The sequence below is a fragment of the Papaver somniferum genome, unplaced genomic scaffold (assembly GCF_003573695.1).
Source record: "Papaver somniferum cultivar HN1 unplaced genomic scaffold, ASM357369v1 unplaced-scaffold_107, whole genome shotgun sequence".
Classification (NCBI taxonomy): domain Eukaryota; kingdom Viridiplantae; phylum Streptophyta; class Magnoliopsida; order Ranunculales; family Papaveraceae; genus Papaver; species Papaver somniferum.
This window is the reverse complement of record NW_020619603.1, coordinates 11,560,332-11,632,420: the sequence shown is the minus strand read 5'-3', so window position 1 is coordinate 11,632,420 and position 72,089 is coordinate 11,560,332. Positions and strand designations below refer to the sequence as shown.

General features: G+C 38.4%; 1 protein-coding gene and 2 long non-coding RNA genes across 5 annotated transcripts; 1 reads left to right on the top strand and 2 right to left on the bottom strand.

Annotated features, from left to right (window-relative positions):
- The first annotated feature begins 31,121 nt into the window (after positions 1–31,121).
- LOC113328315 (F-box protein At3g07870-like) lies at positions 31,122–36,536 on the top strand. Of its 3 annotated transcripts, none has more exons than XM_026575426.1 (4): positions 31,122–31,236; positions 32,137–32,228; positions 34,304–34,497; positions 35,035–36,536. In XM_026575426.1, exons 3-4 carry the CDS (start codon positions 34,329–34,331, stop codon positions 36,399–36,401), a joined length of 1,536 nt encoding a protein of 511 aa, XP_026431211.1. In that variant the 5' UTR covers positions 31,122–31,236; positions 32,137–32,228; positions 34,304–34,328; the 3' UTR covers positions 36,402–36,536. The 3 variants fall into 3 exon arrangements, 2 of the variants coding, with proteins under 2 accessions (XP_026431211.1, XP_026431212.1); XM_026575427.1 differs by lacking the exon at positions 31,122–31,236 and adding an exon at positions 31,317–31,492; XR_003349351.1 differs by lacking the exons at positions 34,304–34,497; positions 35,035–36,536 and adding an exon at positions 32,593–33,036.
- A 22,624-nt stretch (positions 36,537–59,160) lies between these two features.
- Positions 59,161–60,974, bottom strand: LOC113327708. The gene is made up of 2 exons (XR_003349153.1): positions 59,774–60,974; positions 59,161–59,701 (listed from the first exon to the last, which is right to left on the bottom strand). It is a non-coding gene; the product is annotated as an uncharacterized LOC113327708 (long non-coding RNA).
- A 764-nt stretch (positions 60,975–61,738) lies between these two features.
- LOC113328282 lies at positions 61,739–63,464 on the bottom strand. The gene is made up of 3 exons (XR_003349335.1): positions 63,005–63,464; positions 62,711–62,778; positions 61,739–62,512 (listed from the first exon to the last, which is right to left on the bottom strand). It is a non-coding gene; the product is annotated as an uncharacterized LOC113328282 (long non-coding RNA).
- Between the last annotated feature and the right edge of the window lie 8,625 nt (positions 63,465–72,089).

The following is a 72,089-nucleotide window of genomic DNA, read 5'->3' as shown; positions in this document are numbered from 1 at the left end:
CACAATTATAATTACGGAAAATAAAAGTAAATGACACAACAAGATTTTGTTAACGAGGAAACTGCAAATGCAGAAAAACCCCAGGACCTAGTCCAGATTGAATACTCTCAGAATTAAACCACTGTACAAAATCTAAACCAACTTCGTATAGTTGATACCAAGAAACTAAACCTATAGTTCACCTAGTTCCCTCAGTATTCCTGCGCTTCCAACTTGTATTAACTCTCGCACTTGGAACAATTCCTTTAGTTTGTATTCCAAACAGTAAAGGAACAACAAATCTATTCGGTAATGACTATTTTCAAGCAACGTGATATGAGTTTGACAAAATCTCTTCCATTTAACCAATAAAATCCTTTGTCGGGTCCTTAGATCTTATATAAATTAGTAACTTAGATTTATATTTACAACTAATCATGTTCGGACACTGAAGAATGCCACCAAATGATTAACTGCCAATCTCTCAACTAATCAATCAAATTTATCACAAAGATAAACCGATTATAGTTGGATCCCTTTCCAGCCGCAACAAGTATTGTGCACACCAAAGATTATGAACCCACAAAGTCTTATTGTCTTCAAATCTTCCTTGATCTTCAATAAATACATGCACACAATAAACTTGAATCTCTTGTGTTCAATCGCACACAGAACAATGTCTGTTAACGTTGGATTATCACAAGACGTCTTTAGATCTACAAATAGTCTAAATATCCCTGTCGAAAATTCGATCTAGTTTGAGTTAATTTTATATCATAAGAGAAGATTCTCAAGCATAAACAAACTAGGTGCAATCAAAATTCAACCACCGTTAGTCAATCAAGTCAATCTAACTAAAATAAACTGGAATTTTGGACACCAAGGAATTTCCAAAACCGAATATTCTCAAAGATATGCATTAAACACATAATCAGTTTTCATAATTCCTGGAAATGTTTTGTCCAAAACTTGTCCGAAATCCCAGTAGAAAATCTACAACTAGTAAATGCACATTACTAATTATAATTTTCTAAAGATATGCTTTTAATTGCTGGATATTAAATAGCATATATAAAACTAAGACATCTTCATTAAAAGATTTTTAATTAATTTCGATCCGGGATTCTCCTTTAGCTATTATGGAATATCTTTGAACAATTAAAAATAAGAGTTACGACACATGTTCAAAGTATGTCGACATCTTTACTTTGCAAGTCCTTTTTGATACTTGCAATCCTGGAATCGATATGCATCTGATTTCCAAGAACTACATGATTGATTATCCTATCAAATCAAAAATAATGGGTTTATCGGTTCTACCAAACCAAGTTTCGGTTCTACCTCCATGTGAAAATTGTGCATAGTCACACTAGTTACCAAAAAATGGTTGACTAGGTACTAGGATCGGTTCCCCACAACTTATGGTAACTACCTGTATTCGGTTGCACATGTCCATAGGATCGGCACCTCCAAACTACAAACTTGTTGCAGATGTTCATGGGATCGGTTCCCCCCAATACCAAAACGTGTTGCACCTCTTACGGGGATCGATTCTCCTTTTGTAATGTGTTGCACCTCTTACTGGAATCGGTTTCCCAATTGCTAGATAAAAGTCGTGCCAATTACAAGGTATCGATCATACCATCTTGAGTGATTACTTAAGATCGGTTTCACTAATAAAAGTCATACCATTATAAAAGTCAGGCCTTGTGAATAGTTTTACCAAGAACATAAACATGTTTATGAGCGGTTATACTAAACAGACATATTGGTAATTTAAAATAGATTTGCAATGAATAACAATACCAATGAGCCTAGCGATTTCCCTTTCGATTCAGAAAACAAGTTTATGAACTTTTGCAATATTAATGAGTTTTTTCTTATCCAAACGTAAATTCTTTAGAATTTTGCAATATTAATGAGCTTTTTCTTATCCAAGCGTAAAAGTAAACATGGAAAGGTGAGAGTTTAATCTTGGTTTCATATAATCAAAACTGTTATTTGGATAAATTTTGAGATACCTTAATTTTTCATAATTCTTGAATTGAATTTTTATTTGAGTGTAATGTTTACTTGATAATCGCTAGATTCAATTCTAGAAATTAATAAATGACTGAAAATTTTAAATAAACAAAAGGTAACATGTAAAGATAAAAAGTTGAGCTGGGTTCTATATGAGCATTTTAAGGATGCCTTAATTTTTCACTATTCGTGAGTTGAATTTTTATTTGAATCTGAAGAGTGTACTTTATTTCACTAGATTCAATTTTATCTTTTTGATTCAAGGGAGAGAGAACCAGATGTTGTTTTTTATAATGTTTCTCATGATGTCGTTGATCGATGGGACTGGATGAAAGTGGTGACACAGATATGTTTTTGGTGATTCTGTGAATTTGTGTAGTTACCGATTTAGTAGGAATATGACAACTGAAATTGGAAATGAACATCTAATATTTCTGTGTTAGTTAATGAACGATTTTTTGGATTCTTATCATCATGCAATCCAAACATGTACATTGTTATCGCTATTAGTACACGAATGAATTCTAGAAATTTCATTAAACATTAGAAAGTTGATATAGTTGTTCAAGAGAATTCATTAACGTGCAACTGCTGGGAAAATTTGTAAGAAATCAAATTGGTTACGTATACTTATTATTGATTAGAAAAACAAGAAAATTTGTAAGAACATATACTTAATTAAATGATTAGAAAAACAGGTAACAACTTATTAGAATCTTATATGCTAAAAATTATTGTTTGCCAAATTAAAAAGGCTTTTACCATTTTCTTAAACCAAATTGATGCTTTAGTATCACGTTGTTGTAGCTCTTACGCTCTATTACATGTCTTTTGTTAAGTAAAAGATTAACAAACTCTATTACATGTCTTTTGTTAAGTAAAAGACTAACATACTCTATTAAAGAATAGCATATGGTACTTTCAAAGTAAATTACTAGCAATTTAGTCTTTCATGGAATTGACTCAATCTGAGCCACTTCTGTTTTGTATCATTTTCTAAATATAGTTGTAATATGTTTGGTAGATAAAAAAGACGTCTCATTTGTTGTTCTCTTCTCATTATCATCATTACATTCTAAATAAACTAAGTCGCTTTCTGAATAATCTTTCTATTTTCAATGGGATCATCCGCCTGTGACGTGCCGGTCATTGTGACTCTGTGATGTGCCCCTACTAATTAGGTTTTAGCAGTCAAAAGAAGATATGATACTACTTATTTTTGGTAGTTGCCAATGCAAGTGAACCTGTTGCAAGGTATAATGGTTTATTAGGTAAAAAAAAATACAATTATCGGCACATGTCTTGGTCATTAACCTCGAAAATCGCTATAAACGTTTCAATAATGATAACAAATATTGGAATATTGATGAAATTAAATCAAGTGATTGACTTTTTCTTTTTACTGGAAATGAGTGCCTAAATGCAGACTGATTCGATTATTACTGGTTGGAGAGAGCCTTAACTTCTTCAATCAAGCGCCTAATTCTTCACTGCAGTCGAGTTTTTGTTGAGATTATTAGTCCCACATTGTTTGGGCATCAAAGATCATGCGGTTTAAAATCCATTAAGGTCCCACATTGTTTGGCCTCTCCACTTATTGCCAATTGGTTTTGAGTTGGATGCCCGCAGACTTTAATTTGGTAACAGAGCAGGCTATTTGTGTCGAGTCAGTTGACCGCACCTTTACTCCGCGTCACCCGATTTAATTATCCACGTGTTAGACCCAATGAGACTACACATGAGGGGGCGTGTTGAGATCATTAGTCCCACATTGTCTGGGCATCTAAGATTCTAAAGTTTATAATCTCTTAGGACCTCTGCACTCATTGCCAATTGGTTTTGAATTGGATGCCCTTATTCTAACAGTTTTCACCATTAAGGATCAATTGTTGGCTGTCTCCCTCAATAGTAATGCAAACGTCAATACAAGTAGAACACCATGAGCCTCGGCCAGAAGAGGATCATTTCTATTTAAAATTTCGAAGCAGCACCTTGGAATCTAGTTTTCTTGAATTGTTGTTACACAAACTAAACGATACATTATGCCTCTGAGCAATCAAAGAGTTGTATGGGAGTTTAGGAACACCATAAGCGTACGTCCACGAAATTAGATAAGACGGAAAAATATAAAATTGAAGTGTCCAAAAGAAAAACCTTTTAATGTAATAGTGAGGGGGGGGACACAACCAGAGCTAAAGTAAAAAAAAAAACCATCAAACAAAACAATCCTTGCATCACAATTGAAATGAGAGGACAAATCGTTATGCTCGCCTGAACCTGAAACGCGTCGTATCAATTTCTTGCATCACAATTGAAATGAGAGGACAAATCTTTATGCTCGCCTGAACCTGAAACGCGTCGTATCAATTTCCTCACTCAGAGCAACTCGGTCTACCTCACCCAGAGCAACTCGGTCTAACTCATCGATAACATGATCCCATGGAGTACCGACCCCACATGGATGAACCGTGTATCTCTTTGAATTTTCCCCCATGGCTTCCAATGATACCAAGGTATCTACGTGAGCAACTGCTTCGACACACTCCAAATAATCGGCTGACGCTTCGTTGGAAACCATCTTCAAAACTGTTGTTGTCTTGTCATAACAATAAAGCACTGATTCATCATATAAAAATATGATTTGCCCATTCTTCGCAAGTAAAATTGGCAAAAAGTGACTTTCACGAGAACCTACTACGGGTTCGTAATCAAAATCACACTCCATACGCCAGGTTTCCTTCGAGTCACTACTTTCCATCAAGGACCAGATTTCTATGCGTAACTTGACCATATAGAAACACAACTGCCTTCCAAGCGCTACAAGGCCACATTTATCTTCGTGCTGACGGTTTTGCATACAAGGAGGGGCAGGCAGCAACCGAAACTCTTCCTTAGCCAAGTCGAATTTCACAACTTTGTTGTACGTAAGCCAATAAATAGCATCCTTTACACAAATACCCTTACCATCCCACGACATATCCAGTCGATAGGGAATCTCACCTATCGCTCTCCACCCAAAACCACTGCCAAGTGTGTATACTTCAACAATTCCTTCTTCATAATCGACGTAATGGATTCTAACAACCTTGTACTCATTGGTTGAACTAACGTACCCAAACCCGCATGCAGTTTGGTTAACCATGTTAACCACTCCTCCTTCTATACGAAAAAATTCGGGATCAACAAGGTCTTCTTCGTTTACAACTAGTTGAGGAAGATACACATATTCTCTGGTAAGAGGATTGCAGATATAGATGGGATCTATAACCAAATGGTGGTGTTGAAATGCACAAACTAAACCATTGCAGGAGCCAACCAAGTGAATATGTAAAGGTTTATGGTGCATACGAGGATGATAGATCCTTTTCAGATTTTGATTGTAGATATATTTCTCATCGTTGCTAATCCTATCAATTAGTTGTCCTCCATGGAAAAGTAAAGTTCTGTAGACGTCAGGATCGTCGGTGAGACCAGCAAAAAAGAGACCTGGCTCCACCTTAGCAGCTAGATTATCTTCGTCCCCATCGTGGAGATGGTTAAGCAGGCGCCTGAGGTGCATACTAGCAAAGTGATTTCCCCGGATGAGTTTCACCCATTTCTTACAAACTAATTTGCACCCTAAAACAGATTCAGCTGGAACCCGAGAGAGGATATCTTGTACGATATCCGCGGGAAGAGACTCCATGAATGATTGTTGATCTAATAACAAAAAACAAAAACCAAAAAGTAAGAAAAAATCTAGCTAGTTTCAGAAAAAGAAAACCATGGTGGATGTGCTTTTCTACGATGCTAGACCCTTTTTATTATTTATAGGCTTCAATGATTCCGAAAACAACACCGAGACTGAAAAAAAGAAATCACCCACTGGAAACAGAACTGAACTACAAAATGGAAATCGCCTTAGTTTGACAATCAAACTAAACCCTAGGACAACTGAATCCTATAATGAGAGACAAATTGGCCGACTTGGGATTCTGTCACCTCCAAGTGTCATATAACGTGAAGACATGTCAAACATTAACACGTGTCATCATAAAATAATGCATCAGGGGTCATATGTTGTTAACTCGTGTCATTATAAAGTGCTTGAGGTGTCACATAGTAAACGGGTAACGGATCAAAACGTGGCAAAATAAAGTCGACTTTGGTCTACGTGTCGTTCTGCATGCTAGTTTTGTGCTAATGTTTTTGCGGATTCCTCAAAACAACGTTTCATGGAAACTAGCAAGGGAGATAAAACATGGACTAACAAACTGCAAAGACAAAACAACAACAACACTACCTTTGCCTTGCGAGTCTCCCAATATTAATACTAGGGAGCCTCCGGAGTCTGCACAAGCTACACCTATTGTGGTGGTGGAACCATCCATACGACCACCATCTAAAACTGCTGCTGAGGCAGTTGAACCATCATCATGACAAGCATTGCTTTCAGAATCCAGAGAACGCACATCAGTTCTTTGACATGTATCACCTGCAGCTTTGATGGCAACAAAATGTTTAGATATTGCAAACAAATATTTTTGATGACAAGAAAGCCTGGTGCAGAACACCACACAGTAAATGAGCAAAATGGAGCAGTTTTGTAACGATGCTATGGTACTGTAACGAAGATAAAACAACCACGCTACCTTTGCCAGCAGCCTTTGATTTTACTACACTAATTAATGCTCCTATGCTAGTTGAACCATCATCACGATAAGGGTCTCTTGGTTGTGACTGCCCATGTATACCTATCCAAAAAAATATGTTATATTTTCAATAGACAAACTAGTATTCACTGAGAAAGCATTGGACAAACTGCAAGGACAAAACAACAAGGCTACCTTTGCCAGTATCAAGTAGCAGTACTTCTTTGGAGCCAACTTTTGCTAACCAATGAGTACCAGTTAAATCATCATCTTCAGAATCCAGAAAATTCATATCAGTTCTTAGAAATATTTAGAAACAATGTAAACAAATAATGTTAATGACAAGAAAGCCTGGTGCAGGATCCACACTGATGATGGAACACCAACGCTACCTTTGCCGGCCTTTGATATTACTTCATGGGAGTAACCGGCGTTTGCTACAACCAAATGACCACCAACTAAAAATCCTTGGGTGGTAGTTGAACCATCACCATGATAAGTATTGCTTTTAGAATCCTTAAGGCCCATATCAGTTTTTTTTATATGTTTCACCTGCAGTTTGCACAAATATTTAGAAATAATGAAACAAATAAGTTTGAAGCAGGACCCACGCTGTATATGCCCAAAACAAAGCAATTTTTGTCACAACCATTCGGCCCCACTATGCCAAGCCCTCCGCACCATTCGGTCTTGGCCCCACTATGCCAAGCCGTCCGCTCTATTCGTCCTTGGCCCCAATATCCCAAGCCGTCCGCACCATTCTGCCTTGGCCCACTATTCCAAGCCGTTCACACCATTCTTCTTTGGCCCCACCATGCCAAGTCGTCCAAGCCCTTGGCCCCATTATGCCAAGCCGTCCGCGCCATTTTCCTTGGACCTACCATGTCGGCCTTCCCTATGTAGCTACCAAAATGAAGGCATGTGATGATCAACGTCCACTCTTCAATCCTAAATGCAAATCCTAGCCGTCCAAGGTCGTCAGAGAACGCATGGTAACCTTTAACCCAAAACCCTAGTTTTGGCCACGCCAAACCGCGCCAAGGCATGTCATGCCATATGTGCCAATGGCATGCCAACCACCTTGTCTCGCCATACTATGTCGGCCTTCCCTATGCGGCTACCAAAACGAAGGCGTTCTACGATCAATGGCCACCCTTCAATTCTAGATGCAAATCCTAGCCGTCCAAGGTCGCTAGACAACGCATGGTAACCTTTGGCCCCAAACACCTAGTTTTGGCCACGCCATACCGGCCTTCCCTATGTGGATGCCAAAACGAAGGCCTGCAACGATCAACGACCACCTTTTCATCTAAGATGCATACTTTAGCTGTCCAAGGTTACCAGCTAACACATGGAAACTTTTGTCCCTAGTTGGTCGCGCCTAAACAAAGCCAGCTCGACTTGCCAGACGACAACAACATGCTACATGTTTTCCATGAAAACACTCGAGACATCAACGCATGTCACAAACTGGGGGATGCTCATTGGGTATTGGTTTAGCGGTTTACAGTGTGCGGCGTACACTACGCCCGTTATAAGAAAGTATCATAAGGATGAGGCGGTTAGTAAATACATGGAGTAATGGTGAAACGCTTTCTGATAATGATTTTTTGATGGGTTGTAGTAAATAGGATTCGTTTCAGACTTGTGAAGGAAATGGAATTTTTAGATTTAATAAAATTATATATACAAAAATATTAACAATGGGTGAGAGGTACTAGGACTAAGGATTTGGCTGAAGTCACTACACAAGGTTCATTCATATATTCTTTGACAATTAAAACTCAATAAAATTAACATGGACTCTGATTTTTCCAAGATAGATTCTTAAAACATTGATTGTAAATCCTAAGCATGATGTATCAAAACACCTAAGCTAAGCATACATCATCAAATTAAATAACAACCAATTAATTCAAATCATATTTCAATTTTAAATTAATGCAAAAGTCATAAAAAAGAATAAAATAAATTTACCTGTGTATGAAATTCACCCTCCTCCGTCGTCCCAGTGTTGGGTTTAGCTCATCATGATAAAAACACGCTCAAAATATTTATTTATTGCTCAAATGGTGTTTACAATGAAAAGAAGAAGAGAAAATGGTGTAAATCGGGTGTTTGCAACGTTTATAATTGTTGCATAATCCTTTACAAAGAGCGATACATATGAAATGTTGTAGTCTTTGGGAAACTACGACCCACACTCCACTGTCGCTGTCCCTGTTGAAGAACGACAGTCTCTTACAGTCTATTGTTCTTCGTGTTCATCTTCGTGCAGCAGCAGAAACAGAGTTTTGTTAAACTCTGATTTCGTCTTCTCTAGCTCTCCCTAGCTCCCAAAACTCTAGACCCCCCTTCCTTGTACCTGGAGAAACTTATTTATACTCAACAGGGCCCTCGAATCTCTCCTTAACTTCAAAATATTTCCCATGACTCGGCAGTAAAGAGAAAATATTCTCGGATTGTTTTCTTTCCTTTCTTTCCTACTCACGCTGTCAACTAGTGTTTACATGCTCCAAACATGCTCCCAGATCATCAAGGAATGTCTCAAGACGTTGCAAACGCATGCCATCTTCCATACAGCATCGACACTATCCCGAGTATCTTTTCTCAATCACGTATTCCAGGATTTCTTTAAACCGAGAATCAAGCCCAACTGGATTGATTCCAACAACCAAAATAGCTTCCAATATCCATATCACGTCTACCCAACAAGAATCAGAGGTTTAGTCTACCTCTAACCCCTCCAAATATCCGATTCAAATCTGCCACGGAAAAACAAAATTCCCGCCAAAACTGAAATTTGAATTTGTGAAGAAGGACACCCCTTATCCAGTGGCCGCCCCTTATCCGCTGCTGGAGTCCGAATAACACATGTCCCTTGGGGTGTCTTTAGTAATTTTTCTGGGGTGTTTCCAACATTTTTTCTGGGTTCCTCCGGTGCATTTCTGGGGTGCTTCCGGTGCATTTCTGCGGTGCCTTTAGTACTTTGTCCTGGGTTGTAAAACACTACTTTTCGATCCCATTTCGCCGCAAGGACTTATTTCTCTAAAATTTCCTACAAAGACATAAAATAACACAATAAATACAAAATCGAGCACTAACAATACATACAAATGAGACATATTAGACACATAAATGCATCTATCAACACCCCCAAACTTATTATTTGCTAGTCCTCGAGCAAAACTAATATGGAAAATAAAATCTTAACTCACTAGGTGTCCCTAGTGACCGAGTTAATCTCGGGAGGATTTACCAGAGGTGTGCCCACAAAACCATTACTCCAGACCCTAGCTATCTATGCAGAACCTTGGAAGGCACTAAAGAATCTCCTTGGTTGGCATACTTATTGACTACAGGAGGAAGTACCCTGATGCGAAATTCCAATTGTTGTACATGAGTTTGCACTCAAGCATACTAAAATTCATATAAAGTGACAGAGCTCTACTCAGATAGTTTCTGGACATCATAAACCGGAGTCAACCAATCACATGGAAAGATTAAGAAGATGGATGTAGAGAAAAATGTGGATGATGTTGACTAAGGTGAACCTATCCTAATGGACTGAGATACTGGTCTGGACTAATATCAACACACTGGCAAATACAAGGGAACCAGTGGTCGATAATCCTAACTTTAGGTCAACTCAGCTGGCATATACAAGGGTACCAGTGGTCGACTTTATTGTATTTATTCCGGTTGGTCTGGCGGTCTGGTCTCAATTTTCTTTTTTTCTTTTTTTTCATCTCAATCACTCTATTTCACCCTAGTAATGGTAAAAAGAAGAAAAAAAAAAGAAGTGATCAGGATTCTTTCGATGTTTCCATCACGAGGATATGGCGAAACTACCATTTTTTTTTAATTCTAACACCTGAGCTCTGTGCTTTTATGAATAGACTCTTCTAGATGTTTCCATCTAATCAGATTGGTTCCTCAACTCCTACAACCAAGATGTTCCCATCCACTTAGATTGGTTAGTGCAAACCTTAATAGGCATAAATTTCTAGGCTCTTGAGTTTAATAATTGCAACTAAAAAGTTTCTCCCATACCCCCAAACTTAAATCTAACATTGTCCTCAATGTTCTAAAGATGAAACTAAAAGCATGAACAAGGAGAAACTGTTACCATTTGAAGCGAAAGAGTTAAGGAAAGATATTACCGTGTTGCATGAGCATGGGATACCTCCCAAGAAGTGCTAAGTTTAAAGTCTTCAGCCAGACTTAGGAAAGGATTAGTCAACTCGAACCATAAAGTAACAGTCGAAATAACTGTGGGTCTTCAAAACTAAATAGAGCTGACCAAAGGAAACTGCAATGAACCAAGAAAGTGAACAAGACTAGCATGCCCTTACTTAGTTTCCTGATTAAGAAATTTATATCTAATTGTGGTTCAGGTTCAGGTTCTATGAAAGGGTCTAAATAGAAAATTTTCATTGGTTTCGTTTCTTCATAGGTGGGATCCGAATCATTAGGTCCTAGAGTCTGGAAAAAACTCAAATATGATCTTAGAAGCGCACAATAATAACCTAAATAACTGAGGATCCTCGAAGTCAATAAGATTTGACTTACATAATTGACCACAATGAGAGTAGTGGTCATTCTTAAGCAAATGTGTCGATTCTAATTTCCTAAAGCATTTAGGTTTAGTCTCACAACTTAATATTCGAAACATTTGGAATATAAACGTTCCCACAGTTGGAAGAAAACTATTTGGTGGGAAAACAAAGTCAATCTGGGGATCATAGTCTGGGCAAACCACCTCAACCAGAGGATGGGTTTCTAACAACTGAACTTCTTCCTGGACAGCATTAGGTTCGGGAAAACGAGTATGAAGGTAATCTTGTAAAATTATCGAGGCAGAGATATCAAGTCCTAAGTGAAGGGACTTTCTGAGAGTTAAAGGTAAGGCACTAGGAAGGTGATAATCACCCCCAAACTTAGAGTTTTCAGTGTCTCTAGATAGACTAGTTACAATCTCCCTAATTTCTGGATCATTAGATTCTTGAAAATGGTCAATTGATTCTTCTAATTTATTATCAGGTAGTGCATCTTTACTCATCTCTACGGGTATATCTTCTTCATCTAATACTATTGTTTCTAAGTCGCTAGACTCTAAAACAGCATTTTCGGAATAAACCTGTTCCTCTAAACCACTATCGGCTTCGTAATCAAAAGGAAAATACCACATGTTATAGTTATTTCCTTTGATGGTGAAATTAGCCGTTGGAGCATTTACATACTTCAATTCTTCGAACAACGGTTATTTGTGCAAGATATATATGGATGTTGTTGTTGCAACCAGGGAGGCCAAAAACACCATGTCATATCCAACAATCATAAGAAGTTGTCGCCTCCAAAACCACAATTGGTTTTGTGTATCCCTTATATTGACCTTTCCAAAAATACTGACATTTATGCCACACCCAATGCATGCAATCAAGGCTGTCGGGCATTCCTGGGAAGTCTCTCTTCTTATTTTCAGCTAGTAGTCGGTCAACATCATCTTATGTTGGTTGACGAAAAAACGTGGACCATAATGGTTGACTGCAGTTTCGTAAAACATTTTGAGATTATGGTATGTTGTTCTTTTGGCCATACGAATGTACTCATCATAGGATTCCGTAGGCAAACCATAACCTAGAATCCTTATGACAGCAACCTCATTTTGCTAAGAATTATACCCTCGTATGTTTCGTGCATCAAATTGATAGTTGAATTAAAGGCTTACCTGACGAAGCTCTTCAATAATACGCATGAACAAGTGTTGTGGCATGCGGTAGCGACGTTGAAAAATCTTGATCAGAGTACAAAATTATAATACGAAGATAATCACGAATCTTTTATTGTGACCTTCCTCTCGAAATCTTCACGTATATGTTTTTTCAATACAACTCTTATAATGGATCTCGCGGAACTCGTCACGTGTAAGTTGTATCATGATGTTGATAATCGTTCTGTCGTCATCTGAATCTACATTCATTTAATCTAGATGTTGCATGAATACTTCCACTAATAATTGTGCTTCCTCATATTCCAAATTAGGATCCATAAATGAATGAAACGAATTAAAGCAATATATTTCTGAAATTTGAAAAATCTTCATGAAAATAGAAATAGATAACAGTTGAGTGTGTTTAAAATCGTCAGATTTCATATACTTATATAGGTATAACGACATATACCCGTCAGTGCTTGAGTTACGAAATAGTCGTTGACATAGTACCAACTGGATTGTGGTCATAGCATGAGACGACTCTCGGCTCAAGTTGAGCCCAGTCTCGTTTCATCGTGGGAAGACGGTCCCTAGGTGCCATGACCGGTTCTGTTCGGATAGAGAAACAATTCGCCCATTGTACAAAAGTGAATTTGTCCATCCACCTCGCATGAAAAACCATCGGATTTGGGTCCCATTGAAGTTGGCTTTATGATTTCGAAAATGCCCTGACAGCTCTCTAATCTATGTAATCGTTTCCAATCTTGAATCGGAAATATTATTATCAACAGATTTAAGGGGCAATCACCAAGTGGTCTGATGGTTGGTATGCTCCCTCCTACTGCTGAGGTAGGGGTTCGAACCCTGTAATCGCTGAAATCTACTCCAATTTAAGGAGTTTGGATGTAGTCTAGGGAACACTAGTCTAGGGCATAAATAAAAAAAATAAGAACGAGGCCCTAGCTCAGCTGGTCATCTCAGTTCCCCAAAATTTAATGCGCTCAAGGAGGTCCCAGGTTCGAGTCCCCAATGGCGTAATATTGCAGGAATTAACATGGAAGGTAGCGTTAGTTTGCCCCCCTTGTGACACAATCTCAGCCCCTCCCCCCCTCCGGCTAGGTTACCCATGAAACTCGCTGGTAAGTTAGCACAACAAACCTGTTCAATTAATGTAATAGTACGTCGTTGGAGCTTAGCTTGTTACCAACTAGTTTCATGTAATAATATCAATCTAAGATATCGATTTGAAAAAAAAAAAGATTTAAGGGCCTCTTTTTTTCGGAAAATAGGAAATGGGTTTTAAGGGAGAGAGCACTAGTCTAGGGAAAATGGTCTAACAACGAGTACACCAAAGAAAAACATAAAAATCCCCAAAATAAAGTCAATGCTGTTTTGCCCTCTTCTCAACTGACTTTCTCCTTCGGTAGCAATTTTTGATAACGTTCTCCGAAATCACATGTAACATTCAATTTTAGCATCGATTTAATTTAACGTTTTGTTTTGTTTTGTCTGTCTCTTATTAGGGATTTGGTTTTCCTAGTTATCAGATGATTGCAAAACTAGATGATTCTTTTCTTAGTATCAGTACTTAAAGAATTATTGAAGCAACATTAAGGTCTAGCACTGTAGAAAAGAAGAATCATTTGAAACTAGATTTCCTTGATCACTCAAATCACTCGAGATTGTCTCAACTCAATTTAGCAATTCCGCTGAAATTACTATTCATCAAATTTTTTGGTTTTTGATTTGTGTTGTTAGGAGGATCTATGGAGTCTCTTCCTTCAGATATCATACTAGAAATCGTTTCTCGGTTACCAACTGAATCTGTTTTAGAGTGCAAATTAGTTTGTAAAAGATGGGTAACTCTCATTAGGGACAGTAACTTTACTAATATGCACCTCAGCTGCCTGCTTAACCATCTCTATTGTGGCGACGATGGCAATGATAATCTAGCTGCTCATGTCTCTTTTTAGCTTGTCGCACTGACGATCCTGATGAGTTGATAACTCTATTTTGCATGGAGGACAAGTAAGTGATAGGATTAGCATTGATGAGAAATACATTTATAATCAAAATCTGAAAAGGATCTGTCATCCTCCTATGCACAATAATTTTTTACATAATCACTTAGTTGGCTCACGCAATGGCTTGGTTTGTGCATTTCAACCCCACCATTTAGTTATAGACCCCATTTACATTTGTAATCCCCTTACCAGAGAATACGTGTATCTTGCTGAACTAATTGTAGAGAAGGAAGACATGGATCCTGATCTTCTTCATATAGAGGAGGGAGAGGTTAACATGCATTCTAATACAGCAAGTGGATTCGGGTATGTTAGGTCAACCAATGAGTACAAGGTTGTTAGAATCCATTATCTCGAGTATAAGGAAGGAAATGTCGAAGTATACACACTTGGCAGTGGTTGTGGGTGGAGAGGGATAGGTAAAATTTCCTATCGACTGGATACGATGAGGAAAGGTACGGGTATGTATGCAAATGATGCCATTTATTGGACTGCGTACAACAAAGTTGTGGCCTTTGACTTAGCTAAGGAGGAGTTTCGGTTGCTATCTGTCACACCTTGTATGCAAACCGTCAGAGGGGAGATAGGTGTGGTCTTGCAGCACTTGGGAGGCATTTGTGTCTTTATATGGATAAATTACGTTTGGAAATCTGGTTCTTCAGCGACTTGGAGGAGACCTGGCGCATGGAGTGTGATATAGATTACGAAGCCGTAGTAATGGGTTCTCGTAAAAGGAACTTTCAGCCTATTTTATTTACAAAGAATGGAGAACTTATATTTTTATACGCTGAATTTATGCTATATTGTTATGACATGAGATCAACATCTTTGAGGATGATTTCCAACGAAGCATCAACCGATTATTTCAGACATATTGAAGTAATTGCTTACGTAAATACCCTTGCATCATTGGAAGCTTTGGGAGAAAATTCAAAGAGGTACAAGGCTCGTTCACACAGGGTTCGCACCCCATGGGATGATGTTATTGATGAGTTGGACCTAGTTGCTCTGGGTGAGGAAATTGATACAACACGTTTCAGACTCAGATGATCAGCATTATGATCCTTCTCATATGCCTATTTTAATTTTGTGATGCAAGACCATTGTATCTTTTGGTGGTATATTTAGTTAAAACTCTTCACTTAAATTACATTCCAAGGTTTTCTAGACGTTTCTATATTTTTTTCTGTCTATCTAATTGTTGAGCGTACATACGTTTATTGTTTTTGTCTCAACTTCTTCCATCTCTGGTTAATTCTCTGATATCGTCGCCTGCAACTTGTTGCTGTTTGCATGAAACAAGAAAAGTCTGCGCCTACAACCTGCAATGGATTCTGAAGCTTTTTTCAAGCTGTTGCAGGCTCTTCTTCTCTGCAATTTGCTGAAGATGTTTTCCAGGCATTTGTTTCACTTCTGCATAGGGGTTTCTGGGGTGCAGTCTTATCATTTTGTCTGCCATCTTTTTGGTTTGAACTGTATATGCTTGTAATTGGTTTGCAGTAGTCATTCCTCCTCTGTGGAGATTTGGTTTGAACTCTGTACTTGTTTTTGGTTTTTCTTCTCTTTAATACAACGTTTACATTCGAAAAAAATCTTCTTCCATCTCATCTAATTATAGGAGAAATACCTGAATTTGTTACTAAAATATCTCAGAACAAAGTATGGCCAGTCTCTAATTTTGATAATAGAAACGGGGCCATGGGATGGAGATTCAATGAGAAGGCGAAATCGTGTTGGCTAAAAATATGATGCAATTATGCAAAATGATGGTTATGAAGTGAATGTTGAGAATGTCATTAGTGGTGTTCTCCAGTCCATCCAGAGCCTTAGATTTGACTGCTAATGCTAATGTGACCAGACTGACTTATGTCCTGATTCAACCTCTGCTATTTCTGTCTATGGTTATTTGTTGAATATTCTGCTATTAGACGTACTACTTGGAGTGTGCGGCTACAACACACAAAATCAGCACATGAAGCTACCTTTAAGTCCACATAAAGCCGAGTCCAACTTCGTTCCTGTATACCAGCTGTATTTTGTTGTAAAATCCTAGTCTTGTACTATAACCTAGTCATGTAAATTTCCTAGTCTTATGTTGCAGTCTTACCTGTAAACTCGTACAAGTTGTTGGCAGATGAAATATATTTGTATGGGTAAAATACCCGATGGCCACGTGTCGACATCCCAAGGGATGAATACATGATAAGATGAGGAGGTGGAAGCACCGAATCATCGTCGAGAGAGAAGGATTTGTCTCAGTCGAGGCAACTGCACAAGCGCCACATGAATGACGCGTGTATGTAAAGGTCTAATCTGCTCAGACGGTCAAGTCTAAAAAGCAAGACCGCGTTTAATGAAGGATAAGAACAGGACCTGGGTAGTTGGGCATCGTGACAGAAGACTCGGACGATCTATACTACGACCCAGAGGCGATGGAGAACGAGGTTCTCCACAGAAAGGCAACACGATCCAAGGGAGAGAAAGAAAACTCGGAGGGAGGACCAAGTATGCCATCGCTAGGGACGGTATAGAACGAGTCCGAGGGAGCCAGGACGATGGGTGACAGCTCACCCAGCTCGGATGATCAAGCGACTACGAGTTTATTCTATCTATAAATACCAGTCCATGTACCATGAGGTGGAAAAATTATGTAATCTTAGATGGTTTTTCTACAGAGAATTCCTGAGAGAGACTTAGATAGAGAGAAAGTGAGAAATCTAGAAGAGTTCTGTAACACTTTCAAGGGTAAGACCTTATAATCAATAATAAAACATCTTCTTCTCCGTGGACGTAAGTCTTCATGGCCGAACCACGTTATATGCTTGTGTTAATCTTTACATTTCATGCTATTTACATCTTGTTCATGATGGATCTTTTATGTTTAAGTAGTTTTTAGTCTTAAATCTTACTTGGGTGTAGTAGTCAGAAAATATGCAGCTACATTTTGGCGCTAGAAACAGGGAGGTATGAATATGTAATCTACCTCCCTAACAACAGATCTATATTGATTTCATAATCTCTGTAAGAGAAGTGTTTTCACACTAAAAAGTATATTTCTATTGAGATGAATGAGTAGAGCTCGGACTCAAAAATGATCTTCACGATCTAAGAAGTCTAGGAGAACCTCAAGATCAACAGATCTACGTTTTTTCACTAATTTTATTTAAGATTTCTTGTTATTTTCAAGATTTTCAAAGTTTTCCTCAAGTAGCTCAGGAGAGTTGTATATCGGAGTAAACATGGAGTTCTAAATGCTTTAGTGCTCAAACGATCTCCTCCATGAAAGAGTTGGAAAGAGATGCTAGTCAGTAGACTACATAAGGAAGCAATCACCTTATAAGAGTTGAAAAAGACAAACTTTTCTTGATGTTCATCATCAAACTCGCCATAATCTCGGAATTTCCTTCTTAAGAATTTGAATTTAAGTCAAGGGGAGGAATTAATGAGTATATAATCAGTCATCGAACTCAAAATTTTGTTTGATGTCATAAGTTAAAAGATGAAGAGATATATTTCCTAGAATGGGAAAACGTACTCAATCGTCATAATTAGATTCTTTCCCTATAGGGGTATGGCATGTTGAGGGAGATATTTCCTCGAAAAAAGAGGACTGGAAAAACACTTTTTCTCCATCATCAACACCTCATGCAAACAGGGATGTTTTGACATTTTCACATGTCTCCAAAATCTACTACAAAGTCTTCCTGTACTGAACTTTCCAATCTAAACTATGACTTAGTAATTGCATGTGACCTGCAAATATAGGGTCCCACTTTTCTAAAAGAAAAGACAAATTAAGTATTATTACATATGTTACAGGGAAGGTAATGGGGACGCGGCGATCTACTCGTGCGAGCCAAGGAGAAAATGGTGGAGCCCAAACAGAAGGACTCGACGATATGGAGCCAGGCGAGCCTTTGATCCCAGGCGAGGGACAACCCGATGACCAATATCGGGAAGGACTAACTGATAATTCTAGATCCGAAGGCGAGGGAAAACCCTTCGAGAAGCGTGACGATATTCGTCTTAGTCAGCCAAGAGTGTTGAACTGTTTGCCGAGACAAGCAACAAATGGTGAGGTCAAGAAGGACAACCCTTCATACCTCGTCGATGCTAATGCTGCAATTCCAGCCATCCTGAGAACCCAAGAGGCTCAGGATAAGAGAATGATGAACTTAGAAAGGCACAATAGAAATCTAGAACGGAGAAACCGCAGGTTAAAACGCAAAGTAATAAAAAAGGTACCACTCACCACCATTGAAGAAATCCCGGAGGAGGAAAACCCTTTCGAGCATCTGCAAGACGACGAACGAATTAACATCCCTAAAACCTCGAACGAGGAAACAACAGATCGATTTCCTAAGGGAAGTAGAGGTGTGCCCGACCACGAGGGTAGCCTATCCGAAGGGTTATCAGACGTTGATCCCAAACACAGACGAAACAAGAACCGAATCAACGAAGTAAATGTTGACTGCGAGACCGAGAATCTCGCAGCCACAAACCCAAAGTGAGGGGATAACTTGAGGTCAACTCGCTCTAAGATTGTGTCACACATCGAACAATCGTACGAGGACTCGGGGAGATCAAGGCTTCGCCCCCATGAACCATCTTTATCGCCCGAGAGAGCTCTGGAAAGGAGAAAGAAGGCCGAAACTAGGTGAGATGAGGACGAACTCCAAGCCTGATTCAACCGACTCGAGAAAATGTATAGAGAAGGTACAGGAAAGCAGGAGAACAAGAAATTGGAAGTGGTCATGCAAGAAGCAGGACAATCTCCCTTATTCTAAAATCTATTAAGATTGTCATTCCCAAGGAAGTGCTCCCTACCGGTGTTCACACCCCCGTTCACAGGAACATGAGATGTTATTGAGCACCTTAGGACTTATCATATGACACTGACCCAATGGGACCACTACGATGTGGTGTTGTGTAAATTTTTTCCGGCTATTCTAAGAGATGAAGCCTTGTTATGGTACAATAATCTACCCAAAGTCTCAGTCAAGTCGTTTGCTCATCTATCCGAGCTGTTTTTAGAAACATATATTCATAACAGTCGAATCCGACCAGAAGTTGATGCGTTGTTTCAAATATCTAGAGGGCCGAACGGGTCGCTTCGTTCCCTGGTGACACGATGGAGAAAACTCTGAGCCTCTTTTTGTCCGCATGTATGAAGCCATGCCAAAATCTTGGGCAAATTAAGAAAAATCCAAGAGGACTACATAGCCTTGGAGGAACTCCAGGATGGAACTTATGATAAGGTGGCAAGAGGAACTAGTAGAGGAGCAAACGTGGTAGAACCACAGAACCCACCAGTGCCAGCCCAAGGAGCAGGGCGATCCAACAATGGGTCAACCCAGTTCGACAAGCATCGAACTGGAGGATGAAAAGGAAGAGACCAGGCCCAACAGAAGAAGGGAAAGTTCATTGACCCAGTTTATACAAAACGGAATACCCCCATATCCGAGATCCTCAAGAAGATCGCGGACAACATAAAATCACTTATCCATGGAATAGAGGTCAGCAACCAGAACGAACTAAAAATAGGACTGACTTCTGTGAATTCCACCAATTTCACAGCCACGCGACAGACTCGTGTAGGGACTTAAAAAAGGCATTGCAAGATATGATCAATGAGGGAAAACTCCAATAATACATTGCACAACCAACAACACCACCCACCACTGGGGCACCCGTACATCGTGTGGAGATCCCTCGAGAGGAACAGTATTTGGGCTGCAATACCATTTCACACTCGGCAATAACCACCCTCGTACGAGAGGGAAATATTACCGGAAGAATCCACAAACGATACTTCAAAGGTGATGAAGTTTTCAGCGTAACCAGAGAAACCCCAATAGAATATTGGATGAGGGTACCCATCAGCTTTTCAGCCTCGGAGGCACCAGAAGGAGGACAAAACCATAAAGACCCACTAGTGGTCACGATGGCCATCGCACTCCCCGAACACGAGGGCGAGGAAGCGAAGACTAAAACACTACCCTGGGAAATGCCCAAAATTTTGATCGATGGTGGTAGTTATGTCGAAATCTTATTCTATGAAATATTCAAACAAATGGGCCTCAAAGACGAGTGCCTCATACCCTCGACTTACAACATATTTGGCTTCAACGGGTCATCAACCCGTCCAAGAGGAGAAATAACATTAGAAATTTGGGTTGGAAGAATCCTTACCTTAACCACTTTCTGTGTGGTAGATGTCTTGTCACCCTACACGGCCATTGTCGGACGATTCTGGGTCCACGAAATCAAAGGAATGGCCTCAACTTACCATCAAAGGCTAAGATTTCCCACGCCTGATGGAGTGGCAGAAATTATTGGAGACTCTGACGAAGCAAAGCATTGCTACAAGATGGACGTCCAAAACGGCGAGAACAAAGTAAACTCTCCAAAAACACAGGCGAGGACGGTTAGAAGTATTAATAACTCTATTGAAGCCCATGATTACATTGCAATAAATGATGCACCAACACGCTTGTCTGACGCCTCAACTTCATGCAACACCATAACCTCGGGACCGACCATACGACCCTTATAGCAATCACAGAACCTCCCCGATGAGGGAGAAATCGAACCTCGTCCTCATAACAAGGTCGGAGGCACACCTAAGAAACGTCATGGAGAATATCACACAGGAATCAACCTGGAGCGGAGAATGTTGGTCCACAACCAACAAGCAACTTTTAAGGAGTTAACCCAGCCAAGATCACGACACATCATGCTACAACCACCATTTGGCAACAACAAGCCATCAACAGGACTCATGGGAAACTCTCCCCAAAAATTGGCTATTGATTGGATTATAGACGCTGCATCCACGGGCTCCTTACTATCCTTATTGGACAGTTACTCGGGTTACAACCCTTGCCTCGCACAAAGATGTCCACCTCATCTGGGCACAACATACATAAGGGGAGAGCACACCCTCTCCAAAGTCCTCGGCGATACATTAAGTCCTTGGCCATCCGTCAAGATGGCACAAATGTTGCCAAGCCCAATTAGGCTCTTAAGCAAGCTTACCTCACAAAGTAGGCTAGAAGAAAAGACACAAACGTTGCTTCAAACTAATGAGAAGCATTAACGCAATTATAGCTTATCTCTCATTAAGCACAATATACAGCCCATGAAGGTTGATATCCAGAAGTCAGGGCTTCGAGCCCACCTTGTAAGCAGGTCATGCGACCTCCCTCGAAATGTACTAAGGGCTCACACCCTCTTTTGAAATTAATAAAATTACTTCTTTTGTGTATTACTTGTTTACATTGTGTAGATTTAAAATCTTATCATCGCATGTGTTTATTTTTCCTTTCTGATTTATATATGCATATAGGATAGTTGCATCATACTTGCATTTCCAACAAACACACAAATACACTCAACAACCATGGCACGGTGTTGGATACACCTCCTATCCTACAACAAAACAGTGCGGGTAAATTCACCCCAAGTTACCTTACACGGACAACAGACCTAAGGTAACGTCGTCCCGATCATGATATCGAACGACGTCCTGACATAACAGGAGATACCCAGATTTGACAACTCTATCTTACACCACAGTAAGGATTGATCAACCAAGGTATCACCCTTGACAATATGCTCCAACAGCAAGCTCAAGCAACAAGTGCTTCTACAATTGGCACTAAACAAAATATACAAGGTTAAACGAAAGTTTCTACAATCCTAGTCTAACACCATAAGAGATAGCATGTATATAAAGGAATTGATCACTCCTTGGATATGTTACCCGAGGTTGGACCAACAATGTACAATCGAAACTCTTTCACAGCCAAATCATAATAAGAATATCATACGATTAAAACGAAGGTGGTCGCCAAACGGCACAGTCAAAAAGCAATTAGTAACAATATCAAAGATGCCTCCCACATACGAGGACTTACCACAAAATAACAACAAAGTCATGCCTCCCACAACTGAGGACTTTCCAATAAAGACGAAAATGTTTCCATAAAGGTGCATACGAATCTACAAGACTTATTTTCAACACGGGAAACTAGGAGAAAGAGGCTAAAATGAGCAAGATTAAGTCTGTTCACTATCAGGTGCTCGTTGATCGTCGTCCCCTTCATCCTCGACGTCAGTGAAAATCTTCACAGGCTCGGACTCGACAACCGAGAGAGGGACCACGATGTTCGCAGCAGCAGCAGCGGCGGCTCGTTGACGCTCTCGAAGGACATCAACCTTACAAGCTTTTGTCATCAGCACCTTATACTCGGCATGAAGGTTATTCAACTTCTCATTCTTCTCCGCTTGGGCAACAACTAATTCTTCCTCATGACTGCTCACCAACTCATTAAGCTCCTGATCAAGGCCCCGCCTAGCCGCCCTCTCTTCCTCCAATTGAGGCTCCAACTCAGCCTTTTGCTTAAAAACCTCTGCAAGAGCAAAGCAAAAAGATTAACTCACACCAAATATCATGGCGAAACAATACACAAATTGATGTACAAGTGACCTTCGTTTTCAAGCAAAACGACGGCTAAATTATGTTCTAATCGAATCTTTTCGGCATCTAGAGCACTAAGCCGGGATTCTACATGAGTCACGGCCATGTCACCATGAGGAAAAGATAGCATATGTCTATCCCGCTCCTTCTCTAGGGAAATATAATCCCGCTTAAGCCTCCTCAGTGCTTCCCTATCATCTTCTGCATGTGCTATGATAGGCATATGATCGCATTGCCAATTAATAAGCCCATATTTTTGCGCCCGGAGCACCTTGATCTCTGAACGCTCCACAGTTGTTCTCTTAGCTTTCTCAAGCAAATCCCGTAATTCCACAGTGCGTCTCCGATGTACCTCAACATCCTCCTGCAACTTCACATTCTCTTTCTCTAAGGAGTCAATCTTACACTGGCGTGCGCTGACATGCAGTCTAAGACCACTGCGTTCTTTAGCATGTCTATGACCAACATTATCTAACTGCTCCTCCAATCGTTTGACCATAACTACCAATACAGGGACTATTTCAGAAGTCTCATCCCTATCAAGAAGGTGCAATATTAAGGATATAAAACGAGTAAATACCTTCTAACTCTTTCTTATCCCGATGAAAGGCTGATGTTTCGTCCCTCGCCAATGCCAATGCGGTACGAAGTAGTTGAACCTCTTGCTTAGCAGCTTTGGCCTTCCTCATAGCCACGCGAGCCTCGGCTAGCATACCAATCCTCAAATTGTTGCTCTAAAGATACAACAATACCAGTCAAGACTGGGGCAAAAAAAAAAAAAAAAAGAGAGAGCAAACAAAAACAATTCATATAATGATGAAAAATTGAAACAAGTTAAACACCGCATACCGATAGCACCAGCTGTTGTTGTCCAGATCTGTCCAAAGACACCAGGACACGAGCTTTCTCATCATCGCTCAGATGAGCATACATGTCCGAGCATATGATCTTCATCGACTCGGATCCGCCACTAAACCAGGGCGTAGAAGAAGAAGCACCAGACGGACCCGCTGGAGCAGAAGGAAAACCACTAGCAAAGTTGCTTGGTACACTCGGGGTGCCACCACCAGCACTCGGAGTCACAATAAGACCATCGCCACCAACATCTGCACCCCCGCCAGCGATATCGGGTGCCTGGGGCAGAGTTATCTCCGATCCAAAGGCAGCACCAGGATCGGAAGGACCAGCCAACAAAGTTTGATCAAGGTCCTCGAAGAATGAATCGGAGACATCCAACATTTCATTCTCACCAAACAAAGCATCCACATCCACTTCCATGGCATGTTCAATCGCAGCAGCAGGAGCATTCGATGGCCCAACACCATCAACTAATCTTCTCATCTGCCAAACAACACAAATACATTGGCTGCTAATGCAAAAAACAGGGCAAGGTATATATATACGTCAAAAACTCAGGACAAGTATTTTTTACCTTAGCATCCTCACTAGTTCGGGCTGACTGAGACAAACGCCTACGAGGGGTAAACCACTTAAGCTCCCAAGGTCTATAGGTAGGAGGATGGGCGTGCATCTCAGGAATACAAGGAAGAACATTACCAAGCTCATCCCAACCATAAATGTAAGGGCCCACAATTCGAATAGGAGCAACATGCCACTTGGGATCATGAGTCTTACGAATAGTACGCTGAGTAGCAACAGGAGGATCCAAATCGGAGAGATACTGAGAATCTCGAGCGCTCTTCCGAGACCTAGAAATTCCAAATCCATCATAGGTATCAGACTGGTGACACCAGTAGTTCTCCACAAAAGTATCATGATTATACAGATCCTTCTGATTGGGAGTAAACCGGTTGAACTCGTGCTGAGTAACTTTTCCTTGGATTCCGCGATAACACTCTCGGGCGATCCGATAGAAGTTACCATTGGGATGATATATGGCTCGCTGAGGTTCAAGCTTACATAGCATCTCGTACTTGAAGGGATTTAACAGACAGTACAGAGGAAGACGAAGGCCGGCGTCAAGTTGACCCATTGAGACTATGATCTCGTTAGGACCACAAGGGTTTTTCTCGAAGAGATCCTTGGAAAGAACGCCAAATTGCCCCACAGGAGTGGAAAAATAAATATTGAACCGTTGGAGACGATGCCTAACCCTCACCGATTCCAGAAACGCCTCATCAGACAGGCCGGATAAACGCTCAGAACTAGGAGTTCTCATTGGAGCTTTTTCGGTACTGATAAAAAAGCTAACAGAAGAAAAGAAGTGAGAACAGTGGCTAACATGGCAGTGAAAAACTAGACTAAAACGAACATACACCGGCAAGAACTGCCGGAAACAATGGCGGCAAAGCTTCACAGCCGTAGCAAAAGAAGGAAGTTACCGGTCAAAATGACTGTAATAACCACATAACCCAAAAAAGGGAAAGGAACAATGACAGGAATCATTGGTTCTAACAAAACCGAATGATTACATACAAAAAGAGATCGATAATAATCATCGGCGAAAACAAAAGAAAGGATAAAGAAAAGGGACCATACCGTCTTGAGGAGCGGGATGGGAAGTTCCTCCCAGAATTTATAAATCTCTATATCGGAGACAAGAAGTTAAGGAGAAACCGCAAGAGACAAAGGAGAGAAAGAATGAAAAGCTCTGAACTCTGAAAAGAGATATTAAAGACGACATTCTCTCCTCCCAATAAATTTTATAAGAAACCGAAGGACCACCAACCGACGCCTCGGGTTCAATGGGTAAAAGCGCATTAAAAATACAGACGTGGCGTAAACCGAGAACGTGGCGGAAAAGTTGCGACGGTTACATAGTTTTCTTCCCATCATGCCCTCGGCAAGTTGCAAAGAAAATGAGCAAAATGTGTGGGTAAAATACATGATGGCCACGTGTCGACATCCCAAGGGATGAATACATGATAAGATGAGGAGGTGGAAGCACCGAATCATTCATCGAGAGAGAAGGATTTGTCTCAGTCGAGGCAACTGCACAAGCGCCACATGAATGACACGTGTATGTAAAGGTCTAATCTGCTCAGACGGTCAAGTCTAGAAAACAAGACCACATTTAATGAAAGATAAGAACAGGACCTGGGTAGTTGGGCATCGTGACAGAAGACTCGGACGATCTATACTACGACCCAGAGGCGATTGAGCACGAGGTTCTCCATAGAAAGGCAACACGATCCAAGGGAGAGCAAGACAACTCGAAGGGAGGACCAAGTACGCCATCGCGAGGGACGGTATAGAACGAGTCCGAGGGAGCCAGGACGATGGGTGACAGCTCACCCAGCTCAGATGATCAAGCGACTACGAGTTTATTTTATCTATAAATACCAGTCCATGTATCAGGAGGTGGATAACTTATGTAATCTTAGATGGTTTTTCTACAGAGAATTCCTAAGAGAGACTTAGATAGAGAGAAAGTGATAAATCTAGAAGAGATCTGTAACACTTTCAAGGGTAAGACTTTATAATCAATAAGAAAACATCTTCTTCTCCGTGGGCGTAGGTCTTCATGGCCGAACCACGTTATATGCTTGTGTTAATCTTTACATTTCATGTTATTTACATCTTGTTCATGATGAATCTTGTATGTTTAAGTAGTTTTTAGTCTTAAATTTTACTTGGGTGTAGTAGTCAGAAAATATGCAACTACAATATCTATGTCTACACAATTGTGAGACAATTGAACACCTAAACCTAGAATCTTTGATTTGCCAAATCAAGGGAATAAATTCAAGCACATCCCGTAATGACGAAAATCTCCATTAAAAAGTTCCTTTTAACGGTCAAAATTTTCATGGTAGTATTAGTGGGCCTGCCTAATAGATTGGTCGGTTCTCCATGAAACATTGTTCAATCTCTACTCAACTTATAGCTTAATTTACTAGCTAGCTATGTAAATGCAGCGTTTCTTCATCAAAGGACAGTATACTTTGGAATCGTGGTACAGAATAGATTTTTTGTAAGTGAAAATATGGCAGCAACTCCAACAGAAATGGAAAACTTGTTTGTGTTCCTCGTTCACTTCCAAGGCACATAAATATACGGTGATGATATCAGAATCTGTTTACTTTGGTTTACTTTGGTTTAGAGAACAAGCTAGTAGATAAATAATCGAAGAAGGTGTAGGTTTACTTTGGTTTTAAATCATTTTTAAGGGTAGTACGAATGTCTTTGAATTTGATTACTAATAACATTCAGATATGCTTCAAACAAACAAACAAAAAAGCAAACATCTCAGATATACTTAGCGTAGGATTGTGTTTCGACATGTCATGTCATATGTGGTGTTAGGACGTACTGAGTATATGTCTTCTCAAATAACTGGTAATATGATGAATTTTTGAAATGTGAGTTTTTAGTTTATAGCAAAAGTATATCCCTTTTGGGTATAGTGTTGTAGTAAAAAGAAAATGAAAGATAAAAATAAACTTATTGATCGGCATAGGGCTAGGAGTTACACCCACACCTATCTCTCTGGAAGCACCATTACCGCTTACAAGCAGGCTACATGTGGGTTGTACGTAACTTTTTGTGTGTTCAACTAGCGCGTTGCGTCAACCAAGTATGGTATGACTCCACCCATACTCTGTATCCTCGTATATATACCATGATACGGAATGTTTGTAGACCTAATTTTAAAAATAGAACGAAAAGAGAGTGTTACTAAAAATATTATACCAAATGGTGGTTGTGAAGTGAATGTTGAGAATGTCATTAGTTGTTGGTTTCAGTTTGATTGCTAAAAAATAATTGATTTCCTTTTCTAGACCAGTTCTATTTCCTAGTTTAGATGACTTTCTTCTCTTACTCTCGGTGTTTGCTGTAGGAATCGTTGAATCCTATATAATAACATGGTTTGAACTCTAGCATTGTAGAAATGCTAGAGTATCATTGTTTTTGCTGGTGATAGTATCATTGTTTTTCTATTCAGTGGTGGTGGTGTACTAGAGGTACTAGAAACAGAATTTGATATAAGATATTGGATAAATTAGTTGAATTAGTACTAGTTTTTCTTCTCTTAGCAATTGCCAGAAAAACCTCTTCTTGAATCAGATCCAGAATCTAATTAATTTCTCAACATTAGATCCTTATTGGTGTGTAAAACTTCATCTAAATCTTCACTTCCACCACCATCTGAAACCCCTACTTCAACATCCTCATCAAATTCTCTACTGAAATTCTGTCAATCCCATGAGACTTGAGTACCGTACCATGATAAGTACTAGTATCAGATATTGTTCTAGTTCTTGAAAGGAGGGAGTTTCTCAACGAGTGTTTGAGTTTGTAAATTAGTAGAATGATTAAGATGATGAAGACTGTTGAGAGAATTACAGCAACATATTTTGGTCAAGTGGATTGTTCGTTTGGGAAGATTAAAGATGAGATTTTTAATATTCTGGTATCGGAGGATGGTGGGCATGAAGAAAAAAGGTTTGTACTGCTTCGTTTTTTTTTTATTTTCCTTGAGATTTGAAGCATCTCAGTTTTTAGCTCTATTTCACCTTGCATCACATCTTGCAATTTCACTGTTGATTTGCTTTTATTTTTATGATTGAATAAGAGAAAAAACGAGTCTTTGATTATTCAGTTACTTTATAGTTATATGCTGTAGTGTAGTGATAGTACCAAGTGCATCGAATGATTTGCAGTACCGCCCATCCTATTTTACTGTATTTATTTTAGTCATTATTCACGGCTTTACCCTTTCCTTTTGCTATCTTTATCTTCAACCACAAAGACCATATTTTTTTTTCAGACTCACTCCATTGCCGTTTAGAAGAGTGTTATAAAAAAAAAAATTTATATCCACCAAAATTTTCTCCCAAAAAAAAAAAAGGTTTCTCCTATTTCCTACCCCACTTTTCCTATTTCCCATACCCATAAAATCCCATCCCCAATTGTACTATGTACCACCCAAATGAATTTTCACATTTCCTAAATGCTGCCTTTGACTTTTTATTTACACCTAAAATTAAAATTACCCCTACAACTAACGTCCACCATCCAAACCACTTCTTCTTTTCCATCTCATCTCCACCACCGGCCTGCCCCCATCATTGGTCATCTTTTTTATTATTTTTTGGTCATATTCCGACCTTGTATAAGAGAAGATCCCTCCCAAACAACTTAGGAATTGTTGTAACAAAACCTAAGTAAACCTTAAACCTAATTCTTAATTTTTGAAAGCGTGATTGTATATGACTATAATGTGATTAATGTGTAACAATAACATGTCAACAGTCGAGCGATCACAATGATGGCTGAGAGTGCTGCTGTTTATGATGACTCCTCTAAGAATCCAGTACAGAGAGGATAATGTATACTTACAGGTGATATTAAACCATAGTGAAGTTTCCCCATATCTTGGCCAACCTAATTCGTTCAGCGAGTGTATTTAAGCCCGTAATAACTTGTGTCTTCAGTGATTCAAATCCAAGGATTTACATGTTAATGGTTTTCTTTTTAATGGAAAGGGAAAGTTTCGTAACAAAGGAGATAAACAGGATTGAGGATAGTCATGGTCAGATTTAATTTGACCTTTGGGATGGTAAATAGGAAAAAAACAAGATCAAAAAGTGTATTGATTTCACGAATTATGATAGGGATGGGAAATAGGAAAAATAGGGATGGGAAATAGGGAAAACCAAAAAAATTCCATATGAAACAAAAATATCGGCATGTCCCACACGTGATTAACAGGGGATGTTTTTAGGGATTTCTTTTTGCTTCACTCTATTTTGTGGAATTATCTCCTGGTGTATTCATCATTTCTGGTGTCATAAACACAAAAATCTAAATGGACAGTCTTTTTTTTTCTGAAAATTTCATCCTTTCAGAAATTTGCCGCAGGCTCATTTTGGCTAACTAATCCACTTTGGAGTAGTTACTACTTACCCTTGCTCACATGAACATCATTTTTGCTAACCATTAAGCTTTCAGAGCCTCGTTTAATCGGGGCCCTAAAAACTAATTAGGGACTTCATCCATTTTATTTGCACCCCAAAATTTTCAGGGGCATATAAATAAGGGTGAAATAAAGATGTATCCCTACTTTTTTGGGTGCATACAGATGTACCACCGCTTTTTTCACTTTTACATATGTACTTCTGTTTTGACCGTTTTTTTGAAAAAACGGCTAACGGAAAGTTAACCTCCATGTCAGCGGTTAAATTGTCCAACTCACTTGCTACGTAAGTTGTGTACATTGTCCAACTCGTCTATTCTACCACGTAAGATGCGTGCAATCAACAATGTTTCAAAGACAACTGCAATTCCGAAATCAAATTGAACTTGTGTAAGAATCAGTATAATCTCAACATTGCTTACGTTGTCTGCAAGAACAAACACTGTGAAGCATTCAGATGGGCTTCAAATGCAATAGTTATTTTACTGTATTTATTTTAGTCATTATTCACGGCTTGACCCTTTCCTTTTGCTATCTTTATCTTCAACCACAAAGACCATATTTTTTTCAGACTCACTCCATTGCCGTTTTAAGTTGTCATCAGAAATGTGACGCTGCGAACTCCTAACGCCGTACTTTGAGTTCAATGTTGTGATGTTTAGTATTTTGTTATCTAGTAGGAGTAGTAAAGATGCTATATCTGCAGGGTGTACTTTTTGCAGTCATATATTCTGATTGGTTTATAACTGAATCCGAATTTGTGATTGTTTTTCTTTTTGGGTTACATGTGAAAACTCTGCCATATTTGTGCACAAGTAGTAATTAGTAATGTCTAGCACCACATTGGGGATTGAATGCAAAACTCAACGACAGGGAAAGGGGTCAGGTAGGTAGGGAGTGTTGGGGATGGTGTCATTCATGATCATCATGATATGTTGGCTTGGCTACTATCAATATAATTCAGTCAACGACCGTAACTCAATCCTTGGCGATTGACTTATAGTGAATTACTACAAATTGGTTCTCTTTCTCAATGATCACTCCTGTCTCAATTGTTTCCAAATAGTTTCTGACCCCTGAACACACCAAACCCAATCAACTACTAAGACAATGCAGAAAAACCAAGTCCAGAGATTGGTACTACGCTATTCTGATAACGTGTGTAACATTCTGTTCATAGCCTCAGACAAGAAAGAGTGTATGTTGAGAGTGTTTGGGATAAGACTTGTGGAGAAACAAAGTAGTTGGAGTGGTGTGACATCAGTTTACTGCATTGAACTTGTTTGGTTTTTAGTTGGATTGACACGTGCGAGTCAGATGCTACCGAACCCACCCACCCTCTTAAATTATTCTCTTTTTTTTTATTATTATTTCCTTTTCCTTTTACTACTGTGTTTCTCTTCAACACGAAGACCATATAGTTTCTGAGCCTCCATGGCGGCAGGCTTTCTGCTTTGAGTTTTCACTAATCGGCCGAGGATAGTGACAGATTGAGGAGGCAGGTATGACTCTGCGAACGCCCTACTTTTGAAATTAATGTTTTGTTTGTCTTCTCTTGTGAAGATGATGACTGTATGTCTCAGGGTTGTACTTGGGTTGCAGAGTTGTGTTATTCTTAGTCAAGGCTGTCTGATCCCTCTGTGTTGTTCTGATTGGTTTGGGCAAAGTTAATGCCCAATTTGTGTTAGATTTACTTTTTGTAGATCTCAAAAAATTTGCCATTTTTGTGCTAAACATGGGAAGCTGATACATAAACCGGTCAGTAATGTTCTTTTTGTTTGTGATTTCTGTCTGGCTGGCATCACTGAGTAACATTGGGAGATAAGATTCACTTGTTATTTAGATCTAGAAAGAATAATACCCCTTTTTTGGTGCAAGTTCCCCAGCTACTATGAAATTGTAGAAATGATCTTTCATTAATTTTGTTCAAAAGGAGGTCCCCGGACATATTTCACTTTTATTTGGATCCGGAATTCTCCATTTTTTGGAGCAAGTTGCCCAGCCACGCCGGTGACTTAATTCTGTCACTAATTTTTACGGATTCTTCCTTTGGTGTGGTAACAACCGAAAAGGTTACCTATTTTTCTCAAACAACTGACCATGATTTTTAAAGTGACAAAATTTATATTTCTCCAGTATGATGACAAAAATTCCTTAAGAATGGGTTAAATTTCAAAGTGTGCTTATACATTTTTCATTTTTTAGTGTATAGTCTGGCACCCCATGGTCTTGACTATATGGTTGGCTGGTGTATTTTGGAAGAGAGTAATGTCTTTTCTTAAGTTATTTTTATACTTGGCTGCCTATATCTGAATATTCAAGGTACTTGGTGTTTTGCTTAGAGATGAGTATGGTCATGATCATAATTGGTGACTCATAAAATTATGCTTTACATGTTGCAGCACAAGAAACAACACAAAAGGGAGCTGAATAGTAGCAGCTCACGGCCAGTAGCGTTGACACATTACTTTTGAAACTCTAAATTAAGAAAGAGGTACGAGTACTGCTATCCAGCTATCTTCATTGTACAATTAAAACACTTGTGTGGAATTCATACACATGTTCTGTATGATTACTCATGATCAATCTTTGTTTGTCCCAAACGATAGTATAAACAATTAGGTTGTGCTTGGTAGAGCATAACTACTAGCTTTGATGGTTGTTAAGGTGACAACAAATTAACTAATTTTAGTCGAGATTTTATAGAGTTCGCTTTCTATTCTAGAGTTATTGTTTTAGGGTTAAATATTGTCAAACACATATATTTTAATGACATTCTGGGTTAAAGGAATTGAGGGAAATCATAACACAATTACTTCATTAGCAAGCCTGAAACGCTGGATTTCGTTACCCTGCAGACGCGAACCAGGATTCAGGGCTTGCGCTTGAAGAGAAAGAACCCACTGCTGAGCCTTTGCTGAGCTCCAGAGTAACCAGCATTGGGAGCAAACGCAGTCATCGATGAGATGGCTGTCTCCAAAAAAGATGGTTGTAATATACACAAAAAAGTGGACACTGGTGTAGGGGTGATGTTTAAGACACTGGTGTCCAAGTGATGGAACTTTGTGGCTTATTGTGTGTTGTTCAAGACACGGGTGTCCAACTGATGTCTAAGACACTGGTGTCCGAGTGATGAAACAGACACTAGAGATACATTTGAATGAACCCAGTCTTGTTAGATGTCAAAACTGATTTCAGAGGGAAATAAGCATGTGTATATAAATAAACGGTTGTTGAATGGTTCTTTGTGTAAATATAAATAACTGCAAGGCAGATTAGGCGCTTGCTAGTTTTCTTCTACTTATTGGTGCTTGTGAGTCCCAAATGAGTTGAACGCTATCTGCTCAGGCAGGATCTGATTATGTTGTTGTGCATTCTGATATGATTTGATTGCCTTGCTTGTGCTGACTTGGGTTTGGTAGTATTGGTGATGTTCCGTATTTTCTGTATAACTCACATCCATCCGTTGCTGATACGACTGTTTGCTGGTGCATATACACGGTGCTTTTGCAAGTAAATGTCCTGCTGTACAAGGATGACTGGGCTTGTTGTGTTTGATTGTTTTGCGTGAAACTGGTTTTGGTCTTGGTTTATTTTTTGCATAGAGATCGTTTTACATATAAGACTGGTGCAATATCACCAGCCTTGTTTAGTTTCATTTAAATCATGTGAGACTCATGCAAAAATCACCAGCTTTGTTTCCAGATCGTTTTCGTTGATGATTAATCATTCAATGTGAATCTCAGTTTCTTTACCTTCAATCTAAATTCCGAATTCTACTAAGAAAAGAAAAATCCAATATTCATAATTTCTGTGTGAATGGCACTTCCTGTTTCTCCTCAGGTCTGCTCCTTGGGTTTCGTTTAGCAAATTTGTCTGTGTCAGGAATTGGGTTTGGTTTTAATTTTCTTCTTAGATCAAATGCTCTAGACAAAGCAAAGAAATAAGATCAACTGTTTTTTATTTCGATAAATTAATTTATCCAAGCAGCTCGAATAAACATTTGGTGAAACAAGAACTAACTGATCCTTTATTTATAATCGCCTATTTCCGTGAGATTAACTGATAAAAAGATTTTTATTTTTAGAAAAAACCTTCTCCATTACTAATTTTCGTGTCAACATTATTCTTGGGGACGGACTACACGTGGACCGAGTCAACTATTGTGTGTTGACCTGAAAAAAATCAAAAACTATAGTATGTGTGTTGACCTGAAGAAAATCAAAAAGCGACGGACCAGAAAAAACAGGTTCTGTGCCGTAGAACAGTGGATCCTACGTGACTATTTTTTTGCTAGGTCTTGTGTTCGAAACTCTTGAAGAGGAGCTAAATTTTTAGTGTAGTGTTTGTGGTTGGTGGGTCGGGTGGAAATTAGGCCAGCCCGAATGTATGGGCTTGGTGGGGAGCCTGTCCTTGTTAAACCTCTGGCATTAGTTTATATTGGCATGTCATACCAGTACTAGTACCGTATGGTTGTGACAAAAATTGCTTTGTTTTGGGCATATACAGTGTGGGTCCTGCTTCAAACTTATTTGTTTCATTATTTCTAAATATTTGTGCAAACTGCAGGTGAAGCATATTAAAAAAAACTGATATGGGCCTTAAGGATTCTAAAAGCGATACTTATCATGGTGATGGTTCAACTGCCTCAGCAGCAGTTTTAGATGGTGGTCGTATGGATGGTTCCACCACCACAATAGGTGTAGCTTGTGCAGACTCCGGAGGCTCCCTAGTATTAATATTGGGAGACTCGCAAGGCAAAGGTAGTGTTGTTGTTGTTGTTTTGTGTTTGCAGTTTGTTTGTCCATGTTTTATCTCCCTTGCTAGTTTCCATGAAACGTTGTTTTTGAGGAATCCGCAAAAACATTAGCACAAAACTAGCATGCAAACGACACGTAGACCAAAGTCGACTTTATTTTGCCACGTTTACTATGTGACACCTCAAGCACTTTATAATGACACGAGTTAACAACATATGACCCCTGATGCATTATTTTATGATGACACGTGTTAACGTTTGACATGTCTTGACGTCATATGACACTTGGAGGTGACAGAATCCCAAGTGGGCCTAGGGTTTAGTTTGATTGTCAAACTAAGGCGATTTCCATTTTGTAGTGCAGTTCTGCTTCCAGTGGGTGATTTCTTTTTTTCAGTCTCGGTGTTGTTTTCGGAATCATTGAAGCCTATAAATAATAAAAAGGGTCTAGCATCGTAGAAAAGCACATCCACCATGGTTTTCTTTTTCTGAAACTAGCTAGATTTTTTCTTACTTTTTGGTTTTTGTTTTTTGTTATTAGATCAACAATCATTCATGGAGTCTCTTCCCGCGGATATCGTACAAGATATCCTCTCTCGGGTTCCAGCTGAATCTGTTTTAGGGTGCAAATTAGTTTGTAAGAAATGGGTGAAACTCATCCGGGGAAATCACTTTGCTAGTATGCACCTCAGGCGCCTGCTTAACCATCTCCACGATGGGGACGAAGATAATCTAGCTGCTAAGGTGGAGCCAGGTCTCTTTTTTGCTGGTCGCACCGACGATCCTGACGTCTACAGAACTTTACTTTTCCATGGAGGACAACTAATTGATAGGATTAACAACGATGAGAAATATATCTACAATCAAAATCTGAAAAGGATCTATCATCCTCGTATGCACCATAAACCTTTACATATTCACTTGGTTGGCTCCTGCAATGGTTTGGTTTGTGCATTTCAACACCACCATTTGGTTATAGATCCCATCTATATCTGCAATCCTCTTACCAGAGAATATGTGTATCTTCCTCAACTAGTTGTAAACGAAGAAGACCTTGTTGATCCCGAATTTTTTCGTATAGAAGGAGGAGTGGTTAGCATGGTTAACCAAACTGCATGCGGGTTTGGGTACGTTAGTTCAACCAATGAGTACAAGGTTGTTAGAATCCATTACGTCGATTATGAAGAAGGAATTGTTGAAGTATACACACTTGGCAGTGGTTTTGGGTGGAGAGCGATAGGTGAGATTCCCTATCGACTGGATATGTCGTGGGATGGTAAGGGTATTTGTGTAAAGGATGCTATTTATTGGACTACGTACAACAAAGTTGTGAAATTTGACTTGGCTAAGGAAGAGTTTCGGTTGCTGCCTGCCCCTCCTTGTATGCAAAACCTTCAGAACGAAGATAAATGTGGCCTTGTAGCGCTTGGAAGGCAGTTGTGTTACTATATGGACAAGTTACGCATAGAAATCTGGTCCTTGATGGAAAGTAATGACTCGAAGGAAACCTGGCGTATGGAGTGTGATTTTGATTACGAACCCGTAGTAGGTTCTCGTGAAAGTCACTTTTTGCCAATTTTACTTGCGAAGAATGGGCAAATCATATTTTTATATGATGAATCTGTGCTTTATTGTTATGACAAGACAACAACAGTTTTGAAGATGATTTCCAACGAAGCGTCAGCCGATTATTTGGAGTGTGTCGAAGCAGTTGCTCACGTAAATACCTTGGTATCATTGGAAGCCATGGGGGAAAATTCAAAGAGATACACGGTTCATCCATGTGGGGTCGGTACTCCATGGGATCATGTTATCGATGAGTTAGACCGAGTTGCTCTGGGTGAGGTAGACCGAGTTGCTCTGAGTGAGGAAATTGATACGACGCGTTTCAGGTTCAGGCGAGCATAAAGATTTGTCCTCTCATTTCAATTGTGATGCAAGGATTGTTTTGTTTGATGGTATTTTTTTTTTTACTTTAGCTCTGGTTGTGTCCCCCCCTCACTATTACATTAAAAGGTTTTTCTTTTGGACACTTCAATTTTATATTTTTCCGTCTTATCTAATTTCGTGGACGTACGCTTATGGTGTTCCTAGACAATCTAGGGTAGCGTCTGAGACATAACGTGTCCTAGTTAACTCCCATACAACTCTTTGATTGCTCAGAGGCATAATGTATCGTTAGTTTGTGTAACAACAATTCAAGAGAACTAGATTCCAAGGTGCTGCTTCCAAATTTTAAATCGAAATGATCCTCTTCTGGCCGAGGCTCATGGTGTTCTACTTGCATTGACGTTTGTATTACTATCGAGGGAGACAGCCAACAATTGATCCTTAATGGTGAAAACTTTTAGAATACGGGCATCCAACTCAAAACCAATTGTCAATGAGTGGAGAGGCCCTAAGGAATTATAAACTGTAGGATCTTAAATGCTCAGACAATGTGGGACTAATAATCTCAACACGCCCCCTCATGTGTAGTCTCGTTGGGTCTAACACGTGGACAATTAAATCGGGTGATGCGGAGTAAAGGTGCGGTCAACTGACTCGACACAAATAGCCTGCTCTGTTACCAAATTAAAGTCTGCGGGCATCCAACTCAAAACCAATTGGCAATGAGTGGAGAGGTCCAAACAATGTGGGACCTTAAGGGATTATAAACCGTAGGATCTTTGATGCCCAAACAATGTGGGACTAATAATCTCAACAAAAACTCGACTGCAGTGAAGAATTAGGCGCTTGATTGAAGAAGTTAAGGCTCTCTCCAACCAGTAATAATCGAATCAGTCTGCATTTAGGCACTCATTTCCAGCAAAAAGAAAAAGTCAATCACTTGATTTAATTTCATCAATAATATTTGTTATCATTATTGAAACGTTTATAGCGATTTTCGAGGTTAATGACCAAGACATGTGCCGATAATTGTATTTTTTTTTACCTAATAAACCATTATACCTTGCAACAGGTTCACTTGCATTGGCAACTACCAAAAAAAAGTAGTACCATATCTTCTTTTGACTGCTAAAACCTAATTTTTAGGGGCACATCACAGAGTCACAATGACCGGCACGTCACAGGCGGATGATCCCATTGAAAATAGAAAGATTATTCAGAAAGCGACTTAGTTTACTTTAGAATGTAATGATGATAACGAGAAGAGGACAACAAATGAGACGTCTTTTTTATCTACCCAACATATTACAACTATATTTAGAAAATAATACAACACAAAAGTGGCTCAGACTGAGTCAATTCCATGAAAGACTAAATTGCTAGTAATTTACTTTGAAAGTACCATATGCTATTCTTTAATAGAGTATGTTAGTCTTTTACTTAACAAAAGACATGTAATAGAGTATGTTAATCTTTTACTTAACAAAAGACATGTAATAGAGCGTAAGAGCTACAACAACGTGATACTAAAGCATCAATTTGGCTTAAGAAAATGGTAAAAGCCTGTTTAATTTGGTAAACAATAATTTTTAGCATATAAGATTCTAATAAGTTGTTACCTGTATTTCTAATCATTTAGTTAAGTATATGTTCTTACAAATTTTCTTGTTTTTCTAATCAATAATAAGTATATGTAACCAATTTGATTTCTTACAAATTTTCCCAGCAGTTGCACGTTAATGAATTCTCTTGAACAACTATATCAACTTTCTAATGTTTAATGAAATTTCTAGAATTCATTCGTGTACTAATAGCGATAACAATGTACATATTTGGATTGCATGATCATAATAATCCAAAAAATCGTTCATTAACTAACACAGAAATATTAGATGTTCATTTCCAATTTCAGTTGTCATATTTCTACTAAATCGGTAACTACACAAATTCACAGAATCACCAAAAACATATCTGTGTCACCACTTTCATCCAGTCCCATAGATCAACGACTTCATGAGAAACATTATAAAAAATATCATCTGGTTCTCTCTTCCTTGAATCAAAAAGATAAAATTGAATCTAGTGAGATTCAAATAAAAATTCAACTCACGAATAGTGAAAAATTAAGGCATCCTTAAAATGCTCATATAGAACCCAGCTCAACTTTTTATCTTTACATGTCACCTTTTGTTTATTTAAAATTTTCAGTCATTTATTAATTTCTAGAATTGAATCTAGCGATTATCAAGTAAATATTACATTCAAATAAAAATTTAATTCAAGAATTATGAAAAATTAAGGTATCTCAAAATTTAGCCGAATAACAGATTTGATTATATGAAACCAAGCTTAAACTCTCACCTTTCCATGTTTACTTTTACGTTTGGATAAGAAAAAGATCATTAATATTGCAAAAGTCTATAAAATTTACGTTTGGATAAGAAAAAACTCATTAATATTGCAAAAGTTCATAAACTTGTTTCCTGAATCGAAAGGGAAATCGCTAGGCTCATTGGTATTGTTATTCATTGCAAATATATTTTAAATTACCAATATGTGTGTTTAGTATAACCGCTCATAAAAATGATTATGTTCTTGGTAAAATTATTCACGAGGCCTGACTTTTATAATGGTATGACTTTTATTAGTGAAACCGATCTTAAGTAATCACTCAAGATGGTATGATCGATACCTTGTAATTGGCACGACTTTTATCTAGCAATTGGGAAACCGATTCCAGTAAGAGGTGCAACACATTACAAGAGGGGAATCGATCCCCGTAAGAGGTGCAACACGTTTTGGTATTGGGGGAAACCGATCCCATGAACATCTGCAACAAGTTTGTAGTTTGGAGATGCCGATCCTATGGACATGTGCAACCGAATACAGGTAGCTACCATAAGTTGTGGGGAACCGATCCTAGTACCTAGTCAACCATTTTTTGGTAACTAGTGTGACTATGCACAGTACTCACATGGAGGTAGAACCGAAACTTGTTTTGGTAGAACCGATAAACCCATTATTTTTGATTTGATATGATAATCAATCACGTAGTTCTTGGAAATAAGATGCATATCGATTCCTGGATTGCAAGTATCAAAATGGACTTGCAAAGTAAAGATGTCGACATACTTTGAACATGTGTCGTAACTCTTATTTTTTTAATTGTTCAAAAATATTCCATAATAGCTAAAGAAGAATCCCGGATCGAAATTAATTAAAAATCTTTTAATTAAGATGTCTTAGTTTTATATATGCTATTTAATATCCAGCAATTAAAAGCATATCTTTAGAAAATTATAATTAGTAATGTGCATTTACTAGTTGTAGATTTTCTACTGGGATTTCGGACAAGTTTTGGACAAAGCATTTCCAGGAATTATGAAAACTGATTTTGTGTTTAATGCATATCTTTGAGAATATTCGATTTTGGAAATTCCTTGTTGTCCAAAATTACAGTTTATTTTAGTTTTAGATTGACTTGATTGACTAACGGTGGTTGAATTTTGATTGCACCTAGTTTGTTTATGCTTTAGAATCTTCTCTTATGATATAAAATTAACTCAAACTAGATCGAATTTTCGACAGGGATCTTTAGACTATTTGTAGATCTAAAGACGTCTTGTGATAATCCAACGTTAACATACTCTGTTTTGTGTGCGATTGAACACGAGAGATTCAAGTTTATTGTGTGCAGGTATTTATTGAAGATCAAAGAAGATTTGAAGACAATAAGACTTTGTGGGTTCATAATCTTTGGTGTGCACAATACTTGTTGCGGCTGGAAAGGGATCCAACTATAATCGGTTTATCTTTATGATAAATTTGATTGATTAGTTGAGAGATTGGCAGTTAATCATTTGGTGGCATTCTTCAGTGTCCGAACTTGATTAGTTGTAAATATAAATCTAAGTTACTAATTTATATAAGATCTAAGGACCCGACAAAGGATTTTATTGGTTAAATGGAAGAGCCTTTGTCAAACTCATATCACGTTGCTTGAAAATAGTTATTACCGCATAGATTTGTTGTTCCTTGTTTGGAATACAAACCAAAGGAATTGTTCCAAGTGCGAGAGTTAATACAAGTTGGAAGCGCAGGAATACTGAGGGAACTAGGTGAACTATAGGTTTAGTTTCTTGGTATCAACTATACGAAGTTGGTTTAGATTTTGTACAGTGGTTTAATTCTGAGAGTATTCAATCTGGACTAGGTCCTGGGGTTTTTCTGCATTTGTAGTTTCCTCGTTAACAAAATCTTGTTGTGTCATTTACTTTTATTTTCCGCAATTATAATTGTGATATTATAATTTAAAGTAAATTACACAAAAGTTAATTCCTATTTTACTTGATAGACAATTCCGAGAGTTTAGTTAAGTATGAACCCATTATCAAGTAAACATATTTCATTGTTGTATTGTCTCGATCTCGTATCCATACACAATTACACAAACTGTGAACCGATCAGTTTTATTGTCTCGACTCAGTCCATAGACAATCACTTTCGGGGAAAGGACTTATAGGTGAAAAAGTTTTAAATTGAGGTATAATTGGGTACCCTCGTCTTTTCATAATCATATGATGCAACATCTTCGGTGGCATACGTACAGTTAATGCCAAACATACATGGAAAAATACAAGAAAGTGCAGCGCCAAGAGATAGTTTAAATGTGAAGTTACATTGTAGTGTAGGATGAACCCAAAGTTAAATATGCAGGATCCATGCCAGCGTTATGGTGAGATTCATCAGTGCATTGATATACAATAAGACAACTACTTCTTAGATCGAGCAGCACACGTTAGTTTCAGGAGATGTGATACAGGTAATGTGATGAGTGCCAAATATTGTATATATTTATCCCTTTTTGTTGGCATTTTAACTCATCTTTTATGCATTAATTCTACATTTTATCCCATATTCTGTATTTTCATTGTTTTCAAGAATAAATATTTTTATTAATTAATTTTGCATTTTTAGGTAATAAATAAAGTTCGGATGAGTCGCGGAGCGAAAAGGGCAGAAAAGTAGTGAAAAGCCGGGAGAAATTACGCAAGGAAACCGCGAAGAATGGTGCGCACAACCTCATTTTCTACACACAAAAGCGCCTCCGTTCTCAGCCATCAGATCATTTCTCAGAAGCATCCGACGGTCGCTCCTTCATAGAGCATCAAAATCTGAAGTCTCTGCCGAGCACCACAGCGCTGAAATTCCAAGCCTTCAGATTAGATGGTAGTTGAATCCAACGGTCGCTCCCTTGTTGTTCATCAAAGTTTGATATCTCCGCCTTACACTACAATACCTAACCCCATCTGTAGCCGTTAACTTCGTTGTATCAAAAAATCTGACGGTCGCTACAAGCTTCACTTCACATCACCGTCCGATCTACCTACCATCTTCGCATCTCGCAGCTCAGCGTCGCAGAACATCAAATTCGATGGACTCGCCTAACACCCTAGCGACCGAGCACCTACACCCCAACCAAACAGACCCTTCTCCCATTCTATCGCACCCATCTCCACCATCACCCTCCCCTCTGCAGAGCCACCTCCCATTCCCTCTGCAGAAACCATGTCCGCCACCAGCTCCGCCTGCCTCTGCCTCAACCACCACCACGCCTCTTCCAAAAGCCATCATGGCTACTTGTAATCATAACCCATCATTGTTCCCATCTCCCTAGTCCATCTAATTCACTTATTTCACACATTTTCAACCGAAACCCTAAAGTGTGAAATAGGCAAATTAGGTTGAGCTAGAGTGAAATTGAAGGCATGGAGAGGTAGAGAAGGACAAGTAGAGTAATGGGTTGCGTTCAATTTGATGTTGCTACATCAAATTAGGTGAGAAATTACTAAACCCTAGCTCTGTCAGTTTGGGTGAAAAATTGGGGAAAACCCTAATGATGTAATTGGGTATAAATTGGGACTATGGGTTGTGTTAGAAACCATGTTTGGACTAGCCTACATACAGGACTCTCATGTCCTGTTAATATGTTAATTTTCAATTTTCAGTTCAGTTCAGTTTCATGTTCCTGATATGCTTATGTTCATGTTATAATTGTTATTTGTCTCCTGTTAATGTGTTAGTTGTTTGTGTGTGTTCACATGTTAATTTCAGTTCATTTGTTAATCTCTGCTCAGTTTCATTTCATTTATGTTCATGTTAGACTTTCTATTCACTGTTAAATGTTCACTGTCAGTTAAATGTTCCTGTTATGTATAAATTCACTGTCATTTGAAGGAATGCTAGGCTAGATTTCTTAGAAGCTTTGTGTTGATTGTGTAATGGAAGAAATCAGTGCTTAAAGCAAGCTGATTTTCTTGCCATTCCCTGTGTATGCTTAGGTTGCACTTTGATTGAGTATTGGGAGAAACTAGTGCTCATAGCAAGCTAGTTTTCTTCCCATTCTATTTGTTTGCCTGTTTTCTGCCTAGCCTTGCTTCATTTCAGTTTCTTCACCACAACCCTGCCCTTGGCCTTAGGCCTTGGTTATCTTGTTTTGTTCTTTGCTTTTGCTGTTGACTTGTTGTATCTTCCCTTTTGTTGCTGTTTAGTTACACTGTTGCCTCTGCCTTGTTATTCCTGCTGCCTTTCATTGCTTGTACATTCTGCTGCATTGCTGCCCTTTTTCTGCTACACTGCTGCCTTTGCTGTTGTTGCTTTTCTCTTGCTTTCCCTTGCTTGTGCAGCTGTATACAGTGTTGCTGCCTTCTTTCTGTGCACTGCTTGTGCAGCTGCAGTGCTGCTGCTTTTCTCCTGCTGCAGCTGCTGTTGCTGTTTACCACTCCCTGTTGCAGCTGCCCTGCCAAGCTGCTGCCACTTCTTGCTACTCCTGCAGCCAAGCAAAGGCCTAGTTCAACAACTGAGTCCAAAGACCAAAGGCCCAGTCCTCAGTAACCAAAGCCCAATTTCATTGAGGCCAAAGCCTAGTGTATTGATAGGTTAGAGCTAAAGCCCAATTCAATTAATTGTGGGCTTAACCCAAAAACCTGAACTCACTGTAAGGCCAAAGCCCAATTTGCATTTCAAAGACCAACTGAGCCCAAGCTCAGTTCCTTTTATTATGAACAAACCCATTAGCACTCAAAGCCCAATTTAAGCCAAAAGGCTTCTAAGCCCAATAGCAAACTAGGAACCCAATTAGCTAAAACACTTCCGAAACACACCCGATCTCTGTGGATCGACCCGTACTTGCACGAGCTACAACCGACAACCGTGCACTTGCGGTATTACTGTAGGCCCGTTTTCTTATCACGTTCATTTTTATACACTCTTCCGGGCCTACCAAGTTTTTGGCGCCGTTGCCGGGGATAATTTTTAGGACCTTTTAGAAGCCTACCAAGTTTTTGGCGCCGCTGCCGGGGATTGGTGTTGTGTTTTATCTGTGTTTTTTATTAGCTATTTTTGCATTTCACTGCATAGCATTTGCATCTGCATCTGCTTCATTTCATTTGCTGTTGGACCTGCTGATTCTGAACCTGTTTTTCCTCTGCTGGGACGCCACCAAGGAAAAGAACCAAAACCCAACTGGGTTTTTGCAACAATATCAGAGCAGCTGGGCTGTGCTAAAAAGGTAAGCCTAAACCCATTCCATTGAGAGAACCCAACCTGTGGGCTTCCAATTTTTTTAATAGAGGGCTTGTAATATTAAAGCCAATTTTTGGGCTTCTCTTATTTTCTGTTGGGTTTGTAATAATTTATTTGTGGGCTTGTTGTTTACTTTGTGGGCTTGTATTTATTTTGTGTGGGCTTGTTTAAATTCTTCCATTGGACTTGTATTTTGGACTCTGGGTTTAAACCCAGCTGAGCTTATAACTGGTTGTGGACTTGTAAGTGGACCTCGAAACCAAAGTTTTAAAACAAACGTCGGGCCTTAACCAACTGGGCCAAATTAAACTTTCAAAAATTAAAACTTGGATTTTCGTAGGCCGCAGCCTTCATTTCATTAGAGGCTTGCACAGTGGGCTTGCTCCCATTTCAAAAACCAAATTTTTATTTTCTTCTTTTTATTATTTAAAAAAAAAAAAAAAAAAAATTTACTTGCTCCCAGATTTTAAAAACCAAATTTTATTCTGCTCCCACATTAAAAACCAAAATTTTTCTTTTTCCCATTAAAACCAAATGTCTCCTGCCAAAACCAAATTTTTCCCAACAAAACCAAATTTTTCCAAAAAGTCCAATCCCTTAAAAACCAAATTTTGAGTTTAGAGCCCAATCATGTATAGATCTTTTTCTACTGTTGGGGAATACAACGAATCCCTTAGAGAACTTGCGTATGGACAAACTTCACGTTATGAACCTCCCACAGACCATGATGTCAATAGTTATAGGAATTATTATGGACATTTTCAAAGTCCCGAGCCGCAATACATGAACCCTAATGACTATTCATACATGCATCATTTATCGCAACGTGAAAATGAACATTTTGCTAGTGCCTCACTCACACAATCATCTCTTGTGGATCAATTAGAAGCTCGAATCGCAGTTTTAGAAATGCAATCACATGAAGAATCAGTCACATCTAATTTTCTTAGGCAACCTGAAATCTATGCATGTCCCGCATGTGGTAGTTTAGACCACCCTGTTGAGCATTGTCATATTTTGCATAATTTTAGGCAATCTAGAGAAAATCCAATGTATGAAATGCCCATAAATTGTGAAAATGGTAGTCATTGGGACCATAATCAATCCTTTGAGGGTTGCGATCAATCTTTTAGAAACCCTAATGACCATGCACACATGTACCAATCACCACAATTTGAACATGATGAATTTTGTACTCCCATGAATTTAGACTCCACCACAGAAGCTTTCAGACTCAGTGAGCAAAACTTCGATAGATCTACATCACGAATTCAGGCATATTTAGATCAGATTTTGCTTCACCTACAAAAGGAGGAAATTCATGAGGAAATGTATGTTGGCCCTAATGAAGTGTCTAGTCCCATCCATGTAAATGTTGAATATGAACCTAATTTAGAGGAACATGAATCGACTAATGACACCACCACTTTTAATGAGGACCAATATGCATGCTACCATGATGATGATTATGATGATTATGATGATGTGTTAGAAGAACATGAAAATATTGTGGAACCTGTTGATTCAATAACATATGGCTTCTCGCCCTCGACCTTCATGAATGTTGTTTTTTCTGATACTCATTGTAATTCATATGATTTTGATATTGACATGGGATTCGTACAATTATTCTGTGAAGATGAGCATGACATAGGAATAGTTGAATCTTCTGTAGACACTAATATGCATGAAAATAGATTTGATGTGTCTGATTCTCTACCTAGGTCACATTGTGATATTTCTCCTGATTTGCCGATGCATGAGAATAAATTTGTTGATGATGTTGATGATCTGATTGTGAACTTGCCAATGATTGATGATTGTGAGCATGATGTGACATGTGTAGATGATTAGGAGATTTTGATTTGATTGATATGATATGTGCCTATTCTCCTACATGAGTCACAATCTGTTGGCCTTCCACCCAACCTAGATTTGGTTTGTACCATATTGTAAAACCAATTTTCTGAGAGTCCCAACTAGGTTTGGAACTGTGTGCTTCCCAAGTCCTCTTGGACTATTTTGCTTCCAAATATAATACATTTGAGGAACCACAGTTGGAAATTGCATGTTTGCCCGTCCCTAGCACAGTTCATTTCGAGCTAGACCTTTTGCATGATGAACCCCCGAAACTGCGCGATTTTGTTTTCAAAATATATCTTCTGTAAAATCCAGGTTTGGGGTAGCTCATTTTGTTTCACAGTTTCACTTTCTTTCCTGTTATTATGTGTGAAGCTGTTGAAATGTCTACACTTCGTCTTTTGGGTTGATCCTCAACTCTTTAGATTGTTGTGTATGGTGAATTTTTTGTATATAATCCAGTAGATAAAATTTTAAAAAACCCTTTTGTTCCTTTTGTATATATTTTTCTAATCCAATATGATCTCGGCTGAAATATGTTGGATTTTTGCCTTGAATAACGGAGTTTTAATTCTGCTTTCGCCGAAATCGGGTATTCTCTCTCCTTTTACTCTACTCAGCATGTCCCTTTCCATATGTTGCATTTTAATCTTTCCATATTTTGAAACATTGAGGACAATGTTTAGTTTAGGTTTGGGGGTATAGAGTAGATGCCACGATAATATGCTATAATTAAAAACAACTCCTTCTTCTTTTTGAAAAAATTGAAAAATTCCAAAAAAAAAAAATTGAAAAATCAAAAATTCAAAAAAATTAAAAAATGAAAAATCATAAAAATGGAGCTCATTTACCTTGAAATGTTGACTCTTGTGCAAATATGTATTTTTATTAGGAGTCTTAGTCTAGATATTTAGGCACCCTGATTCTAGCACAATTCACATAGTGATAAGAAATTTGCACGCGCACGATCTACCAATACATGTATGGCCTCGATCTTCAAGGTGTTTGATAGGAAGTTACGATTGCCAATCACTTTAGAATACTGAACGAAACTTGACTAGCTTGTTCTTTGGTTGGTTGGGATAGAAGGTGGAGGTTACATTAAGAAAGACAACCATCGAATTTAACTGGGTGCATCAAAAAGGGCTACCTCTTGCAAAGTGTCATGTAATCTTTTGTTTCCTTTTGTATATGTATCAAAAGTGTTTCCGTAGTTAAAAAAAAAAAAAAAAAATCATCAAGTATTTATCAATTCCATTCTCTCTTGTTCCAAAAATAAAAAGAGAATAGTCAATGTAAATAAGAGTCATGTAAATAGTCATTTTGTTGTTTTATTGTAATAAGCAAGGAGGGTGTATGCCATTGATGTACAACGCGAGTAATTGTGAAATACCTCCAACTCATTCACAATTCTCGTAAAGTCCGGACAGCTAGCTAGATTTCGACCTCAGTTCTTAGCCTGAGAAACTATCTCTTGGTGATTAGTAGTCATAACTTCAGATCTTTCTTTACACATGTGTAGATACACTTTACACTCTTATCACATGTCTTTATTTGTTATCAGTGCTAGGATTGTGCCTTCGATAGCTAGATTGACATCTCCATTTTGCTGTGAGCTTAACTGTTTTGCACATGTCACGTTTGATGGAATATGAGCTTATATTTTGTCCTTAGGTTTTGTAGGCACACCTCTGGTAAACCTTCACGAGACTTCAACTCGTCCACTAGGGACACTTAGTGGTTTAAAAGGCTTAGTGCATACGCTAAATGCATTCGAGAGACCAGCGACAGTGGTATAGTTAGGATTTCCTTAGTTCTGTTTTACTTGAGGACAAGTAAAATTCAGGTTTGGGGGTATTTGATGAGTGCCAAATATTGTATATATTTATCCCTTTTTATTGGCATTTTAACTCATCTTTTATGCATTAATTCGACATTTTATCCCATATTCTGTATTTTCATTGTTTTCAAGAATAAATATTTTTATTAATTAATTTTGCATTTTTAGGTAATAAATAAAGTTCGGATGAGTCGCGGAGCGAAAAGGGCAGAAAAGTAGTGAAAAGCCGGGAGAAATTACGCAAGGAAACCGCGAAGAATGGTGCGCACAACCTCATTTTCTACACACAAAAGCGCCTCCGTTCTCAGCCATCAGATCATTTCTCAGAAGCATCCGACGGTCGCTCCTTCATAGAGCATCAAAATCTGAAGTCTCTGCCGAGCACCACAGCGCTGAAATTCCAAGCCTTCAGATTAGATGGTAGTTGAATCCAACGGTCGCTCCCTTGCTGTTCATCAAAGTTTGATATCTCCGCCTTACACTACAACACCTAACCCCATCTGTAGCCGTTAACTTCGTTGTATCAAAAAATCTGACGGTCGCTACAAGCTTCACTTCACATCACCGTCCGATCTACCTACCATCTTCGCATCTCGCAGCTCAGCGTCGCAGAACATCAAATTCGATGGACTCGCCTAACACCCTAGCGACCGAGCACCTACACCCCAACCAAACAGACCCTTCTCCCATTCTATCGCACCCATCTCCACCATCACCCTCCCCTCTGCAGAGCCACCTCCCATTCCCTCTGCAGAAACCATGTCCGCCACCAGCTCCGCCTGCCTCTGCCTCAACCACCACCACGCCTCTTCCAAAAGCCATCATGGCTACTTGTAATCATAACCCATCATTGTTCCCATCTCCCTAGTCCATCTAATTCACTTATTTCACACATTTTCAACAGAAACCCTAAAGTGTGAAATAGGCAAATTAGGTTGAGCTAGAGTGAAATTGAAGGCATGGAGAGGTAGAGAAGGACAAGTAGAGTAATGGGTTGCGTTCAATTTGATGTTGCTACATCAAATTAGGTGAGAAATTACTAAACCCTAGCTCTGTCAGTTTGGGTGAAAAATTGGGGAAAACCCTAATGATGTAATTGGGTATAAATTGGGACTATGGGTTGTTGCTTTTCTCTTGCTTTCCCTATCCCTTGCTTGGGGAAAACCCTAGCTCTGCTGTTGTTGCTTTTCTCTTGCTTTCCCTTGCTTGTGCAGCTGTATACAGTGCTGCTGCCTTCTTTCTGTGCACTGCTTGTGCAGCTGCAGCTGCCGCTGCCTTCCCTTTGCTGTTGTTGTTACCTTTGTCCTGCTGCTGCTGTTGCTGCTCTCTTGTGTTGCTGCCACTGCCAAGCTGCAGCTGCTGTTGCTGTTGCTGCTGCCAAGCTGCTGCTGCTGCTGCTAGGCCTGTTACCTGGTGCTGCTTCCTTTCTCCTGCAGCTGCCCTTCTGCTGTGCAGCATTTGTGTTGCTTCTGCTTCCTGCAGCCAAGCAAAGGCAAAAAACCCATTGAGCCCAAAAGCCCAGAGCACAATTTGAGCTCATCTGAAGACCAAAGCCAAAGCCCAGTTCATTAAGCCCAAATTCATTATTGAGGCCCAGTTCAAGACCAAGTCCAGGTTTGAACCAAATTCAAAAGCTGAGCCCAAAGCTCAATCAAAGGCCCAAAGCCCATTTGCACTTCAAAGACCAACTGAGCCCAAGCTCAGTTCCTTTTATTATTAACAAACCCACTAAGCCCAATTCATTCAAAAGGGCATTCAAACCCATTAGTACTTAAAGCCCAATTTAAGCCAAAAGGCTTCTAAGCCCAAAGCAAATTTAGGAACCCAATTAGCTAAAACACTTCCAAAACACACCCGATCTCTGTGGATCGACCCGTACTTGCACGAGCTACAACCGACGACCGTGCACTTGCGGTATTACTGTAGGCCCCCGTTTATTTGCGCATAATTTTATACACCCCTCCGGGCCTGTCAAGTTTTTGGCGCCGTTGCCGGGGATAATTTTTAGGACCTTTTAGAAGCCTACCATAATGCAAATCAAGCTACAGCTAGGACTTTCAGGGCCTCCTCAGCAGAAGAAGCAGAGGCTCAGAGCACGCTAGAGGCAGCAACTTGGGAAAAGACCATGAAGTTAAAAAAAAAATCTGGTTTGGAGTTGATGGCCAAAGGATAATATATTACGCTCAAGACAAGCACAGCAGTATTTTTTGGAGGAACAAATGAATAGTCTCAGAAGCAGTGAAAATTCTGAAGACATGTGACAATTTTTTGGGCTTTATGTTCTCATACATACAAGGAAATGAAGCGGCAGAAATTTTTGCAAAAAAAGCGCGGAAACAGGAAATCCACGAACAACATTGGTTGTTGATATCTTTTTTGAAACTTTGTCTTATTGTCGAATTTAAACATTTCTTTTTCAGTTGATATGTCTGGTTTACAATCTATTGATAATCTCATTTTAAAGTACAACCAACATCTTCCCTATCTCCACAACAACCGCAGAAACCGCAAAAAATCAGGCTTTTGCTCTGGAAGGTATATGATGTTGTACCCATCTATACTCGTCGAACGTTACCTTGGTGATCCATTTGAATCGGTGTGTGGGTTTTTCTTATATATACCTTCGCATTTCTTGCCAATCAAATGTGCCACAACATAAAGGCATGTAGAACTTTAGTTGTGTGAGATAGCCTGTTGTCGAGGGCTTCTTTGAGGGTGGTTGGTGGTTAGGATGGTCGTGTGTTTTGGAGGCCTGGTTGAGTGTGGGTGTTGATGAGGTTCCATACCAGTTGTGATTGAGTTCACTCGAAAAGGAGGTGATTCGTGGTTTCTGTGGTTGTTGTGGAGATAGGGAAGATGTTGGTTGGAGTGAGATGGAGTGTTGCTAATCTGTCGATAGACTGACTTTCCAGAGCAAAAGCCTGATCTTTTGTGGGCATTTCAGGTGCCAAATGCACTTGAAATCCAAGTGTGTAGGGTTTGTATGGTTGGTTTGTTGGCCTGTTGTAGTAATTCGATTGCGGTAAATAAGAATTCGATGCTCGGACTTGAAAAGATTTTTAAAACAAAAATATATACAAAATTGTCACAGGATCAAGAGACACTAGGACTCAGGATTCCACCATAATCATTCATATATTTATTTCCAAAACAATTATAGCTCACATAAAAATAGGGACTCTAATTCTTGCCAAGGAAGATTTTTAGAAGATTAACTGTAAATCGAAAGCATGGCATATCAAAAGTACTAAGACCAAACATAAACCATCAAAAGATATGACAATCAATTAAGAAAAATCATAAAACATTTAATAAAAATGCAAGAAGTCATAAAAGAATTAAATATAATTTTTATATGTGTAAAATTTGGCTTCCTCCATCATCCCAGTATTGGGCTTTAGCTATTCATATCAATCACACACTCAAAATATTAATTCAAAGTTCAAAGTGTGATTAAAAGAGTCAAAAGTTATAAAATAGTGGTTCTGAGACTCACAAAACACGTCCAAAAGAAACGATAGAACAGAACTGCAGCAAATCAGCGACACTTATCTTCTGTAGCTGGCATTGTTGAAGAACGACGCTTCAGAAGCGTCTGTTCTTCATCTTCTTCCTCCTCCTCCTCGAACAGCAGCAGAGAACTTTTCTGTTGCTCCTCATCTTCGTCTCTCCCAGCCTCTGCTCCGATTCTTTCGACCCCAAACTCTTGATAAACCTTTATGAGACTTGTATCCTCCTTTATATACTACCCAGCTCGAGAAAATCTTTATTTTTTCGTTGCTGCCAAGTCCCGATAATCTCTTCTCTTTCTTCTCTGCAGTTGAAACAATAATCACCTCCGTCAGTGTTTGTACGCGTTTGTTAGCTATAAAATAGCCACCAAACTCTTCCTATGACTTGATCCGGACCAAATACATGATTATCCAGCGTAAAACTCTCCCAAAATCTCCACAAAATCTTTGAAAGTGCACAACAGGACACGTCTCTCTGTTTTAACTTTGATTGCTTCTCCCGGATATTCCAGCCCAATTGGATGGGTCCAATCGATTGTACTGGGCTTGTTATTGTCTGGGAAGTTCATCCCAATCGATTTGCAGCATTGAATCTCCCTGAACAGCTCAAACAATTTGCTTCCAAAATCAACAGCGTGAAACCAAGTTTTCCCGCCTTTTTTTTCAGATTTGAATTATGAAGATGACCTCCCCCTTATCCAGTTCGAGAGTCCCTTTAGTACATGCCCTGAAATGGGTGCCCCTTATCCAACTTAGGGGTGCCTTTAGCAATTCTTCTGGGATGTTTTCCGCACTTTTTCGGGGTTCCTACGGGGTATTCCTGGGGTACTTCCGGTACAATTCTGGGGCGCTTCCGGCACGTTATCAACGGAGGTCCAAATGCCGCATTTTTAGCCAATTTCGCCACAAAGCCTTATTCTTCCAAAAACACCTACAAATAAATAAAATAACCAAATAAGTACGATATCGAGCACTAACAATATATACAAATGAGATATATTAGACACATAAATGCGTCTATCAAATACCCCCAAACTTATTATTTTCTAGTCCCGAGCAAATCAAAACTACAAAATAAAATCCTAACTCACTGTCGCAGGCATCGTCGATTGCATTTAGCGTATGCAATAAGCCTTTAAACCCCTAGGTGGCCATAGTGGCCGAGTTATAGTCTCGGGAGGGCTTACAAGAGATATACCCACAAAACCTGTACTCCAGACCTTAGCTATCTACGCAGAACCTTGGAAGGCACTAAAGAATCTCCTTGGTTGGCATACTTATTGACTACAGGAAGAAGTACCCTGATGCGAAATTCCAATTGATGTACACGAGTTTGCACTCAAGCATACTAAAATTCATATAAAGTGACAGAGCTCTACTCAGATAGTTGCACTATGGACATCATATTCGGAGTCAAAACTAATCACATGGATAGATCAAGAAGATGGATATAGAAAAACATAGATGGTTTTGATGTTTACTAAGTGAACGGCGTTTCCCATATCTGTCTGAAGGCCTCCGCCAAAATGAACCTATCCTAATGGATTGAGATACTAGTCTGACTAATATCAACACACTGGCATATACAAGGGTACCAGTGGTCGATAACCTAACTCTAGGTCAACACAACTGGCATATACAAGGGTACCAGTGGTCGACTTTATTGAATTTATTCCTTTTGGTCAAATGGTCTGGTCTCAATTTTTTTTTTTTTTTTTCTTTTTGGTAACTACCATTTTTTTTCATCTCTTTTTTTTTTCATTTTTTTTCTTTTTTTTTTTTCAACTTTTTTTTGGTATCTCAATCACTAATTCACCCTAGCATTGGTAACAACTTGAATCGTGGGCCCCACCTATCACTTAGAGAAACATAGTTTAAAAACAAAATAAAATAAAAATAGAAGTGAAAAGGACTCAACGAGATATGGTGAAACTATCATGTTATTTCTAACACCTGAGCTCTGTGCTTTTATGAATAGACTCTTTAGATGTTTCCATCTAATCAGATTGGTTCCTCAAACTCCTACAATCAAAATGCTTCCATCCACTTAGATTAGTTAGTGCAATCCTCAATAGGCATAAATTTCTAAGCTCTGGAGTTTATTTATTCATACTAAAAAGTTTCTCCCATACCCCCAAACTTAAACCTAACATTGTCCTCAATGTTCTAAAGATGAAATTAAAAGCATGAACAAGGAGAAACTGTTACCATTTGAAGAAAGAGTTAAGGAAGATATTACCTGGTTGCATGAGATTGGGTTACCTCCCAAGAAGTGCTAAGTTTAAAGTCTTCAGCCAGACTAGAAAGGATTAGTCAACTCGAACCGTATAACAGTCGGAATAACTGTGGGTCTTTAAAAAAAAGAGCTGACAAAAGGAAACTGCAGTGAACCAAGAAAATGTACAAGACTAGCATGCCCTTACCTAGTTTCCTGATTAAGATATCTATATCTAATGTGGTTCAGGTTCAGGTTCTAAAAGGGTCCAAAATATTTTCTGGTTGCTCTCATATTGGATCCGAATTATTAGGTCCTAGAGTCTGAAAACAATAAGAACTTAGAAGCACAAATAATAACCTAAATAATTGAGGATCCTCTAAGTCAATCAGGTTTGACTTACATAATTGACCACAGTGAGAGTAGTGGTCATTCTTAAGAAAATGTGTCGATTCTAATTTCCTAAAGATTAGGTTTAGTCTCAGAACTTAATAATTGACACATTTGAAATTAACGTTCCCACATTGGAAGAAAAATATTTGGTGGGAAAACAAAGTCAATCTGGGGATCATAGCCTGGCTAACCACATCAACCAGAGGATGGGTTTCTAACGACTGAACTTCTTATGGACATCATTAGGTTCAGGAAAACGAGTATGAAGTAATCTTGTAAAATGGTTGAGGCATATGTCAAGTCCTAAGTGTGGGGACTTTCTGAGAGTTAAAGGTAAGGCACTAGGGAAGTGATAATCACCCCCAAACTTAGAGTTTTCTCTAGATAGACCTCTAATTATTTCTTGAATTTCCGTATCTTCAGAGTCCTTAAAATATTCAAGAGATTCTTCTAAGTTATTATCAGGTAGTGCATCTTTACTCATCTCTACGGGTCTATCTTCTTCTTCCAAGACTATTGTTTCTAAGTCGCTAGACTCTAAAACAGTATTTTCGAAATGAACCCGTTCCTCTAAACCACTATCGGCTTCGTAATCAAAAGGAAAAACTACATCGTCTAAAACGGTGGTATCCCTAATCAAATCCTCGTCCTTTTGAATAGGTGAATAATCATAAAAATTATTTGGATTTGAAGTAGAAAAATATAATCACTATAAGCTCAATTGGATTACTAGATTCCTGATTACTATGCCTACATATTTCAGATTCTTCATCACTACTATCCTCATCATCATAATAGTACGAAGATGATTGAACCTTATCTAAATAAGTAGTGTTACCAATTATAACCTCGTTATCTTGATTATGTGAAAAAGTATCTTCATTCTCAAGGGTATTATTGGATACACTATATTGGCAATTCAAGTTATTTCGAGCAATACTTTCGTTCGTCTCTAACTCAAGTCTACGTGTCGACTCAGCTATCCTCTCAAGGGTCTTCCAAAGAAAGTTCCCTTAGTGTAGGATCTAAGTTTTGAGTTAATCTATTGAGGATATCTTCTACAGATTCAGTTGTTGTTGCAGTTCTTTCGTCCATAACTACATTATTCACCTCATCTAATTTATACGTCGATTCAGCTAACTGACGTGATGACTCAGCTAAATTCCTGAGTCTCTTCTAGAGAAGGAATAGGAACTGAAGGATCATAATAAGGACTACTTTTCAATAGTTTGATTGTATCCTAAGAGACGAAGAACTAGTACTATAATCTTCTTGCTCGTATGACTGATGCGCGTGCGGATAGTAATTGGGCTCACCATGGTATGAACCATAACCTTGAAAAGGTTGGCGTCCCCAGCCACTATTCTCACTATGGTCATAATACTGATGATGTCCATATTCAAATTCAGGTCGATATTCATTGTATTGGCTTCTATCATACCAGTTCGACATTCTTAATTGCAGGGGAATTCTACGCAATCACAAACAAGGACGACTCGACTCCACCAAAACAAACCTAAATATTTCTAGCAAACAAAAAGCATGATGGCTCCACTTAGATTGTTTCTAGACCAGCTTCTATTCCTTCGAAAAGGAATTCGTTACAATTTGAGCACACCCCTCTGGAATCAATCCGAGCTAATGTAAGTTGAATCGAGGCGAGGGAAGCTCAGTGGAGCTTTGATACCCAAGACCTCACCGCTATCACAAGGCGGCGCAGTCACGCATTCAACTCACAGAAACCATCATGAACTTTGGAGTGTGCTTAAAGAGCAACCAATATTTTTCGAACGAGTTTCCTATTTAAGCTCGTTACCCTATCGGTCTCGTTCTATTCCAAATTTTAAAGCTTAGGTTCACGTTCGGTTTCGTTTTCCTAAGGCGGGCAAGAAGGGAACGGTGATGAAATCCAAACCCTTATCTTGTATTAGCCAGGCCTTGCCCTTTACTAGGAATTTAGAAACAGTCCAAATTCGTCCTCAATCAATGAATCACCTTAAGGAATACAGTAACTCGCTTACAGGAGATTCGCGAGTGTTTCGATGGACTTACCTCCCGTACCAGACGGGGGATGAACCGTTGAAGTCGACTCGGGCCACGACTCATATGTCATGTACGAACCCGAGGGGCCGAGACGATATCGTAATCGTCGTCCTTCCCTGCAAACAGTTTGTATTTAAGGATACCCTTCCGTAGGGTTTAAAAATAAAAATGTCCAAAAGTCCAGAATAAAGTCCAAATAAAAAGTCCAAAAATTACAAAAATTATGAAAAATAATGCCTATTTACAAATTCTAAAAAAATAAATAAAAGCTATATACAAAAAAAAAATTATAAAAATTATGTCTTTTTTTTTCTTTTCTTTTAGCTTTAAGCTTTTTGTTCCCAAGTCCTTAGTATTCCACTTCGAATCTGTAAATCAAAGACACAAAAAGAAACGTAAAAAGGAACAAATAATGATAAAAACAAAATTAAACCTAAAAACAAATCTATATACAAGTCCGCGTCGGCGGCGCCATTTTGTTGTAGTAATTCGATTGCGGTAAATAAGAATTCGATGCTCGGACTTGAAAAGATTTTTAAAACAAAAATATATACAAAATTGTCACAGGATCAAGAGACACTAGGACTCAGGATTCCACCATAATCATTCATATAATTAATATATTTATTTCCAAAACAATTATAGCTCACATAAAAATAGGGACTCTAATTCTTGCCAAGGTAGATTTTTAGAAGATTAACTGTAAATCGAAAGCATGGCATATCAAAAGTACTAAAACCAAGCATAAACCATCAAAAGAAATGACAATCAATTAAGAAAAATCATAAAACATTTAATAAAAATGCAAGAAGTCATAAAAGAATTAAATATAATTTTTATATGTGTAAAATATGGCTTCCTCCATCATCCCAGTATTGGGCTTTAGCTATTCATATCAATCACACACTCAAAATATTAATTCAAAGTTCAAAGTGTGATTAAAAGAGTCAAAAGTTATAAAATAGTGGTTCTGAGACTCACAAAACATGTCCAAAAGAAACGATAGAACAGAACTGCAGCAAATCAGCGACACTTATCTTCTGTAGCTGGCACTGTTGAAGAACGACGCTTCAGAAGCGTCTGTTCTTCATCTTCTTCCTCCTCCTCGAACAGCAGCAGAGAACTTTCCTTCTGCTCCTCTTTTTCGTCTCTCCCAGCCTCTGCTCCGATTCTTTCGACCCCAAACTCTTGATAAACCTTTATGAGACTTGTATCCTCCTTTATATACTACCCAGCTCGAGAAAATCTTTAGTTTTCGTTTCTGCCAAGTCCCGATAATCTCTTCTCTTTCTTCTCTGCAGTTGAAACAATAATCACCTCTGTCAGTGTTTGTACGCGTCTGTTAGCTATAAAATAGCCACCAAACTCTTCCTATGACTTGAACAGGACCAAATACATGATTATCCAGCGTAAAACTCTCCCAAAATCTCCACAAAATCTTTGAAAGTGCACAACAGGACACGTCTCTCTGTTTTAACTTTGATTGCTTCTCCCGGATATTTCAGCCCAATTGGATGGGTCCAATTGATTGTACTGGGCATGTTATTGTCTGGGAAGTTCATCTCAATCGATTTGCGGCATTGAATCTCCCTGAACAGCTCAAACAATTTGCTTCCAAAATCAACAGCGTGAAACCAAGTTTTCCCGCCTTTTTTTTTCAGATTTGAATTATGAAGATGACCTCCCCCTTATCCAGTTCGAGAGTCCCTTTAGTACATGCCCTGAAATGGGTGCCTCTTATCCAAATTAGGGGTGCCTTTAGCAATTCTTCTGGGATGTTTTCCGCACTTTTTCGGGGTTCCTCCGGAGTATTCCTGGGGTACTTCCGGTACAATTCTGGGGCGCTTCCGGCACAATTCTGGGGCGCTTCCGGCACGTTATCAACGGAGGTCCAAATGCCGCATTTTTTGCCAATTTCGCCACAAAGCCTTATTCTTCCAAAAACACCTACAAATAAATAAAATAACCAAATAAGTACGATATCGAGCACTAACAATATATACAAATGAGCTATATTAGACACATAAATGCGTCTATCATGGCCTCATTTTTATTGGGAGTCATAAATATTAAATGGGGGCCTTGACGTTTTATTTGCACCCCAAATTTTTCAAGGGCATATTAATCCGATTGTGAATATATTGTTTTACCCTTGATAATTTTTTTTTTCAAATAACGACCCTTCAAACACAATAACGACTTTAAGGGTCGTCATGTCGTATTCAATTCTTTTACGACCCTTTAATGAATTTTTGCCAATAATGACCCATTTTAAAGAATAACAACTGTCCATTAACGACACTTCTAAAAATAACGATTGTTTAGAATCGTCATATATATAATCAAAACAATAATGACTCTTCAAAAGGGTCTTCAGGGAATTGATGCTTTATATGACGACTCCAAACTGTCCTACATTTCCGCCACTAATGACTCTTTGAAGAAGATAACGACTCTTTTATAGGAAAAAATAATTGTTTAGAGTCGTCACTGAACCAGTCAACACATTAATGATTGTTTACGGTCGTCACAGAAACAGTAACGACTGTTTAGAGTCGTCACTGAAACACTTCAACACCATGAGGATTTTTCATATAGATCTGGGCAAAAAAAGACAAATATTGTAGACAAAAAAATTGGAAAAAAAATGTTAGGCTCTAATTAAGTAAGATTATCACTAATTAATTAAGATTATCACTAATTATTTAGGGGTGTTTTAGCTATTTATGAGGGACGACCAATTTAGGATGGGGTGAGCTTTTTTGTCCTCTACCGGGAGGCTCCCGATTAGAATTCATGGCCCCCAATTAAACGAGGTTTGCTAGGGATGGGGTATTTTTTGTTAACGGGATTTTGGTTTATTGGGTTAGGGGTTTGAGTATTTTGGATTGTTGGGTTTGATACACTCGGGTTTATGATTAGATTTTGTTGATTTGGTTATTTTCGGGGGAGAGTACCTGGCATCAAGTGGCTGCCGTGTACTTCCCGTGGTATCCCGTGAGGCCATATGATGGTGTCTGGTGTGGCCCGGTGGGTTCTCTGGGTAGATGAATGTTTGTGATATGCGATGGATGGTTGGAAGATAGTGTGAATGGCGTAATGGTAACTATTTGTAAGCATTCCACTCTGCTCATGACCCAAATGGATTTGTCATCATCCTGCACCAGCCATACCTTTTTCAACAATAACGCCCGGTTATGTTCGTTGCTTCTGCGGATACCCGTGCCACCGTCTCTTAAAAGAAATCTCGTTTGATTTTATCCAGCTTCGAGTAGTTGCATCACGTGATTAGCCGGTGTAAGGGAGAGTAATTTTCCAAATTTGATTTCCAAAATCTCGTGTCATTAAGAATTTAGATATACGAGGAGGGTTACTATATGTTCCCAATAAATAAAAATAATAGGAGCGTTACTACTTACTCCGAATAAATCGAGCAAGATTTGTAAAATTTACTACTTACTACCAATAAATCGAGTAAGAACTGTAAAATTTACCTAAGAACTATTTACAGCTTCTTTCCGCTAAAACCATGTAGTAACAAAATGAGTTCGATAACTCGATAATAAAAGTAGCAGCTCTACTAATTACTTCCAAGATCCATGTAGCTTACTGAAAAGCTCCCAGCAATGAAATCCACAAAATCGTAGCAGTTACTCTTCTCCAAGTAAGAGAGCCAAAAGCATTTTCTACCAAAGAAAATGGAAATGCTAAAACAAACTATATGGTCACTATCGAAGTAAAACTATCACGACATCCGCCCAAGAGAGAAGTCAGCTTGGCAGACACTAACGACGTCTGACATGACCACCCTGTTGGGCAGGAGGACCTGGTTGAGCACCACCAGCACGACCACCCTGTTGGGCAGGAGGACCTTGTTGGGCACCACCAGCACGACCACCCTGTCGGGCAGGAGGACCTTGTTGGGCACCACCAGCACGACCACCCTGTTGAGCACCAGGGCCTCCAAGACCTGAGAAAAACATACAAAACCACAGAAACAGTTACAAACACATATGTCCGCACAAGTAGCATAGAAAAAAGCAAAAACACTTGAAAAATGATTCAGGATTGTATCATATCAACTATACAACTGACTGTGAGTTACAATTCCATTGAACCACAGTACAGGAGAGAAAGAAATTACACTCAGTGAGTAACTTTACCAAGCCTATACTTGTATTCCAAGGGATTATTATGAAATGGCTGGATCCATTTATACCCAACTTAAATGCTGCTATGTCAAAGTTCATATGATGTGCAGGACAGAATTACAACACTTAAAGAAAAAGTTCCAACTTTAGTAGTTTCACTAGTACTAGTCATGACTAATCAATAGAGTATATTCGAAATCAGCTCGCATCTCAACTTAATGACCTGAATCTAATTCTACAGGCGACAACACTCACAAGCTGCACATTTTGAATCATCTTTTTTTTTCCTTAATTCTTGTTCATAACCTTGTTCTCTTCTTGTTTCATCAAGACTTCTTCTCCTCATATCTTTAGATTCTTCATAACCTATTTGATTTCTTCTCTTCATCACTTTAGATTCTTCATATCTTATTTGATAAACCTCTTTTCTTCATTAAAACCCCTATACATATGTGTAGCATTCTTTCATTTAGATCCTGTGAACAACACCTCCATACAATCATCATGTTTTCTCGATATTAAACGCTCAGGGATGGTAGAATAATCCTGCATTTTTACTTTGGCATCTGGACCTATGGTTAAAAATGACTAGGAAAATTGCTAGCATCCCTCAAACAGAAAAGAAGCAAATGATGCATGATATTCGTTCATGAAAAAAAACAAACAGCAGAGATTATTCTGTTTGCAACTTGGTATTTTGACATGAGAACGACAGTAAAAATGATTAGGGAAATAGGCAAGTCTGACTGACTCATTTCATTTTAGCCTTGGCTAGCATAGAACCCCATTAGTCATGACTCATGATCCACAAGGGTCACCTCTTATACTACCAAACTTCTACTATACTAGCCATGGTGTAGTTAGTTAGTGTAAGAATTGACTAGTTGGTGGTATTTGGTAAAATAGTAATGCCGATTTAAATTTTAAATAGATAGGCGTCGATTGGATGAAAATAGTAATGCCGATTTGCACCATGGCTGAGCTGAGAAGGATCCCGGGAGAGAATTGAATCGTCTCAAGTTCAAAATAACCGACTCAGTTTACGGGGTCAGATCGGTGTGCCACGCATCTTTTCTCTTTCTCATGTGATATTACATCATGATCAAAGTTGAATAATCATATATACTGACCTCAAAATCGAAAAGAAAAGAAAAGAAATTCAATTGGGTCTGACTCAACAGGTACTCGTCATATGGAATGGTGGTGAGTAATCGATGTCTCCTGCCAAATTCACGTGATGAATTATTTCAAAGATTGAATGATAATGTTTCGGATTCAAAATCTCTCGTTCTTGCAGAAATTCCAAGCAAAGTCGGCCGGCAAACACCCGTCGACTTTAAATGATCAAACTGCAGAAACTAATTCCTGGCAATTTTCTAATCTTAAAAAGAAATTAAACTCATAAGAAAAGGAATCCAACTGTGAATTGTGACTTATTGTTTGTCTAACTAGGCATGTGGACGTCAATTAGTTACAGCCTGCCATTTTTGACTTGTGATCAAAATTTAATGTCCATGATCTTCATTTACTACGAGTACCCATACAAACAGAGAAGCAGTAAATGATACGCGAGAGTTATTTCAGCTTCACGGTGTCTTTGGCAGGTTGTAACACAAAGTTTACACTTTGGTATTTGGGATGGTCAAAATGATTAAACATTACTGTGTTAACTAACGTTGTCTGTTTGATTTCCTCTTGTAACTCCGCTAATTAAAACACTAGTTCTCTATGCTACTGTCATCAGCCACACAGCTTAGTTAGCATCGTATGACACATTAAGTTGGTCTTTCTTCATTTGATTTTAATGAATATTACATTCACATCAACGTTTGGATTTTAATTCAAAAAAGAAGAAACACAAAATTATAGCCAACCGAGATTACCCACCGTACGTAGTGCTCGGCCTAACACAAAATTATTGCTAATACTTGGGACTGCAAAAATGAGCTGACTGCAACTTGTAAGTTCTAGCACAAAACCACTGCCGCTGTCGGTGGATAGCTGAGATCGATCTTATGGGAGAGAGCTGACTCGTTGATACTTTGATAACCAACTCATTACCGTGGTTGAATGGGGTTTGGAAACGATGCGGTCATATCAAATCAGTGGTATGTACCCATCCCATCCGCCTTTCTCTTTCTTTTCTGCCCTACAGCATGTGGTCATATCGTTTTCGACCGCATAATAATAACAACAATTGCCCCACCCATGCTGTCTTGTCAATGTGTCATGTTTAGGCCCTTTACTATACTGGAGCTGAGTCAGTTTCCAATTTATTACAGCATGGGGTGGACCATTCAGCAGCTGAGAAACATTTCCATCCGGCCAGCGGAGCCGAGCCGATACATAAATCCCTCTGTTTGATTTCCTCTTGTAACTCCGCTAGTCATAAAAATGAGTTGCTACTTTTGACTTTTCATGTACTCCATGTGGGTGGTGAAAGTAATAGCTTTCAACTTTCAATATCCATTGATCCATTTAATGTCCTGATTCATTGCTTCCATGATTTTCATTTACGCAAAATTAAGGATCTGTACCAATCACCGAAAAAATCAATTAGTTTTTAGCAGAAATCCCAATCAAATCTGAAGAATGTAAACGAAAAATCAATTAAAATTGAAAAAAATTTGGAAAGAAACCAAGAGCAAACCTATAAGAATCGACATTAGAGAGGAGACAGAATATCTGAGAGAAAAAAAAAACTTAAAAAAAAACCAAGAATCACAAACCTAAAAAACTTTTACAGAGAGAAGATGGAGAGATGCAGCGGCTGTTGCTTCCAAATAAAGACTGAACCCTAAAACAGAAGAGGGGAATTTATATGAAGAAAATCTTAAAATGTAGCCCTTGATTTTGAAACAAAACTCTAACCGTAGGATAATAAGAAAGTTTTCGGAATGAAGTTTGACATGATAAGTCAAAGTCAAATGAATTCCACCAAATATATCTGAAGGGTTATACAAATTTAGGCATAGAAGAACAATCAAACTAAAACCGGAATTAAAAACAGAAGAAATGTTTACCGTTTTATTCCTTTCTTTTGAATCATCTTTTTTTTCCTTAATTCTTGTTGATAGAGCAGATACAGGGAGTAATTAGTTCCAAAAGAGACAAACCATTCTTCATAACCTTGTTCTCTTTTTATTTCATCAAGACTTCTTCTCCTCATCTTCGTATCCTTGTTCTCTTCCTATTTGATTTCTTCTCTTCATCACTTTAGTTTCTTCATATCTTATTTGATAAACCTCTTTTCTTCATTAAAATCCCTATAGATACGTGTAGCATTCTTTCCTTCAGATCCTATGAACAACACCTCCATACAATCATTCATGTTTTCTCGACATAATTCTTTTGCTCGAGGAAGCAAAAGAAAAAATGGAACTTGAACAAACTCAACAAGATATCTTTAGAACCGGGAAGAGAGAGAAGAGAGAATCAAAGTCAGTTGAGAGAAAAAAAAAAGGTATGGGGAGAGAAAGGAATAAGAGACGTCTCCTTTTATAATCCTAGCACCTCCTTTGTATTTAATACTAATAGCCAACCACGCTAAAAAAATCTTACATTACCTAAAGCCAATTGGCACCACATAATTCCCGAAAATACCATTATTATTATTTTTAGTATTTTATTTTTTTTAGAAAAAAGAGAAACATGCACTCTTTTCTTCGGATTAAATGGTTAAATGCCATGCCATGAATACCGCACACGTATACCAAAACTATTACAATTTAATGCCCGATAAAAACTAAAAAAAAATCTTATAATTAATACGAAATCTTTTCTTCTTCGAGGAAACATTGTAAAACACAAACTGAAACAGAGTAAATATAGGTAATTAGATCTTGACCAAGTTATTTTGCAGTTGGCTCTCCACCGACAATTCATCGTAACACGGAAAGCTGTTCTCTTGAAACAAGGGGCGATATTAATTAAAAATTACTTGTTGATTCTTGAATTATACGATTCATAGGGAAAAGGATTGGACATTAAACAATGAACACAAGATGCTTTCGTTTATGATAAGCCTCCGACATGACATGACCCCTCATGCTGCCCAAGCGTCGCCACCTCTTTTTGATTTTTATATAGAAAAAGTATTATAGTACGATGAACTGTAGTGTACGAGTATTATACGATGAACTGTATAACATTATAGTGTTACTATACGAATACAAGTCTTGTAATTAAAACTGGGTAGGAAAAAAAAAAAAAACTATTTGTCTTTGGGAACAAAAAATGACATCATAGAGCGTCGAAGTGAGTACATCTTGCACACAAGCAAAAACCATCTAACCACTCGGACACGCTCCTGTTTATGAATCATTTAAAAAAAACGAACTAATACAATACTGTTGATATGGATTTTTTCGTTTAATCTTGCCGGAGTGGAGAAAGGATAGTATACCTCGGTGTTAAACGCTCAGGGATGGTAGAATAATCCTGCATTTTTACTTTGGCATCTGGACCTATGGTTAAAAATGACTAGGAAAATTGCTAGCATCCCTCAAAGTAGATAGCTGAATTATTTCGTGGGACCCGCCTCACCCAAGTACACCATGGCTGGACCTCGGTCTTGCGTGAGAGAATTGTATTGTTCCAACTTGGGAAACTTACCTCGACTTTATACGTTTTCTCGTTCAAATGTTGATGTCAAAATTCCCTTGGAATGTATTTCCTCCACAACAATGGAACAAACAGATCGACATTACCATAAACTCAATACTTTGGCTTTTACTCTTTTTTGTTCCTCCTCTGTTTTGTTCTATGCATGTTGTATCGTTTCGGGCACAATGATGCCAAATGACAATTAACTAGTGGTGCGTCTGATTTCCTCTTGGTGACTCCGCCAGTCAGCAATTAAAATTAATTAAGACAGCTTATCCGACAAAGCTTACGTAGTTAGGCTAAGAGCAATTCTTATGGGATGAACAAACTCATAGTTTATTCATTTTGCTCCCACTATAAAATGAACAAATCAAAAAAATAGATGTTCAAATGAACAGATCTATTCATTTGAACATCGAGCCACAACAGCAGACGTGCGTCTATGGTAATGGCGCGCTCTATTCCTAATAACGATGGCGTCAAAAGCAATGACGTCCGCGTTGGATGAAGAAACGCCCAGTGTTTTTCTCTCTCCAAAACCCGTTTAAGACTTTTAGGGTTTATTTTTTAATATTTATTTTTATTAGCTAAATATTTCGTGAGACCTAACTCTTAATAATTTATATAAATAAAATCACGAGTGGGACCAACTCTTATTAGTTTATATTAATAAAATCACTAGTGGAGCCCAATTTGTTCATTTTGCTTTGTTTCCCATAGTGGAGAATTCAGTTTGTTCATCCACGTGGATGAACAAATGTTTGAGTTTGTTCATTCCCATAGGAATTGTTCTTACCCTATGGTTTTCTAATCTAGCATCTAGATTGGCCATCCACGTCAGCTAGGGAAACCTCTTAAGTCTAAGGCTAACCCCTATAGGCTAGGTTGAACTGCTAAATTGGCCAAAAAGTGTTGCAAATCAAGAAAAAAATGTGGGAAAAAAGTTAACACTATTTCTGGATACTTCTTTCTCCTAGCATTTGCTCGCAGTTCAACTAGCAGCAAGATTGAAACGCTGAACTGTTCAGTGCTCAAAAAGTGGTCCAAAGGATGAACGATTCAGCGTTATGCGAATATTCCAGGGTATCAATGCTGAACAATTCAGCGCTCCCCTGGACGTTGTTCCATTCAGTGTTAGCAGCCGACGCTGCACTATTCAACGCTTGACTCTTTTTTTCCTCCAACGGCTATTTTTTCCAGAATTTCATTTTCTAAATGTTTGCCAATTTGTTCCAATGGTTGTTTATTTCAAATTTGAAAATTTACCAAAGTAAAGGAAAAATTTTAATTACATTATAGAACAAGGTTACAATATTTTTTTGAAGAAATTAAAAAAAATACATTAAAATTAAATTAACTTAAAACATTAAAAAAAGTACATTGAAATTGAAATCCTACTTCTAAATAACTTAAATTATTACTAATATATCACTTTAGTTTAGGGGATAAGGTTCAATCCATGAAGGGTTAAAATCTCATTCTTCCATATATTTGTAGACGGGTTTCTCCCATTCTTGTAATTCATCCAAGGGTTGTCGTAGGATCTTCATGTCTGATTCTCTTTCCTACGTTTGTGCCAAGATTGAAGAGTTTTCCATGTTCTTCTTCAGATACTCTTCCTCTGTTTCATACTTGGCCATTCTTTGTGCTTGTGCGTTTTCAAGAAGTTCGATGAGTTTATCCATTTTTTGATCTGATTTCTGCGATGCTTTAGCCGCACGAGCCCTTTTCTTTGCTTGATCTCTCCCTTCACTTCTAATGTCATCTGTTTGTTCGAAATAACGTCTTCTCTTTGATATGTCCGAGGTTTCATAATTATGAGTAGATGAAGTGCTACCAACTCTTGCCATATTTTCCAAATCTTCATCCATATTATCATCTTCATTTTCTTGAGTAGCTTGAGTTTGTTGAGTTGGTCGAGTGGAAGTACCGACTCCATCATCATTATTCACTGCAGGGTTGTAATCAGGTTGATAGGTCTTCAGGATCTGGAAAAACGATTCGTGCTTCCAAAGTCTTCCAAACTCTGCTTCATAATTCTCTTTTCCACAACGACACTGCAAAAAAAATGAAAGTAAAAATTTAGAGAAAGAAAGAAAACATTAAAAAAAAGTTGAGGTACTTACATAATCTGCTTCGGTCATCCCCGTAGGTCTGTTTCGTAAGTAGGGCTTAACATGTGAAAGATATCTTTTCACTTCGGCTCTGAATGTGTTGCACTTTGTTTGTAATGCCTTTTTATCTCTTTCGACACCATCTGGACCTTTTCTTTTACTGTACTCTTCAATAATCTTCCTCCAAAATATTGCACCTTTTTTATCTTTTCCACAAATATGATCGCTGCTTGCTATAACCCAACCACAAATTAGTGCCTCTTCTTCTTTTGTAGTAAAGTGTGTCATAATTTTGTATGAACAAAATTATGTGAAGAAGAAGAAGAAAATCAATGAAGAAGATAATCAATTGATTTTGGTGTGAGGGATGAAGGAGAAGTAGTCATTTATTTATAAGGAAGCCTGAAAATATAAATGTTGAGGTTTCAAACGCCTACTAAATCTGAGTCGTTGAAAATGCAACGGTCATCTTGATCTAATTCTGTTGCTCATGAGTTAGCTCAATGGGAAAAAGGTAAAAAAACTTCCATGTACTGGTCTGTGCCTCCTTCTTGGCTTGCACCAACAATTGAGGGGGACTATTAGCCTTTTTGAAGGCCTTTGATTATAAAAAAAAAAAAAACATTATCTTGCCAAAAAAGAGGTTAGGCTAGTATGCATCGAACTTGGATATTGAATGGTTCAGGGGATTGTAAAATAATCCTATTTTTTCACCTGGTTATCGGGGACAGTAAACATGATTAGTAAAATTGCTAGCATCGAGTCTGATTTGATGGTTGTTATCAAAGAATTTGAAAGTAATGTATCTTTTGACCGGAGGTTAAATTGTATCTGCTTTAAGCTAATTCCCAAGACTAGTTGGGCTGTAACTTTACATAAATTCAGGTCTATCAGTTTTATTGGTGGAGTGTATACGATAATTTCTAAATTACTAGCAGAGAGACTGAAGTTGGTGCTTCCCTCTATCATATCTAATTATCAAGGTGTATTTGTTCATAATAGACAAATAAATGATGGGATGTTGATTGACTCAAGAATAAGATCCAATAGGTATGGTCTTGTTTGCTAGGTGGACTTCGAGAAAGCTTTCTTACAACATAAACTGAAATTGCTTGGATATTGTGATGGAAAAATATGGGTTTGGAATGTTGTTGCGAAGGTGGATTAGTAAGTGTGTTTCTACCGTTAGATTCTCAATTTTAATAAATGGCGCAACACGCATGTTTAGAAGTCGGAATGGGATAAAACAGGGAGATGTCATCTCCCCTATCTTTTTTATTATGGTTGTCGAATTACTCTCTCAAATGATAAAAAGGACGGATGAATTGTGACTTATCTCTGGCTTTCAGGTTATAGATAATGGAACCATCATAAATCATTTGCAGTTTGCGGATGATTTAGTGATTTTCTTAGATGATTCCGAGAAACAAATTAACAACTTGAAGATTATTCTTTCTGCTTTCGAAGTTATATCTGGTTTAACGGACAACTCCAGTAAAATAGCAATTGTTGGTATAGCAAATTCACACAAAGGTATTTTTTGTGCTTGTCTTTGCTTGTCGGCGGACTATTTCTTGCACAATTTTAATGTGAAGTGGTCTTTATCAAATTCAGTAAAGAAGAATATTTAGTAATGGAAGAGGAGCAAGAGTCGTAGTTTAAAGAAGCAGATTTGAATCTTCTACCATTTGCTATATGGTGGACTGTTTGGAATGAACATGACAGAAGGATTTTCAGAAATCATAGAAGAAATTTCCATCAGCTTATTATTTTTATAAAATGTACGCTGTTTAGTTGGTCTCTTTGCAGTAAGCTCTTTGAGGGTAATTCATTGAGAACCTTAATTCGTAACTAGGAAGTTGTAATTAGAAGTTATATGTGGTTTAATGGACAACGGCTAGAAGATGCAAAAGTCATTTAACGGTAAAAAGTAAGTGTACGGCATTTCGGTTCATTAAAGTTACTTGCAAGTTTTTATTTGGCTGCCATCACTCAAGCTCCACATTGCTCATTATTTCGTGGTACCTAGCTATCTGACTCACGTTACGTACACTACAAGAGCTATTTTGTTTGCATTGCAAAGCTGCAATGGCTGAGCTCGATCTTATCTTATTCTTACCAGAGATTTGAATCATTCCAGATTGGATAAACTCAAAATACCTTGTTTTTTCCTTCTCTTTCTCTTTCTGTTTTGCTATATGCATGTTATACCAAATGACAATTAACTAATGGGGGTGTCTGATGGATTTCCTCTTGCTAACTCCGCTAATTAAAATTGATTAAGACTACCTTGAGGACATCGATGATAATTAATGAACGAAGTCTAGCACGCTTTCTTTGGAATTATCATCACAATATATAAATGTTTGTCTGACTCATTGACCGACTCCTCTATTCAATTTCCAACTAATTTCGACGTGGAGAAATTTACTTCTCTTTCTCGGAGACAAATTTTGGTGGTTCGATTTGGTCAAGTTGTGGAACCTCGAGAACCAACCACTAGTGAGCTGTCCCTTTTTGGATTTTTAAATGGATAGGCATCGTATGGATGAAAATTGTTATGTGTGCCATCATTTCTGCCAATGTATTAATAATGCATGGTCCCTCTCTCTCCCCATCAAAACCAAAGTCACGTGATATTTTTCCCTCTCACGTGAGAGTATTCGAATAAATTTCATGTTATCTGATAATTTTACAGCATTTCTTTAAATTAAAATTTAAAGTAATTCTTGGCAATTGTGTTGTTGATTTTTCTAATCTTGAAAATAAAGAAGATTAATTATTAAGAAAAGAAATAAATCCAGTTGGCTCTCTCTCTCTCACTTATTTTAAAGTATTTCTTGGACAGCTTCCCACTTTTGACTTTTGAGTAATCGGTCAAAATTTAATGTCCTGATTCAAGATCATGATCTTCATTTACTACGATTACTGATTTTCATGCTCATATAAACAGAAAAGAAGCAAATGATGCATGATACTCCGCTACACAATTGTCTTTGGTTTCATCAACCACTAGGTGCATATGCTACCTTTATATTCGTTCAGGAAAAAAAAAACAAGCAGCAGAGATTATTCTGTTTGCAACTTGGTATTTTGACATGACAACGACAGTAAAAATGATTAGGGAAATAGGCAAGTCTGACTGACTCATTTCATTTTAGCCTTGGCTAGCATAGAACCCCATTAGTCATGATCCACAAGGGTCACCTCTTATACTACCAAACTTCTACTATACTAGCCATGGTGTAGTTAGTTAGTGTAAGAATTGACTAGTTGGTGGTATTTGGTAAAATAGTAATGCCGATTTAAATTTTAAATAGATAGGCGTCGATTGGATGAAAATAGTAATGCCGATTTGCACCATGGCTGAGCTGAGAAGGATCCCGGGAGAGAATTGAATCGTCTCAAGTTCAAAATAACCGACTCAGTTGACGGGGTCAGATCGGTGTGCCACGCATCTTTTCTCTTTCTCATGTGATATTACATCATGATCAAAGTTGAATAATCATATATACTGACCTCAAAATCGAAAAGAAAAGAAAAGAAATTCAATTGGGTCTGACTCAACAGGTACTAGTCATATGGAATGGTGGTGAGTAATCGATGACTCCTGCCAAATTCACGTGATGAATTATTTCAAAGATTGAATGATAATGTTTCGGATTCAAAATCTCTCGTTCTTGCAGAAATTCCAAGCAAAGTCGGCCGGCAAACACTTCCCCTGAAAGCAAAGTCAGCCTGCCATTTTTGACTTGTGATTAAAATTTAATGTCCATGATCTTCATTTACTACGAGTACCAATACAAACAGAGAAGCAGTAAATGATACGCGAGAGTTATTTCAGCTTCACGGTGTCTTTGGCAGGTTGTAACACAAAGTTTACACTTTGATATTTGGGATGGTCAAAATGATTAAACATTACTGTGTTAACTAACGTTGTCTGTTTGATTTCCTCTTGTAACTCCGCTAATTAAAACACTAGTTCTCTATGCTACTGTCATCAGCCACACAGCTGAGTTAGCATCGTATGACACATTAAGTTGGTCTTTCTTCATTTGATTTTAATGTTATTATATTCACATCAACGTTTGGATTTTAATTTGCAATATGAGATCCAATTCAAAAAAAGAAGAAACACAAGTTATCTTGCATCTGACGTTTTAACAACTTTGGCTGTAAAAAATTATAGCCAACGCCACCGTACGTAGTGCTCGGCCTAACACAAAATTATTGCTAATACTTGGGACTGCAAAAATGAGCTGACTGCAACTTGTAAGTTCTAGCACAAAACCACTGCCGCTGTCGGTGGATAGCTGAGATCGATCTTATGGGAGAGAGCTGACTCGTTGATACTTTGATAACCAACTCATTACCTGGTTGAATGGGGTTTGGAAACGATGCGGTCATATCAAATCAGTGGTATGTACCCATCCCATCCGCCTTTCTCTTTCTTTTCTGCCCTACAGCATGTGGTCATATCGTTTTCGACCGCATAATAATAACAACAATTGCCCCACCCATGCTGTCTTGTCAATGTGTCATGTTTAGGCCCTTTACTATACTGGAGCTGAGTCAGTTTCCAATTTATTACAGCATGGGGTGGACCATTCAGCAGCTGAGAAACATTTCCATCCAGCCAGCGGAGCCGAGCCGATACATAAATCCCTCTGTTTGATTTCCTCTTGTAACTCCGCTAGTCTTAATATTATGTAACCTTTCTTTGGAGAAAAAAACACCAATAACAAAAAAGAAAAAGAAAAGCTAATGAGACTGCTTTGAGCCCGTCAAAGTTCGATACCAACGAACAAGCTGAATTTGGTACTTTCGTAACTTTTAACGGTTCCAAAGCATCTGACCCGGGAATCAAAACATAATGTCATGTCGCACCGTCCCCTGTCTTTTGGCTTTGGAAATTCGACTAAGCGGGTGATGGAAACACAGTCAAACTTCCAACGGTAATAAGCCTCAAAATCTTAATTTTCAAAGCACAAAACAATATGCAGACGTTTTAAGATGGGATAAAATGCACTAGTTTTGAAGATTTTGATTTTTCCCAAGAGAGCTCTCTCTTTGGTTAGTATCACCTTCTCCAGATTTCATATTTCCAACGGCACTAGGCTACAAGAATGCATGCCCACCGTAAGCGACAACCTTATTGGGATGCAAAATAACCCATGTGGGTGGTGAAAGTAATAGCTTTCAACTTTCAATATCCATTGATCCATTTAATGTCCTGATTCATTGCTTCCATGATTTTCATTTACGTAAAATAGATCATTTATCCAAATATTTTTAAATCACGGTTCAAATGGACGAGTAAAAAATAATTTGGTTGAAATGGCAAAAAAAAAATAGTAAGGTTTCATCTTATCTTAAATTTAAAAAATAA

Excerpts from the sequence above, each read along its gene's own strand:
- LOC113328315 (XM_026575426.1), top strand. The coding sequence starts at position 34,329 with ATGGGCCTTAAGGATTCTAAAAGCGATACTTATCATGGTGATGGTTCA. Across the intron at positions 34,498-35,034 it reads GGGAGACTCGCAAGGCAAAG|ATCAACAATCATTCATGGAG; the intron begins GTAGTGTTGTTG and ends TTTTGTTATTAG.